The 72,089-nt window shown below is 36.9% G+C and overlaps 2 protein-coding genes across 2 annotated transcripts; one reads left to right on the top strand and one right to left on the bottom strand.

Moving 5' to 3' along the window:
* Window positions 1-16,497: 16,497 nt before the first annotated feature.
* Window positions 16,498-18,026, bottom strand: LOC131033978 (uncharacterized). The gene is made up of 3 exons (XM_057965305.2): window positions 18,001-18,026; window positions 17,752-17,845; window positions 16,498-17,238 (listed from the first exon to the last, which is right to left on the bottom strand). The coding sequence occupies exons 1-3, from the start codon at window positions 18,024-18,026 to the stop codon at window positions 16,498-16,500; spliced, it is 861 nt and encodes a 286-aa protein (XP_057821288.2).
* Window positions 18,027-22,911: 4,885 nt separating this feature from the next.
* Window positions 22,912-28,700, top strand: LOC131033919 (tubulin alpha chain). The gene is made up of 4 exons (XM_057965226.2): window positions 22,912-23,409; window positions 23,772-24,006; window positions 24,418-24,788; window positions 27,791-28,700. Exons 1-4 carry the CDS (start codon window positions 23,317-23,319, stop codon window positions 28,436-28,438), a joined length of 1,347 nt encoding a protein of 448 aa, XP_057821209.1. The 5' UTR covers window positions 22,912-23,316; the 3' UTR covers window positions 28,439-28,700.
* The last annotated feature ends 43,389 nt before the right edge of the window (window positions 28,701-72,089 follow it).

The raw sequence follows: 72,089 nt of genomic DNA on the forward strand, positions 1-72,089 counted from the left end.
TGCTGAAGTTGAAGTAGGATAAAATGTCCTTCTATACCTCTCTATCCTTCTCTCTATTCACTTAGGTATATCTCACTCTCTCCCCCTCTCCTTATATCTCTCCCTTTCAAATCCATCTCTCTCCCTTTCCCTTACTCTACTTCTATATATATCTTTCTCTATCTCTTCCTTCTCTACTCATCTCACTCCTTTTCTCATCCCATCATCTAGATCTTTCCCAAGTTACATATATCTCTACATATATCTCCGTCTTTTTATTCCTATCTCTCCCTCTCCCACTCTATCCTTGTAACTCCCTATTTATACATCTTTCTAATAATCTCTCTTCTCTCTATTTATCTCCCCCCACTACCTTACTCTGCCTATACCTATTTATAACTTTTCTCTATCACCTCTTTTCTCTCCCACTCTTGTCCCCTCTACCTCTCACTATAGATATATTTTCATGTATATCTATATCTCATTATCTTTAAATCTCTCTTGTTCACTCCATCTCACCCTCCATTTGTCCTACTCTCTCTATCACTTTCTATCCATATCTATCTCTTTCCCTATCCATCTCTCTTTCTATATCTCCCTCTATCAATACATTTGTTCCTCTATACACGATTAATCTATCTCTCCCTTTCTCTACATTTATCTCTTTATTTACTCACTGTCCTATATATATGGCTCTCTCCCTTCATCCTTCTTTATACCCACTATATATCTCTCTATCTCTTCCTCTTTTTGTCTCCCTCTCTATCTATCCCTATCTATAATCTCTCTTTATCACTCTATCACACTATTTGCATCTCTCTATCTATCCATGTTCTTCTTCCTTTATACCTCTCCATCTCTTCCTTTTTGTATCTCACTCTATGTACCCCTCTTTATTCACACCTCTCTATCTCTCTATATATTTATCTCTATCTTTAACTCTCTCTATATCTATTTATCTTCCTCTCCCTTTATCTTCATTTCTATCTCTATCTTCCTCTCTCTTTTTCCATCTCTAGATATGTCTCCCTCCTTGCATCCATCCTTATTTTTCAGTCTTTCTCCCTATCTTCATAGACCTTAATATCTATATCTGTATTTGTGTGTGTGTGTGTGTGTCTTTTCTAGGTATCTCTATCTCTCTCTATATCTCCCTCTATTTATCTCTTCATCTCTCTTCACCCTTATATCTCTCCTTATTTGTATCTTTATCTTCATACATCTCTATCTCTCCTTCTCTCATTCTCTCCCTCTATATATTTATCTCTTCTACCTCTCTTTATCCCTCTCCTCTCTCTTTATTAGTATCTCCCTCTCTATCTCCATCTCCCTCTCTTTCTCTATTTTCATCGATATAGATCTCTTTCCCTATTGGTAATGGAGCTTGATTATCCTTCTAATTTAGATTTTTTTGTGTTAGCTATATTGGATCTTAGTTCTTGATGAGGTGTGTGGAGTATCTTTCCCCTCTGAATTTTGTTGCTAGGGAGGGAGGGGGAGAGAGGTGAGAGAGAGAGAGAGTTGGGGGGTAATTAGGGGGTAGAAGGAGAGGGGGAGAGAGAGATATAGGGAGATACAGGGAGAGAGGTGGAGAGAGAGACAAGGATAGACATAGAGAGGGTAATTAAAAGGAGGGGATTAAGGGAAGAGGAAAGTATCAACAAAGGGAGAGGCAAAGAGAGGTTAGAGAAAGAGAGGGTAATTGGGTGGAAGAGATAATGAGAGAGAGGGAAAGTTGGGGGTAATTAGGGGGTAGGAGGAGAGGGGAGAGGGGAAAGTGTCAAAAAAAGGAGAGGGAGAGATGTAGAGAGAGGTGAAGAGAGAGAAGTGAAGAGAGAGATATAGTAACTAGGGGGAGAGGTATGAGAGAGTGAGGGTAATTAAGAGGAAAGAGAATGAGAGATAGGGAGGGAGGGAGAGAGATTAAGTATGGGGAAGGGTAGAGGGGGGAGATGGAAGTATCAATGAAGGGTGAGTGGGAGAGAGGTTAGAGAGAGAGATAGATTAATTAGGGGGAGGAGAGAATGAGAGAGAGTTGGGGTAATTAGGGGGTGGGAGGAGAGGTGTAGAGGGGCAAGTCAAGAGAGAGATAGATTAATTAGGGGGAGGAGAGAATGAGAGATGGGGAGAGAAGTCAAGAGAGAGAGATAGAGGGTAATTAGGGGGAGTGGGAGAGGGGGAAGAATCATATATATATATATATATATATATATATATATATATATAGAGAGAGAGAGAGAGAGAGAGAGAGAGAGAGAGAGAGAGAGAGAGAGCTAATTACCCTCTCTCTCAATCTCTTTGTTGATACTTCCCTCTCCCCCCTTCCCCTCTCCCTAATTACCGTCTTTGTCTCTCTCCTCATCTCTCTCATCTCTCCCTCTCCCCCTTTGTTGATAATTGCCCCTCTCCCACTCCTCCTATCCACTAATTATCCCCATCTCTCTCTCTCTCTCTCACATTCTTTCTTCCCATCAATTACCCTCTCTCTCACCTCTCGCCCCATATGAAAATTTATAGGTACTTCACTCTCCCCCTCTCCCCTTCCCCCTAATTATTCTCTCTGTCTCTCTCTTCACCTCTCTCCCCAACTTTCCTCTCTCTTTATTGATACTTGCCCCTCTCCCCCTCTCCTCCTACCCCCTAATTATCGCCAACTTTCTCTCGGGTAAATGCACCAAGACGGTGAACAAAAAAGTGTCCACAAACTAAAAAAACCAAAAACGTATTTGAAAATCAAATAACCTAATCAGGTTATGGTTAGCAAAATCCAAACCATAATCTGAACCATAACTCGATCGGGTTATTCTATAATTTTTTAGAAAAAGCAAACTGGGTCATTTTAACGCGCATCCTCCACCAAAAACGCATAAAACCTAAACTATAGTGCACAAAACCCAATTGTGATTTTGGTTCTATCAGGAAAATAAAGATGCCACATTGTTGTAGAGGTAATTTTATCATTCATTTGTGCATTTTTATTTAAATTTTCATTGTAGTTTTTCTAGTTTTTGATTAATTTGATTTTTTAAAAGAAACTTTGATATCAGGTGCTCAACAAAACAATCCCCCTCAATACAATATGCATTGTAATCCTCCTAATCCTTTGATAAACCCTTCACAAACCATACATGAGCATTTACTAGGTTGTCTGACACAAAATAGAGTTACCATTTACAATATACTGTCTAGATTGAAGGCATCAGAACACCAACACCATGCAAACTTGCCACAACCCTAGAAACAATGGCGAAAGGTGTTGACAAAGTTTCTAAACAAGTGGTTGAATGTGATGCATATATAAATTCATGTTGCAACTTTTATGAACAAGGTCTCTCATATGATGTAGTGAAAAATAAAGAAATAAGCAAAGCAAAAATATGTGCTCTTTTCACTATCTCCTCGAACCCAGGAGACCCTACCTCTTATTTCAAAGAGATTTCCTATACATTGGTGCAATCACATGGACATGAAACCACATTTTTGGGATATGTGGTGGATGGTCTTTGACCAACCTCCTCCTTGCAATAATCTTGAGGTGCCTTTATATTTTTTGAGAAAACTATACTGCGAGTTCGTAGTTAATGAGATACCTAATTATTTTGATATTAGGGAGTTCTAGGGCAGAGGTAGAGGCTTTGACTAGAATAGATTAGGGGCTTGACAAGAATAGAACCCCCAAAATTGGGTTCCACTAGTTGTGAAACCCTTTGTGCACGTGACGATCCTTGTAGCCTTGAAGGATTCTAGAGAGATGGAGACTCTTCAGGATACTGCCACACTGATTGACACCATCATCCAACATGGGACACAATCATCCCAACCTCTTGGCCCAAATGATGGTGCGGCTATAGACGATGGTTCTGTAGCTAGACCATCTACTTCCAGCGTGACTAGTAGTCATCGGTGCATCACCTTCTATGATGCATGATATGAGGTGGATACCATTGCATGTGCAGATGGTTTGAGCTCCCATGAATGCACATGTTGTGGGGCTAGTTGTTAGGCTGGCATACCAGATGATGTCGTGCTCACAGATGACCTAATGGAGTAGGTCTTTGCTACTTAGGTATGTTGATTTGAATTTATAATGTTTTATTTATTAAATACTTTAAATTTCTAAATGTAAATAGATTTTTAATTATAAGTCAAATTAAAATAATGCAAACACTATGCATTTCAACATGTAGCAATAGATTTTGGCATGCCATTGACCATTCCGACCACATCTCATGCACATGTATCTTCACTAGAGGTAACAAATATATAGTTCATTTCAAAATAGAATAAGACCTTGAATTCAAATTAATGTTTTATAATGCATATTGATTTTCTAATGTATATTTGTGTGGGGTTCGATAGGCCTTGATTGTGGACTAGATTTCATAGGTTCATGATGTCACCATTACGACAAATTCATTTGGCCTACAAAGCTTTACGATATTCTTCTTTGTACACGTCTTGTTTACAATTTGTATTGAATATGCATCTCATTTGAATTGTGATTAGTTAACTTATATGCTAAAAATATATGTTGGTGTATATTAATTATGTTACTCTTTTAGGGTATACCACATATGGCTGAGATTCCTCATTTGCAAAGGTCACTCTTGAGGACACCTAATCGAAAAAGGTAATTAAGTACAATTTTAATCAAAATATAATAGTTTTAAAAGCTTACACGACTTATTGTAGCATGATTTAAATTTTATTTTTTCAAATTTATTATGATTATACACACACATCTAGATTGAATGAGTCTAACATTTTTCGTCTTGTACATGTATAGTGACGACTAGGATCATTTACACCAATGATGAATGCTCTCGATGATGCATTGGAAGAAGAGATGCAAGAGGTATATGTTTTTTTTTCTTTTCTCAATTTCATGATTATATGCACATGTACATTCATTGTATTACAGTCTTATCATTTTACATACAAGGAACATCGATACCAATTTCATCAATGATGACCCCTCCTAAGACAAAAGGAGAACCACTAGAGCCTCTAGTACACATTTATTTTATATTATAAATATTCGTTTAGTTAGAAGTAGATATATTTGTAGTTTATATTTCTTTGTTAGCTATATATATCAGTTAACTTGTATCAATTGTGTTTTAGCTGGTGTAGTCCCCTTCACGATATGAGCATAACACAAATCCTCTACCTCAATAATTTTCAAAGACTCTTGATCGTCAAAGGGGACAATCATTTTCATAATGCATTTCAACAAAAAACCCATGACATGAGGTAATAAATAATTCAATTGTAGAGTAATAACAGTACAATATAGTTAGTTTGATGTTAATTTGACAACTGTAAATTATTATTGACATAAGTAACCTAATTTGTTGTTTGAATTGTTGTTCTATAGGTAGCTACAGAGCCACATAGTACTTCAAAGAGGCTTGATTTTCATGATCCACCACATCTATATGATTTGTTAGAGTAATATATTGTTAGTTGTGGCCATTATATATCAATCTTGAGATGGAATATGCCATAGTTTTGTAAAACTTGTAGTGAGTTGGCAAATATGTCATTTTGTACATTTTATTGAGTTGGCATATATGCCAGTTTTGTACATTTTGTTGAGTTGTACATGTACATATATCTATATATACATATATGTACATATACATATATGTATATATATGTACACACACACACACACACACATGGTGATATTAGATCTAATTTGTTTGTTGTGTGCATATCTTCATAATTTGAACAATTTATGAACATCTTAAGAATGGTTAAGTTATGAACAATGTATATTAAAATAAGAATGGTCATGTTTTTAACAACTTATGAATAATGTATATTCAATTAAGAATGGTTGAGTTATGAAAAATTTAGCATGTTATGGATTAATGATATTGAAATTTAATGGAACTTATGAATGACAATTGGTATTATCTAAATACCAAGTGTTAAATTCGGTTGCCTTGGGCAACTTCATCAAATTTTATGATCATTTTTGTCAAATTTCATCGTCATTTTTATTTGGACTCATTTACAATTTAGATTCATTAGGACTGACTTAGTTTCAAAAGTTGTCAAAAGTCACAAAATTTGTCTATAGTTGCAAATAAAAGTTGCAAAATAGGCTGAATTTTATTTGTCATATCCACAAACTGTTAGTGTGAGAATGTCTGAGTAGGCATTTTTATGCTAGGCATGATCCTAGTTGGCTTCCCATGTTGCTGAAACATCTAGGGCCATACCGTCACAATGACATCTCTTGAGTGCCCTACGTTCAAAAAACTGTTAAAATTTGATGAGTTGTTTCTCAAAATTTTGGGCACATATGAATGATCCATTTGAACCCGTAGGGTCATGTGAGGCCCTTCTACAATAACATATCTCAGATTTTGAAGAATCTAAGCCATTTTCTTAGGGAAACAAATTTTTAGTTGATGAGAATATTGTCAGTCACATAATAAAAAGTTGCAAGATAGGCTAAATTTCATTATGCTCATTGTATCCACAATCCGTTAGAGCGAACATGCCTAGGTAGGAAGGTTTATGTTGGGCATGGTATTGGATGGCTTCCCAAGTTGCCTGAACGTTTAATGCCCTATCGTAGCTGTAAGATGGTTGAAAAGAGATGAGATCTTACTGGATTAAGATCCAAATTTCTTTGCCATCCTCAATAGAGTACCTGCAATATCACACAAATGCAATACTAAAACAATCTAAAAATCCAAATCCACAAGTATTTTCACTCTATTGCCTTCCTTGCTGAAGAAACTAAGGTAGAAGAACTAAGTGTGCACCACATAGGCCCATATGCGCATCAACAAAAGGGGTTTTGGTAACTTTGATAGCAAAGCCCTTCAAGGAATTTCTGCAAAAGGTCCATCAATGTGACATATCGCCAAAAGTGGATGAAGGTATGGAATGAAGGAAAATTAGTGCGAAAAGAAGTGAAAGTAGCATGACATGATGGAGACTTAGGATCAACAAGTATGTCTTTTGACTTGTGATTTTAGAGCTTTTGCCCCCAGTTATTTCAGCATTAAGGGAGATCAATTTATGTTCTTTTTTCTTCATAGGATTTTTATCCTTGATTTTTCCTTTTGTAGAGTCCAATAGCTTCTAATTTTGATTTGGACTAGAGGACTTTCTCTTATTTTTGACTTTTGAATTTTCTTTTTCATAACTTGATTTGTGATCTCCAATGAGTAAGCGCTTTTGTATTTCTTGTTGATCCAAGTCTAGGAGAGGAACGAAAATGGAAGAAGTGGATGAGATGGTAAGGCTATATGAATTCTCAAAAAGATTGGCGATATCATCAATGGATTCTTCATTAGAACCACTCTGAGAACTATTGTTATCAAGAGTTGCTTGCACCTCTAGAGGAGATTTGCATTTAGGATTAGCAGCCACAACATTAGGTGATTCGTACCCAATTCCTTGACATTCTAAATTAACTTGCTCCCCAATTTTGTCAGATAAAACTCCCCCTTTTGCAGTTTTCATCATACGTGGTTTACCATAAGTTGGTAGAGACCAAGGTAGATTTCCAATACAAAGAGCACGACTCATGGTATATTCTCCTACTCCTTGTTCTTTGACTTGTATTTTGATCTCAGTCTCATTAGATCTAGATGTGGATGCTTTCAAAGACTCAAGATCAACATATGCTTGAGAAGGAGGCACTTCACGATCGCTAGGAATGGTGTATTCAGACTTAGGATTTAGATTGTTGCAATACATGAAGGGATTTGGATCTCCAGGTATAGTAACTTCAGTGCCATTGTGAGGGAAATTTATACATTGATGATATGTAGAAGGAACAAGTTGCATTTCATGTATCTAAGGTCTTCCAAGAAGGATATTGTATGTTAAGGGGAGATCAATAACTTGGAACACCACATCCTTCACCACAAGACCAACCCTGATTGGAAATGTAACAAATCCTTTAGATGAACGTTCTTCCTCATCATAAGATTTGATAGTGATTTTCTCTTTCTGATCCATTGCACTCTCAAAGAACCCTAATTGTGTGATTACTTTTAAAGTGCAAATATTGAGACTTGCCCCTCCATCTATTAGAACTCGCTTGATCTTAACTTTATGGATGAAGGCTTCAATATGTAAGGGTGCATTGTGAGGTTGGTGCATGGAGGTACCATCATTTTCTGTAAAAGTAAGGGTATGAGGTGAAGCGATATGACTCACCATGGCTTGGAATCGATCTACATGCAAGGTGCTAGGCACAATGGTATTGGCAAGTGGTTTGTTAAGAATGACTTTATGCTCCGAAGATAAGCGAAGAAGCTGAAGTATGGAAATTTGTGCAGGGTTTTTTCATAAATGCTCTAGCAAGTTATATTGTGAAGTTGGGGTTGCAGGTTTAGAACTAGAACCGAGACCTCGAAGGGTAATTGTACCTCTGCAGGTAACAACATCACATTTAGGTTCTTTGCCTTTGATTATGAAGGTATTCACATGATTATCAGATTCACTAAGATGGTTTATACAATAATCGTATTGAGCACTAGTATAGTTAACACCATCACCAGATTTAGGGGATTTTCCTTTATATTTATCATGTTTCAGAAAGGGATTCTTAAACACCTCATGGTTAGAGTTACCTGAAGGAGTATGTCCATCAACTATAATTTTACGCTCATCAAGAAGATCTTGTATCGCATGTCAAAGCTTATTGCAACTGTTTGTCTTATGCCCTTTATGTCTATGATAATCGCAAAAAATGATCGTTCCACCATGAAGGTTTAACTAGTGGATTGTATTCCCTTATCTCTGGCAAAGTTATAAAATCATTTTCAAGAAGCTCCTTTAATGCAGACTCAAGTGACTGTCCCAATGGAGTTAAAGTTCACTTAGTAGAAGTTTTCTGCTTCTCTTTCCCTTTATCTGAAGAAGAATATTTAAGATTATAGATTGGTTTAGCAACTTTAGAATCAACGACTCCATCCTTAACAACATTTTTGTTCTTAGCCTGAAAAGTTGTTTTGTTATTGTTGTTTGAACTAGAACTTCCTTTATAATCTTTGTCATTGTGTATCCTTGTAACTACTTAATCTATAAGAGTTTTCTCAATTCGTACTCCAAATTCTATTACTTCCTCAAAAGAGTCTAAACATTTAAGACAAAGTTCCTTTCCAAGTTCTTTTGTCAAATTTCGACATAAAAGATCAACAAGTTTCTTATCAGGGATGTTACATGGTGCTCTTTTAGTTAGATGTCTCCATCTCTGTAAAAGTGAAACAAAAGACTCTCCTTGTCTTTGCTTGTTATTGAAAAGATTTGACATAGTCACTTATGTTCACAATTGTATGCATACCATGAGACAAACTTATCTGCCAATTCTTGAAATGATTTGATAGTAGGAGGTAATTTTGAAAACCAATTCATGGAACTGCCCCCAAGACTGCGAGAGAACAATATCATACGGTTAGTCTCATCCACAACGAATTCTAAAGTTGCAACACAAAATTCTCTCAACTGGTCTTTAGGATTACCTTTCCCTCTATACTTATCAAATTTAGGTATCTCTCAATTGCTAGGAAAAGGTGGCATCAAAATGCTAGAATCAAAATGATAAGGACACATATCTTCAATTGAGAAGTTGTGAGAAGTAGTTTTAGCATTCTTAAGAGTATCCAATTCATGTCGCAATGCTTTAAGCTCATCCAAAAATAGGATCATTGGTGGGTGTTGGTTTTGAAGTCTTTGTAGAACTCTTGTAATCTTATCTCAGGTAAAAAGGGTCTATGATCCTTTACTTTATCCTTATTATGAGTTTTTGAGCTTTTAGACTTATTAGATCCACCTTTTCCATCTGTGAATAAGGATTCATTAAAATCAGGTGGGATTTTTATTCCCTTGTCAACCATAGCTTTGAAATAAGGTTTACAATCAATCTTTGCCACTTTTTTGAACAATTTAAAAAATCTTCTATCTCTAAGTGCTCTTTCCACATTTGCTTGGTCTACCTCCTCACCACTATTGCTGCTACTACTATTGGTACTATAATTTTCACGTTCACTTTTCTCAGTTTCAGTTTCTTGATCCTCTAGAATGTCCACATGTTCTTGTTCATCAAGTGGCTCATAGTGTTTTCCCTTTTCATATTCCTTTCTTATTTGTTCCAAGTCTCTTTCATGATCTTTTTGCACTTTTTACATTCTCAATTGATGTCTAGTCTTAGGTGACATGATTGATAATTCTAATCTTTGACCTATATGATAATGTATATGAGACTCAAAGGTGGATGAAATGCAAGGACAACCTAAAAGTGTAATGTGATGAGACTCCAAGTGGATTATGAAGATGAGTATGAGGTTTGGATTGACTTAGATAATGACAACTCTAATGTAAAATAAAGGTAACTCTAGGTATGGAAAATGATTATGTAGGCAAAGATTAACTTGTGTTAGGATAAATAGACACAAGGACAATGATAAAAGGAGGGTATGCTAAGGTAGGAGATGATGTACTCCAAGCAAGTTACCCTATTCTAAGACAGTGATATAATTTCCGACTCAAGTTTGATAGACCTCAAGCGGTAAATGTGATATGACAACCAATGTTTGATTTAAGACCAAGGAGAGTAACCTATATGCAACCTAAGAGTTTTGTTTAAGAAAATGATGGGTATGCAAATTGGGACGACTACTAATAGGTAATGCAAATGGATATGACTGATGAAGTGACTTTAGATATGCAAGGACTAATGTCAGAACTGGAAAGATGGTGCCAAGAAAGAAAGAGATGTCTATGTTCTCAATTCTTTGTCACTGAAGTGTAATGTTCTCAAGTGTAGGATCATTGATCAAATGTGCAAAGTTCTAATACTATGGAAAGTTTGGTTGATCTCTGAACAACTGTGGTTGAGTTCCCTTGTTTGTTGTGACCAATTGTGACAAGAAAACACTCAAGCACAAGAACACAATGTCTGAATGTTTGAAAGGTACTAGTGTAAATGTAATATGTATGTTCAATATCCCCTCAAGGCCAAGTTTTCACTAGTCTTAACACAATCAAAAACACTTGAAGACAAAAAGCCTAAGGTGAATTGGTTCACAATGCGAACAATCCAGCCCACAACTTGGTATTTATTCACCTCGAATGCTCAACACCTTAAGGAGTGTTTAACAATCTCGGCTTTGCGAGAGAGGATAGGTAGGGGGCCCCAGGCCTGGAGGCATAACCCAATCACCCTTTTTCTGGAAAGCTATAAATAGCCTATACAAAGCTATACAAATTTCAAAGGGGAGGAGAGAGAGAGAGAGAGAGAGAGAGAGAGAGAGAGAGAGAGAGAGAGAGAGAGAGAGAGAGAGAGAGAGAGAGAGAGAGATTAGGGTGAAGAGAGAATGAGAGAGGGTAAGTGCACCAAGATGGTGAACAAAAAGAGGGGTATAAGTGGCCACTTTTTTCTTTTTCTTTTTTCTTTCTAAAATCAGTTAAACCTAAACTTGGAAGAGCGATTTGAGACTTGTCCACTCAAAATTTAAAGATATCTGAAGAACAAAAAACATATCACTCTGAATCTAGTTTCCAAAATACTAAAATTTTTGAATAATTGGATGAGTATAAGGGGGTCAAATATTTCGCACACACAAAAGTGTTCCTATTTTTTTCAGCAAAACATAAAATAGTACCTAACATGAGCATCAAAAAAGTTATCTAGCCGCATTTGGTATTTCGAAAAACCCTTTGCTAGAAAGATAGTTAAGAGTGAGAACTAGAAGTTGTGTATTTTTTTGTTAATTTTTTTTTTATGATTTTTTGAAGTGGACTCATCTTGAAAATTAGGTACTTGTTAATGTGCATCACATAACTTGTACCAAAATAATAAAAAAAATCAATTTTTTTTGTTTAAAGTGTAAATAATGAAGTGTAGAACAATAATATATAATTTGTTTCAAATTTGGACAAGAAGTTTAGAAGTTATTAAAAAAATGGTACACACATGTCTTTAAGAACTCTAGAGACATTAGTAAAATAAATTAAAAATTAAAATTTTAATGTTGTTCAATTTTTTTTTAAAAATTATATGCTTAGAAAGCTTAGAAGACGTGTAAAATTGTGGTGGCAATTTTACAAATACGTAGTTGATAATGTGTAAACCTGATGACAAGGAAGTTGAGAAATCATATTTGAAGAAGAAAACACATAAAAATGAGGCAAATGAAAGCCCCAAGCCTCAACCCTATCATCCAAGGCTAACTACAAGTCGTAACCCGATTGAGCTTTTATTTATTTAAAAGCCCGATCGAGTTATGCTCATATATATTCATATATGTAAACAAACATATATTCACATATAGTTTCATATATGTATATCTCTCTCTCTCTCTCTCTCTCTCTCTCTCTCTCTCTCCAACCTTAGTCTATCTCTCAACGTCTCTCCCTCTCTATCTTTTTATCTTTCTCAACCCCCCCCTCTCTCTAGTGTCAAAACCTCAATTGATATTTGTTCACTATAAACACTGCAACACTCTCCCTCTCTCTTTCTCTATAGTGTCAAAACCTCGATTGGAGTTTTGTCAATATAGGTGGTTTCATAATGGCCAAAAAAGCACAATTTCTGGCAAAGGACCCAATTTAACTGCGTCTTCACCCGCGACATTCTCAGACATTGTAAGATTTCCTTTGATTTATGAATGGAAGTTCAAAGTTGTGTCCCTCTTGAGGCCAACTTATTAACATAAATGAATTTAAGTATTTCCAGTAATAATCACACACACACACACACACACACACACACACACCTAGTAATAATCCATCAAAGTGATCTGACTAGTCCTTTAGGTTTCATATCTAAAAGTAATAATCCATCAAGATGATCTATCTAGTCCTTTGGGTTGCATAAAACCCTAAGGATGTCCCACTCTCGATGTAGCTAGGTGAACCAAATCCCACCTTAATTTTTTTTGTTGTATGCTATATCTAAGGTAAAACCAAAGCCTAATTTGAATTTTAGACTTGAAAATGAAAATGGGTGTCTATTCATCTTAAATTTTAAACATCAAATCCATCATTATTCAATATACAATTATGTAAATAATAATAAAATAATTGTATATATGTGCATAAAAAATAACATTCATACTTTGGGTACATAGGGTTTAAATTTGCACATCAAATAAAAATTACAAATTGATTTCATGTAAGGTGCATTGATCTTGCAAGTTGCAAAATACAATAAAAATGATAGCTATGACGTTTTTAAAGAATTTCAAATCATTTTCAAATTTTAGAAAATATGTAAAAATAAAAGTGAGGTAAAAAATAGATACAAAATCTGTAGGATCTCACCATGCTCAATACATACACATAACTAATTGGCTCAAATCAAGGTGTATCCTTTATGACACATCATGATAACCACTCTAGAAAATTCTCTTACAAATTAGGAAACTCTCATCTATTCACATCACCATGTATAGCTTGGGCATCACTTTTACCCTTTATATTACTACTTAGATTCTTTGCCCTTAAATTTAATGTTCTTTCATAAATAGACATATATTTGGTCCAAGCACACGACAATACATAATTATCTAAGAAATTTAACTGTTTTTTTGTGAAAAGGGGTAAAATTTATTGAATCAAGAAGGCCAGTACAAAGAAAAGGGCCAAAAAGCCCATAAAAACAAGGCAGTCAGGACAACAAACAAGGGAACCAAAGAACGACCTCGACTGATTCATCAGATCTTTCCTAATAATCTCTTCAAACTCTTGAACACACTCCGGGGGTAATTGATCCCACTCTCTAATATCCCAACCATCTAAGTGATCAGAAGCCCACTTAGCTAAATAATCAGCTACCATATTCCACTCTTGAGGAATATAGAAAAAAAAACATCCTCAAAAGACTCACTCAAACTAAGAATTTGTCTACCCACTGAGGCCAAATGCCACTCCATGTCATCAAACTTTTGGTTATTCAACATTTCTGCAACAACTTGAGAATTGGATCGACAAATAATCCTATTCCATCCAAGAGCACAACTTCTTTCAAGAGCCAACATAACAACATGAGCTTTCATAAGGTTATTAGTTTGTCAGTAATTATACACCGAAAAAAGGAAAATCATATTTCCCCCAATATCTCTACCAACCCCTCCAATTCCGACCTACCTAGGATTACCTTTGGAAAACCCATCAGTGTTGATCTTAAGAACTCCAAGAAGTGGAGGGATCCACTTGCCAACCCGCTGAGCCTTCTTTTTACCACAGTGACTCGTAACCTGTCTCTACCAAGACAAAACTCCATGAATGTGTCCAAGAATATCCAAGTTCTAATCAATATACAAGTCACCAAGATCCATGTGCACAGTAAGATCACATTAGCCGATAGAGTTTCCTGAACCATATGAATAACAAACAATCAAACTTGTTGCAATAGCAAATTTCTATCTTGAAAAATCCTCCGATTTCTCTCTAACCATAGTTGCCAAATAATAAAGCATGGTCCAATATCCCATGCAACACGAAGAAAAGGAGTCTTAGCCAGGGGTTTGCCAAGACTATTCCAAAAATCTACCAAAGAGGTGGCATGAATAGAAGAATGCCTCCAAGATTTCCACCAGAGATGCTAGATCTTCCAAGCAAAAAGGCATTGGAAGAAAAGATGGGAGGTGCTGTCCTCACAATTATGACAAAGAACACAAATCGAAGGCCCATGGAACCCCCATGTTATGCAAATTTTCACAGGTGAGACACCTGTTCTGCACAACTAACCACACAAAATTTGCACTTAGGCCAAGACAATCTATTCCCTGCTTCCACCACCGAACATTCATATTCCCAAAGGTCAAGGTCTATCCAACTCCAAATATCCTAAAGCCAAAAAATATTTCCCTTTCGGGTTAGGACCCCAAAGGATATCCTCCCCTTTCAAACAATTACAAAATCTTCTTGCCAATATCCTAGCGAGAGCCTGTCTATCCTCCTCGGAACCACTAGGAGGTCATTCATGTGGCTCTTTCCATTCGACCAACTCACCCTACCCCAAGTTAACCGTAACCTTAAAGTGCTCAACTCTATACCACCTAGCTTCAAGAAAACTATCACAAATAGGGTGCAAGTGCAGATATTGAGAAAGAATAAGAAAAAATCCATCCCAAGAATCTTGCCAAAGCAGGGCTTCAACACCTTTGTTGCAAATCCAGAAAAGTCCTTTCTTAATTAACTGAGCTCCCCACTTGAGAGTATGCTAAATTATAAACCATTTCCTATCAAATTGTACCTCGACACATCCTTACCATCCACTCCCCCAAGATAATTAACATTGAGAATCTTAGCCCAAGCCTTTTCTTGGTTGATGCACCATCTCCAAAAGATCTTAGCAGTTGGAGCCTGACCATTCATACTCACGAGACGTAATCCAAGACCACCATCTTGTATAGGTCTACAAACAGACTCCCACTTGACCATAATCCATTTTGAGGAGAGCAAGTTACCTATCCACAAGAATTGCCTGTAGAGAGCCTAAAATTCCTTAATAGAGCTAATAGGAGTAGTCTAAACAAAACATCTGAAAATAGGAAGAGCCTGAACCACTGCCTTTAGAAGTGTCACTCTACCAACAATTGAGAGCCAACGGTTAGTTCAATGACTAACCTTGCACCAAAGCTTATCCAAAATATCCTGCCAAAATTCCCCGGGAAGACGACGATTTGAGAGAGGAATTCCAAGATAAACCACAAGAAGAGCTCCAATTTGGAACCTCAGTATCCTGACAATCCTTGCGTAAATGAGAAAAGGGGTATTAAAGAAGAAGATAAAAGATTTCTCCTCATTGATCTTTTGCCCTAAAGCTTTCAAATAGATATCTAGAGCTCTTCTGAAATTGGCCGCCTCATTAATTCTAGCAGTACCCATCAACACAGTATCATCCACAAATTGGAGATGAGAGCACGAAGGGAGGTCATGACCCCACTTCCATCCCTGAATCAACCCCTACCCAACACGAGATTTGATGAATCTCCCTAAACCCTTCGCCATTAAAAATAACATATACAGGGAAATGGGATCATCTTGACAGAGGCCTTTAGAAGCACCAAATAAATCAATGGATACACCATTGATTAGAACCACGAAGGAAGAGGAAGTAATACATCTCATCACTGAGTTCATCTAATCAATTCTAAAACCAAAGGCCGTCAAAACCTTGTGAAGGAAACTCCATTTTACTCCATCATAGGCTTTAGCCATATCTTACTTAATGAACATAGCCTTCTCCTTATAAACAACCATAGAGTGAATATCTTTTGAAGCTATGATAACCCCATCTAAAATTTGTCTTCTAGAAACAAACCCACCTTGCTCTTTAGAAATTAATTAATCTAGCCAAGGATTGAGTCTTTTTGTAGTTAACTTCGTGATTATTTTATAGATCACATTACACAAAGCGATAAGACGAAAAAATTGAAGAGAATTGTCTCCTTCATTTTTTGGAATGAGGGCAAGGAATGTAGCGTTCATCACCCTAAGCATCTACTTATTCCTGTAAGATTCTTGCACCACGTTCTAGAGATCAAGCTTAACAATTTCCCAAAACTCCTTGTAAAATTTTACAAGGAACCCATTCGGATCAGGAGCTTTACCCTTCTTCATGCCAAACACCACCTTTTCAATGTTAGATAAATAAATAGGTTTAAGAAGGTCCTTGTTCATTTCCTCGCTAACTATAGAGGGAATACTATCCAACACAAGCCTTTCCCCCTCCCTATTAGAATCAAAGTCTTCATTAAACAAATTAGCAAAAAAACTCATGGCTTCCTGAGGAAGTTCATTATAAGAAGATAGGGAAACTCCCTCATAAGGAATGAGAGAAGTAATAGGGTTCCCCTGTCTCCTATCTTGCACGGTATAATAAAAAAACTGTGTGTCCCTGTCACCTTCTTGAATCCACTCAACCCATGCCTTTTGTTTCCAATAGATCTCTTTATGAAGTTCCCACTCCTCTAACTCTTTAACTACTGTAGACTCCTCTTTGTAGAGATCCTCAGATAAACCTTGGTCCATGATTTTGCGGGTGATAGAGTCAACTTTTTCTTGAGCATCCCTTTTAGCCGAGAAGATATTACCAAAGCAACTCTTGTTCCATCTCTTGAGCCTATACTTAATGTATTGCAACTTCTTAATAATTGAGTACATTGCAGTACCAAAGGCAGGCTTCTTGTCAACCCACCAATCCATCATAAAGTCTTGTAGGGAAGGGTCACCAAGCCACATCAACTGAAACTTAAACGAAGGATTATTTGAAGCCTAGAAAGTAGAAGCATAAAACTTGATTAGACAATGATCAGATCCTTTCAATCTAAGATTTCTGAGGTAGTAGTCCAAATATCCCCCAACCAATAGCAAGAAACCCAAAATCTGTTCAATCAATTTGCTATTGCCTCCCCACGACATATCTTATTGTTCCAAGTAAATGGCCCATTGGAAAGTTTAACATCCACAACCCTTAGAAACTCAATACTGCTTCTCAGAAGATTTGTAGAAGGATTCAACCTTAAATTGCCTCCCCTCCTCTCCTCCATGCTAAAGATAGCATTGACGTTTTCAACAAGAATCCAAGGAAAAAGAGGGCCAAGGGAACAAACATATCTAATATGTGACCAAAGCAAAGTTTTACCCACAAAATCAAGTAGAGCATAAACATTGGTAAAAAGAAGGTTCTCACTAGTCCCGCAGCTTGTAGCAAGCATCGAGATAGAAGATTTGCTAGAAAACCACCAAATTGGTACAAGTTTTGTGGGTCCCACATGCATGACATACCACCAGAGTTGCCTTCAACCCCAATGCATTGACATTGACTTCAGGTCCAGATTTTTCCTGCCTTGCTGAGCATATTATCAAATAACTTAGTTTCCTGAATAAAAACAACATCGGGAGAATTAGAAACAACTAAGTCCAGAATAGCCTTTTGTATAAGGATGCTATTCAACCCCCTTACATTCCATGAAAGAACAATCATTTTTGGGAGGGAGCAAAGCAAGGGACAGAACGACCTCTCGATCGACTTACTGCAGCCTAGTATGTCGTCTAGGCATTCCTGTATTGTTGTTTCAATTTACCGATAGGACGTTGTCTGGGCCAAGAGCCATAGTTAGTTGCTGTTTCATTCCATAGGTTGTTTTCCAGTTGTTGATACCGGCAAGACGACCCAGCCATATTAAGATTATATCGATCGTCTGCTGGTTGGTAGAGGACTCTTAGTACTTGGAAGGATACCCGTGAGGGGGTAGAAGGCGCCGGTTAGAACAAACAAGAATTTGTTTACTTGCTCTCTAAGTAGAGGGAAAGGAGTCTATCTATCTGCTGGAGCTCCGACAGATCTTCCCCAACGCAATCTGTAATGGGATCTCCTGCTCCCCGTGCTTCGGTAACTCTATATGCGATTGCAGAATCAGCTGCTAGCACTGGGCCCTAGAACTGTTTTGGAGACGGGAAATGCCTTTCCTACTTTCACAGCATCCGATGAACTCTGCCTTAGATGTTAGAGTCTCGAGTCAATGGTGTTCACAGTTCAAGACTCCACCAATGTCTCTCCAACTAGCTTAACCTTTTCCTAGTCTTTCCTTCGCCCCACCTTAGGAGGCTTCTCCATAACACCCTTTTTAAGAACCTTTTGTTGAATACCAAGCCTAGGTGGGGTACCTTTACTTTTTCTACCATCCATTGTGTCTTTCACTACATTTAGCATAGAGCTAGGGAGGGTAGGACTATCCTTCATAACTTGGCCTCCACTAGCTCTTCTAACTTCAACGTTGCCCAATGGGAATTCAATGTCCAAATGCATACCTACTCTTTCCTCGTGTTCCAACTTGCATAACATTACTCTCTTCCTCAACTGGTTCTCCTATCACCACAAGGTCCTAGCCCATAGGTTGATTAGCAATAGCACCATCGAATTGATCCAGATCATCCAAAGCATCAAATTTATTAAAAACTTCATCATTCTGCCTATAATTATAGTTCCTCTTTTTGCCTCAACCCTCATTCCGAGTTTTGAGTGGAATAAAGCATTCCTTATCCTCCATCATAGGGGCCTTCCCTTTATCTTGATTTTGGGGAGACCTATTCTTCCCAAATTTTGAAGAACCCAAAAATTTGGACTTGGGACACATCCACTGCAAATGCCCATATTCATGATAGATACGACAACAAAAAGGCAACATTTCATAATCAAGCTATTGAATCCATGAGCTTGTCCCCAATTGACTTTACATAGAATCAAGTAAAGGTTTTTTCAGATCAATTTCAACACAAACGAGCATAGGTGGTTACCTTTTTCTCCATTGTTTGTCATGAAGGGCCTACAAGCTTTCCAAGCTACACAACAACAAGAGTGAAGATATCATCTCTCCAAAATTCCAAAGAGAACCATGGGAGTCTCACCCAAACCAGAACCTTAGATGGAAGCTCCTTTGTTGGATTGAACCCAACATGCCATGGCTTAATGAATAGGACAACCTCATTGTAGAAATAGGATCCCTCTTCAAAAACCTTACTTCTGTCAGACATGCATGAAAAAATCACCAAAAAATGCCCATTGGCAGCTAAGAGTACTTCCATTTCGCCCTTTTGACACCATGTATGCTGAGCCCATGATTCAAGAAAGGGCAAGGAAACCCGAATCCCCAGAAACTTGCAAATCAAGGTGTGGTTAGACAAATAACTGATGTCCTCCACAATAGTGTTCGGCTGGATCACTAAAACATGCAAAATATCACTCTTAATCAAACTAACATTAACTCTTAGTGGCCTAAAGACTCTAGGTTAAGAATGTTCTCCCATATCTGAGTCAATAGTACCGAAAATAGGGTTCTCCCTCATGCTCGAAGAAGGGCTTCTCCTAATCACACCATCTATAAAAGGCATACTTGATTGACCAAAAGGACCTCTATGGGGAACCATGCAAGACAACAACGCACATAGAGTAATTAGCAATTAAAAAACCCAATCGAGGACACTAAACATGACATACCACAACCAAGCTCCCCACTATAGAAAAACCTCCACCAAAATGTAGTAGGAGCCAGACACCAAACCTCTCAGCAAACTTGCTACCACCCAAGAGCCACGCCAAAGACAGAAACGAGAACCAAGAACAAAGAAATGGGCTTCCAACCCTCACGCAAACCCCATGTACTCCCTACAACCACCCTCAATGTCTCCCCACATGCACACAACTAGTGAAACCACGACTAGGGCATGAGTTCCCTAGTCTAGACAACCAACATAGAGCATCAACATCATTCTATCCTCCCTAAGAAGTTTAATTGTTATTGAACATTTTTACCATGATTATCTTACCATGACAACATTTATATGGGATGTATACTTAGGAGTGATTAATACATTTTTAGATGAGATATATTGAGATTCAATTAACAATTATGATATTGCATGACCACTACTATTGATGGGTATTTCTTATATATGCATCACTTATTCAATTCTTGATCCAAATCTATCATGTATCATTTTGTACCTATCATAGTTATTAGAAGACATTATCATTTCTTTTTTCATTGGGGTGCAATATTGGGAGCATATTCTCATCCCCCAATTATATGTGTTATATTATTATTGTTCATATTTACTAGTTACTCACTGCACTAGTGCATGATGCATGCTTATCTTATGATAGGGAGAGAATCACACATCTAAATAAAGTTTGATTACATTATAAACTCACATTGCTGTATTTTTTACAAACTCATCGCATCATGTGTCACATCACATGAATATCTATACTATTCCATATTACGTTACATACCTACATTACTTAAAGATTTATATTATTCACCACACCACACATATATATTGATCATAATGTTGTGACAAATAAATTTTTATTTGCATTGGCTTCATTGTGTGGAGACTTATCTCATTGTCACATAATGCAAATTTTTATTGCATGGATTAAGGTCAAATTATAACATCATACATAGTATTCTGTATCACCCTTACATATAGGTTGAATTTTCTAGATCACTTCTCTCTAATTTTTTTATTTTTTTTTGAGATTATTAAATCATCTTAAAATTTGCACTTATTCTGATTGTGAGATAGGAACTAGTCTTTGCACATATTTTTATTGATTTATAAGTTTTAATGGAGATCTTATATCAAGGAGAATGCAAGAAGAATTATTATCTCAATTTTTAGAGACAATAACTTTTTATGAGTGTGTATATTTTCTTTTCATGCTGGATGAAAATGTTCATATACTTTGAAATGCAACTCATGTTTGATTTACATACACCTCATAGTGGGGGCAAAGTCTAAATGTGAAATTAGCATACTCATTCCATCTCCCATTTATTTGTATGTTTTCCTTATTGTAACATCTTAATACGACATAATATATCAATAAGTGGTATAGTGTTGTGCTTGGTTTAGTTCGTGGCTTCGTTCCTATATTTGAATTTATTTCATCACCATTTACATCATTTTTTTTTATATATTCACCATTTACTCATCATAATTGCACTCTCATTTGCATGCAATTTTTACATTCATTCCCTTTCAATTACCATTGTAGGTCTAAGCTTAATTTCCAAGTAGCTTGGGATTGGCCTAGTTAAAACTTAAGGCAAATCTAAGTGTGTCACCCACTTTCTACTAGTTGTTATAAGCCAACTTAAACGCATGCTATGCAAAATGTTGATATGCAATGATATTTAAATAAATTCAATGTGTAAATAGTTCATATGCAATCAAAATAGATATATTTTAGAATGCAATTCAATTTCTAAAGTTTTAAAGGATCATATTTTCATATAGCCCATCTACAGGTTGGTGAATGTTGTCTTAGATATTCATCATCATTGTTAATTTGGCCCAACAAAAGAGTTTGACCAAGGAAAACACAATTTCCTACTGAGTCAACCAATTCTTAAATGGTGTGCCTAGATATCACCTTAACATAAGGTGAATGTCAACAAATTTACTAGTGCAAATTCTATCAGATTATTCCCATGTGGTGTAGATCAATCTTGAAAAGCAAAGAAGAACAGTAATTCTTTAATAATGAAATATTATTTTTACACAACTTTAACATTATTCTTCCATCATCAATTTTAAAACTAATACACATAACCTTTGTAGTTTATTTTTTATAAATTTATTATAATTATATATTCCAAATTGTATAGTCCAGGATGCCTGTGCTACAAATGAGGCATACATACCCTACCCCCATGGGTTTTGAAATTGTAGTTAAATTTTTATAGTCCATGATCCTTGTGTTACAAACGAGCCATACGTACCCTACCCCCTATGGGATTTAAATTTCTAACCTCTCTTTCAAAAGCACAAATTCTCCACTACTAAACCAACTCAGGTTGTACAAGGAATCACACACCCATATTCAAATGGAAGCAGCTAAACTCCACATAAAACAAAACTCCGTACAGTTTTTAAAATCTGCAAAACACAACAGATTTCTGGGAAATTTTCATGAGTGAAATCTTCATGCTCTGCATCTCCATTGCTGTTAAACCACAAAAAATCCGTCGGAAAAATGCTCTGATTTGCAGATCTAAAAGATTTTTTGGAGTGCCATTTTGTATAGAGATTAGTCTAAAACCTTTTCGAATCTAAAAATTTAGTTCGGACTTTTGGTTTTCCCTTGGGTATACTATACAACCAAAACAAATATTATAAGATGATTAATTTGATAAAAAGGACCATATACACTGAATTGAAGTGCACAAGAAAAAGGGCTTGGAAGCTCCTCGGACTACTTAGCTTATGCAGGCTGTACAAAGCTCACAAAATGAGACCCACACCCAAAAGAAAACAAAAAATTGCTGTCAATTTCCATATCCAGTTGGTGTATGGTGGATGATGTGGGGACACGCCAATTGGGTGTCTGTAAATACCCATTTTACCTTGCTTGAATTGATGGACGGGAATGTTTGAGAAGTCTGAAAGATGACGGGGGAGCTGGCAGCACATGTTCTGGGCCATCTCTCATGGCTTTGTCTTATCATCATAATGAGCTGTTGGTATTGCATATTTCTCCAAATTATCTGTCCACAATTATTAGAGAGATGTTCTTACAAGTTGGAGTGACGATGAAGCAGTCAAATAATCTTAATTATTTGGAGAGAGACAATTGAATAGTGTAGGTCCAGCTGCTCAGGGTTTAAATTGGAAGGAATGTGGGAGGGTTTTGCAGCTCAGAGCTCTCTGTGAGTTTTTAATTCCCAAATTCATTATTGTCGTTGTGGAGGCGTCTTCGCAAACGCCTTCTGTAAACGATCCTCGTCCTCATTCTTATTCTCATTCCCATTCTCATTCTCATTCTCATTCTCTTTCTCTGCAAAAATGAGGGAATGCATCTCAGTCCACATTGGGCAAGCGGGTATTCAGGTGGGCAACGCCTGTTGGGAGCTCTATTGCCTCGAGCATGGCATCCATGTAAGTTTTATCTTCTACCTTTCAATCAGCAAAGATTACAGAATGTTTCAGGATCCCGATCGCCGTATTTTAGCATACAGTCTTTAGCTCATGTTCAGATCCGTTCAAAACCCTAAAGATCCCTGTTTTAGGGCAATATTTAGAAAATCGATTTATTGTCATACAGAAATCTAATTTAAAGCTGTGATATAATAATCTACAACAAATTGAAGATCTTTTCTGTGAAATGATAATTTTAATTTGGAGGTGGTGAGGTATAAAGCTTCGATTCATTTGGGGATGCTTGAAGATCTTATCTGTGAAATGATATTTTTGATTTTGAGGCGGTGAGGTATAAAGCTTTGATTCATTTGGAGATGCAGGCTGATGGTCAGATGCCGGGCGATAAGACTGTGGGAGGCGGCGACGACGCTTTCAACACTTTTTTCAGTGAGACCGGAGCTGGAAAGCATGTCCCGCGGGCAATTTTCGTAGATCTGGAGCCCACTGTCATCGACGAGGTTAGAACCGGTACCTACCGCCAGCTCTTTCATCCCGAGCAACTCATCAGCGGCAAAGAGGACGCAGCTAACAACTTTGCCCGTGGTCATTACACCAGTTAAGTAGCGTCACAGAGCTCAAACTAGAGGATTTGAAACAAATTTAAGACATGAATTTTTAACATTTTTATTGATAATGTGCAAATATTTTCGAATTGATCAAAATCGACAATTAATGCAATTCATTTCACAATCCACCATTGAAATGTGCTCGATAGAATGTAAAACGTGTAAATGTTTTTGAATTTATCAAAATCGACTCAATTTAATGCAATTCATTTCACAATCCATCATTGAAATATGCTCAATCGAATGCAAAATGTGTAAATATTTTCGAATTTATCAAAATCGACTCAATTGAATGCAATTCATTTCACAATCCACCATTAAAATGTGCTCAATCTACTGTAATTGAATGAATTTTGAGAAATTGAAAGAGTTTGTGCTTTTTGTGTTGTGTATTTGGAAGTTGGGAAAGAAATAGTGGACCTGTGCCTGGACCGCATCAGGAAGCTGGCGGACAACTGCACAGGGTTGCAGGGGTTTCTGGTGTTCAATGCAGTCGGGGGAGGCACTGGTTCTGGCCTCGGATCTCTTCTGTTGGAGCGCCTCTCTGTGGATTATGGAAAGAAATCCAAGCTGGGGTTCAGCGTATATCCATCCCCTCAAATTTCTACATCTGTGGTGGAACCCTACAATAGTGTGCTTTCCTCGCACTCGCTGTTGGAGCACACAGATGTTGCAGTGCTGCTCGATAATGAGGCCATCTATGACATTTGCCGCCGCTCCCTCGACATTGACCGCCCTACCTACACCAATCTCAACAGGCTTGTTTCTCAGGTAAATCATACTCATTTTAATCCATTTTTATATTATCTATGAGATCTTTTGTCATTGGAAGTTGAGTTTTTTAAACATCTCTTTGATTATGATTAAGGACTGACAGGTGTCTATTTGTTCATTGTTCAATATAGAAGTATGAGTCTTTGTTAATATCTGTTTGACTAAGATTGAGGATTTACCCCTACTTAGAGTAAGACTCTTCAAAATTGTTTGAGACAACAATCTAGGTCTGATCCATTTTATCATATCTTTAAGGGTGTTGAATCTTGATGGGTGACATAATCAAGGAACATGCCGTCATCCTTATCAATTGTGTTCAATCAATTGAATTGCGATATTTTGATATTTCAACTCAAATTTTGATAATCATATCATGCCAACATCCATTTACATGAAAAACTCGGTTCTACATGATTGTATTCATTACTCAAATCTACTTCTTCATTTGATTCCTTACTTTGACATATAAATTAAGCTAAGTTTTTAAACATTTATGAAAAATATTCACCATTAACTACACATCACCCTTGGACATAGTTACTTACCCATCTCTCTTTCTTTTTATCTCTTTTCTATGTGTAGTGGCCAACTTCACCCTAGGACATGGTTGGTTGCATATTTATCCCATCTCTCTTTTACGTTTTATCTTTCCTATGCATTTCACTTATATGAACATTGATATTTATTTGTATTAGTCCAATTTATTCTCTTGTGAATTTCTTATTTGCTGATTTATTTTTATTTGTACTTTATCTTATGGTATAATTTGTAATTAGAGTTCCTGCTCTTCCTCTACAAGTTCTTGGTTCTCATGTCACCCTTCCCTTCATCTTTTTAATTATCTTGGTCTTCTCATACCTCCATTCTCTTGTCTAGCTATTTCATTTTGATAATGAATCATGAAGTATGTTTTGAAATAAATGAATCATGAAGTATGTTTTGAAATGTTGATGTTAAAAAAATTATGGAGTGTCAAATTCATAAAGATTACCAAACTAACATTATGAACCACGAAAATCTCATTATTTTACTTTAAGACTAATTCTAGTGATGAATATTTTGAAAAATAACATTTAAATTTAATATTATGAATTTTGAGACTTATATAATGACACCATGGGGTTTTAAAATATCCAAACATATATATATATATTTTCTAAAGATAAAGATAAAGAATGAATATAAAATAAAAATATTGATATAATAATATAATAATAATAATTTAATTTTAATAGTTTTCTTTTTTCTTTTGTAAATAGTTTAATAATAGTAGAAAAATATAATAATAAAACTATATTAATATATAATCATATAATAATAATAATTTAATATTAATAACTATACAATAATATAATAACTTTTTAACTTTTTAAGTGGAATAGGGGAAAGAGCTTAGTTACCACCCATGTTCCACATTGGATTTTGCCAATTAAAAACTCGTTAAAAAATAATCTAGTAGGTCAATAGCTAGAAAAAATGTTAGTAGTTAGACCAATTATGGATAGTGCACTATTATTTGAGCATTTGTACATAAGTACTTGATCGATTGTGCAAATTTTGTGGTGGTCAAAACAAATGGAATAGGACAATAGGGAATAAATATGAGAAGTCAACTCAAAATGACCACTTTTTGATCCTTCATACATAATGAATCCCATGAAGTTCGTCGCAACTACCCACAATCCAAAACAATAGTTATAAGCACTTAGGGGAAGTGTACTAATAACAATACATTGAATTTTGAAGATTTTTTTTGTGTTGTCTTTGCATACGACTTAACTACTTATAGCTGTTGTTTTGGCATTGGGTAGTAATGATGCACGATGTGGGATTTGTTATGCGCGCAAGGGTCATAAAGTACACATTTCAAAGTGTTGCTTATACCTGCTTAAAGATGCCCCAATAACCATGCACTTAAAATTACCAATGTTTATGCACAAATGCCCCAATAGTCGTGCTCTATGGCTACTAATAAAAGTGCACAAATGAGACAATTATGATAAAAAAAATGTTAAAAAATGAGTAGCTATTGGTACATGTGAAATTGATTAATGGGCTTTTAGTTGTTTGTTTTTTGGTTTTTAAAGTTAGTAATTGGGAGTTGGGTGTGCAAGGAGCAAATGGTTACAATAACTGTGCCCTTCCCCTAAGATGTTTATGAAGACAACAATTTTTGTTTTGCAAAATTTGATGTACCATTTAAGAGTTTAGGGTGCACTAACTACCCAAAAGCCAAAACAATAGCTATAAACACTTAAGTTGTTTACGAAGACAACCCAATTTTTTTTGTCAAAATCTGATAAATCATTTTAAACACCCTCAACTATTGGGTCTTTTGCCCTATAAACACTTAAGTTGCTTACGAAGACAACCTAAAAAAATGGTCAAAATCTGATATACCATTGAAGAATCTAAGATATGTGAAATAAGCTATAACGACTACAAATAGATCTACTGCTACTACTAGTCAAAACAATTGATTCACAAATAACAAACTTTAGTCAGATCACTTATGCAATTTTATTGGTACCAATAGCACACTATTATTAGGGCATTTGTGCATAAGTACTGGATCAATTGTGCAAATTTTCTGGGGGTCAAAACAAATGGAATAGGACAATAGGGAATATGTATGAGATGTCAACTCAAAATGACCACTTTTTGACCCTTGTGTGCATAACAAATCTCACAAAGTTCGTCGTAACTACCCAAAACCCAAAATGATAGTTATAAACATTTAAGTTGCATACAAAAACAATCCAAAGAAAATCTCAAAACTTGATGCACCATTTAGAAATTTAGGATGTCGCTAACTATCCAAAAGTCAAAACAATAATTATAAGCATTGAAATTTTATATGAAGATAACTCAAAAAAATTATCAAAATCTGATATACCATTTAAGAATTTAAGATCGACCAAATTAACTAGAACGACTGCTGATGGATCTGCAATCTGAAACAATTGATTTACAAACAAACTGCATCTATTTCTTTGCAGGTGATATCATCCCTGACTGCATCTCTCCGATTCGAGGGGGCACTGAACGTGGACGTGACAGAATTCCAGACGAACCTGGTGCCATACCCACGTATCCACTTCATGTTATCATCCTACGCACCAGTTATCTCAGCCGAGAAAGCCTACCATGAGCAGTTATCTGTAGCAGAGATCACAAACACGGCCTTCGAGCCATCCTCCATGATGGCCAAGTGCGACCCACGTCATGGAAAATACATGGCGTGCTGTCTCATGTACAGGGGCGATGTCGTCCCCAAAGATGTGAACGCCGCAGTGGCCACCATTAAGACCAAACGGACCATCCAGTTTGTGGACTGGTGCCCCACTGGCTTCAAGTGCGGAATCAACTATCAGCCCCCCACAGTTGTTCCAGGAGGGGACCTCGCTAGAGTTCAGAGGGCTGTCTGTATGATCTCCAATTCTACCAGTGTTGCAGAGGTCTTTTCCAGAATTGATCACAAGTTCGATCTCATGTATGCTAAGAGAGCTTTTGTGCACTGGTATGTGGGCGAGGGTATGGAGGAGGGTGAGTTCTCTGAGGCTCGTGAGGATCTTGCTGCTCTCGAAAAGGATTATGAGGAAGTTGGGGCTGAATCTGCTGATGTTGACGATGAAGATGATGCATGAAGGAATGAATGAATGAGTTTTAATGACGTTCATAAGTCTGTGAGACTATGATTGTTGTTGAATGGTCTTTCTTGTCTGTTTCTGGTTTGGTCTATCATAACTTCCTGATCTCTTTATATGAGATTAGCTTATATTGGATAGCAGCAGTAGGGTGAAGGGGGTATGTGTGTGTTTTTATTGTTATATGTAATGGTTGGGAGAAAATAAAATGAAAAAAAATATGGCAAAATAAATAAATGAATGATATATAATTTCTATTTTATGTTTCTGGATTTGATTATCAGTTTGTGAGACTATGAATGTTGTTGATTGCTCTTTCTTGTCTGTTCCTGGTTTGGTCTATCATAAATTCTTGGGGTGGGATTAGCTTATATTGGATAGAAGCACTAGGGTGAAGGGAATATGCATGTGTTTTTATTGTAATATGTAATGGTTGGGAGAAAAAAAAATGAAAAAAATAAATAGTAAAATAAATAAATGAATGATAGATAATTTCTATTTTACGTTTTTTAATTTGGTTATTAGTCTCTGAGACTATGAATGTTGTCGATTGCTCTTTCTTGCCTATTTATGATTTGGTCTATCATAAATTCATGAACTCTTTGTATGAGATTAGCTTATATTGGATAGCATTAGTGGGGTGAAGGGGGTATGTGTGTGTTTTTATTGTTATATGTAATGGTTGGGAGAAAATGAAAAAAGAAGTAATATAGTAAAATAAATAAATAATATATAATTGCGATGCAATATAAAATAAAATTTGAATTTTATAGTTTTGGGTTTCTAAGAATGGATCTTTTTTATGGTTGTTTCAATTCATTCTTGCTTCAATTGTGGATCATCCTTATGTTTGTTTCAATTTCCCTCTTTTCATCTCGAATTAGTATTTTGTTGGTATTGTTGTAATTTTGATATTAATTGAAATAATATTGATATGAAATTGTTTGTATTTACATGTGCATGTACAATTAAGTTGGGGAAGCTTTTGAGTGATTTAAGAAGTCTTAAGTCTTAATTAGTATTTCCCTGGTTTATTGACATTTTCATATTAATTGAAATAATATCTACCTAAAATTGTTTATCATGTAGATTAAGTTGGTGAAGTTTCAAGTGATTGGCTTAGATTTAAGAATGATATATAATTTCTATTTTATGTTTTTGGATTTGATTGTGTATGAAATTATTTGAACATCAACACCAATGTTTTGGGTCACATTACGTGATAGATCATGAGGACGAGAGAGAGCTGAAGGAAATCTATTAGCATTTATTGATATATAATTTTTAATTGAAGTAATATAAAATAAAATTTGAATTTTACTGACAATTTTCTTTGGGTTTTAACAACGAACCATTTCTATGGTTGTTTCAATTCCTTCTTGCTTCACCAATGGATCATTCCTATGTTTGTTTCAACGTCTCTCTTCTCATCTAGAATTGGTATCTTGTTGGTATATTGTAATTTTGATATTAGTTGAAATAATATTGATCTAAAATTGTTTATATTTACATGTGCATGTAGAACTAAGTTGGCGAAGTTTTTGAGTGATTGACTTAGATTTAAAGAAGTCTTAATTAGTATTCGTTGATATATTGCCATTTTCATATTAATTGAAATAATATAGACCTAAAATTGTTTATATTTACATGTGCATGTAGATTAAGTTGGTGAAGTTTCAAGTGATTGGCTTAGATATAAGAATGATATATAATTTCTATTTTATGTTTCTGGATTTGATTGTGTATGAAATTATTTGAACATCAACATCAATGTTTTGGTTCACATTACGTGATAGATCATGAGGATGAGAGAGAGATGAAGGAAATCTATTAGCACTCATTGATATATAATTTTTAATTGAAGTAATATAAAATAAAATCTGAATTTTATGGACAATTTTCTTTGGGTTTTAACAATGGATCATTTCTATGGTTGTTTCAATCCCTTCTTGCTTCAATAATGGATCATTCCTATGTTTGTTTCAATGTCTCTCTTCTCATCTAGAATTGATATCTTGTTGGTATATTTTAATTTTGATATTAGTTGAATTAATATCAATCTAAAATTGTTTATATTTACGTGTACATGTAGAACTAAGTTGGCGAAGTTTTTGAGTGATTGACTTAGATTTAAAGAAGTCTTAATTAGTATTTGTTGGTATATTGTCATTTCCATATCAATTGAAATAATATCGACCTAAAATTGTTTATATTTACATGTGCATGTAGATTAAGTTGGTGAAGTTTCAAGTGATTGGCTTAGATTTAAGAATGATATATAATTTCTATTTTATGTTTTTGGATTTGATTGTGTATGAAATTATTTGAACATCAACATCAACGTTTTGGTTAACATTACGTGATAGATCATGAGGATGAAAGAGAGATGGAGGAAATCTATTAGCACTTATTGATATATAATTTTTAATTGAAGTAATATAAAATAAAATTTGGATTTTATAGACAATTTTCTTTGGGTTTTAACAATGGACCATTTCTATGGTTGTTTCAATCCCTTCTTGCTTCAACAATGGATCATTCCTATGTTTGTTTCAATGTCCCTCTTCTCATCTGGAATTGGTATCTTATTGGTATATTGTAATTTTGATATTAGTTGAAATAATATCGATCTAAAATTATTTATATTTACGTGTACATGTAGAACTAAGTTGGCAAAGTTTCAAAGTGATTGAATTATATTTAAGAAGTCTTAATTAGTATTCGTTGGTATATTGTCATTTTCATAATAATTGAAATAATATCGACCTAAAATTGTTTATATTTACATGTGCATGCATAATTAAGTTGGTGAAGTTTTAAGCGATTGGCTTAGATTTAAGAAGACTTTTTTTTTCCTATAAATAATTCTAGAGGCCTTTTTGTTGTGGTGAACTCTATCTTGTGGGGACAATTATTTTAAATAGATACCACATTTTAAAAAATGATTGTTTTATCTACAATGCACTGTGAAGGAGTACACCGAAGCATTTTACAAGTTGAATATTAGATCTAGACATGTTGATGATGAAGTTGAACAAGTTGCAAGATATTTGAATGGATTGTAGATGTCTATACAAGATGAACTCAGTTTGATAAAATTGTAGAGTGTTGAAGAAGCTTATCAGTATGCCCTGCAAGTAGAAGAGAAGCTGAACAAAAGACATGAGTAGAGACAGAGAGGTAGAGGTGGAAGGTTTTCCAGAGGAATATTTCAAGGAGGAAGAGGATATCAAGGAGGAAGAGGAACCTGTACAGATTAGAACAAGGACAAGGAAGTGAGAAAAGAAGGTAATTCATACGAGAAGGATGATAGAAATTTCTACTGGAGGAGAGAATCAGATGGCTATCGGAATGAGAATTTTGGAAAAGATGACAGAAGACAAGACAAGAGAGTTTTTAGAGGAACTTTCTATAAGTGTGGAGGAGAAGGACATCATGCTTTCGAATGTAAGAAGACAAAGAATACTGGAAGAACAACAATGGTGGAAGAAAGACCCATCAGATCAGCTAATAAACTAGAAGATGGAGAACTGCTGATGATGAGGAGAGCTCTGTGTCATACCGGAGGAGATGAAGAGCCTTGTAGAGGAAGAATTTGTTCAAGACCAGATGTAAGGTATTCGGTAAGTGTTGTAAAGTTGTTATTGATAGTGGTAGTTCAGATAATCTTGTTTCAGAAGAGATGGTGAATAAGTTGAATTTGGAAAGATTGAAACACCCTAAGCCTTATTAGATAGCATGGATTCAGGATGAACATAAGTTGTTGGTAAGTGAGCAATGTTTGGTGAAATTAAAAATTGGGAATTATCATGATGAAGTCTTGTGTGATATTATGCCTATGGATATTTGTCACCTTTTGTTGGGTAGACCTTGGTAGTTTGATAGACAGAAAATACATGATGGGAGAAAGAATACATACACTATTGTGGCCAATGGGATGAAGCAAACTTTATTGCCATTGGAGGAACTTTTGAAGAGTGAAGTCTATACAAATGCTAGAATTTGTTTGGTGGATGGAAGGAAATTCTTGGATGGAATGAGACATAAGAATGTGTGTTTTGCCTTAGTTCCTAGGAAGACTGAGAACCAAGAGCATGAAGAAGAACAACCAAAAGAGATAAAAGAGTTGCTGATAGAGTATGAAGACATCATTTTCGATAATGTGGCTGATGGATTAGCACCTGTGAGAAGTATCAATCATTGCATGGACCTGATTCTCGGAGCTAGTTTGCCTAACAAAGCTGCACACCGGATGACACCGACAGAGAATGAAGAGTTAATAGACAAGTGCAGGAGTTGTTGAAGAAAGGTTTGATCAGAGAAAGTCTGAGTCCTTGTGCAGTACCAGTAGTATTAACACCTAAGAAGAATGGAGAATGGAGGATGTGTACCGTTTCTAGAGCAATAAACAAGATCACAGTTAAGTACCGGTTTCCATTGTTAATCTTAGAGGATCCAGTTAATACTGAGATGGGGGGGGGGTGAATCGGTATTAACAGTAATTTGAAATCAGAAACTTAGGCTCAAAAAAATTTCACCAAATCAAACATAGACCAACATTAGAGTCATTTACTAGTACTTGTATCTGTTGGTAAACTTCTATTAAACTGATATATCAATGCTGCACATTATTTGTTCATTAACAATGCATAAACTGAAAGTAAAGCATACCATCACATCAAAAACATTCACCATATGAACACCATGATTTTCACGTAGAAAACCAAATAGGGAAAAAACCATGGTGGGAATTGGTACCCATAAATATTTTGCACTCTTTTGGAATGTGCCTTTTTAAGAGCCAAGCCCGGTTAGAAGCTTATAATAATGCTTTGTTAGGAGTAGACCTTGTTAGGAGTCACCGAGTTAAGAGATTTACCTTAACCCTATTAGGAGCTTTGATCTGTTAGGATCAACCTCGCAAGAGGATTTAGAACTCAGATATTGAGTCACCTTGTTAGGGGATTTTACAACGTGAGGCTTGTTAGGACCTACCCGGTTAAGGGATTTTAGCTGCTGTAATTGTTAGAGAACAAAAATTAATGATCTGTGTATAGCACTCAACTGCTTTCTTGATCAGATCCAATTAAGTTCTAAGTCTGCATCACTCTGGCAAATCTTCTCACACACCTTGGTTCAGCTTCACACACTTCTCAAAATCACTGACACTTCAAAACATCAACCTTACCGACATAAATAACCTTTACAACTAGGTCGGCATCAAATTCCTAATACTTACTACATAGATCATCACAGATCTTTACAACTCATTACAGATCATCATATGGATCATTACAATATGTATGCTAGAAAAGCGGGTCAATAAAACTCAAAATGTGAAAAGTGAAGCTCAAAGAGACTTGTCCACACACCCACAAGACTTCTTGGTGTAAGTTATGGAGTCATGAAGAATGACTCAACTTCCCAAGGTTGGTTCCATGGTTCTCTATCTCACAAGGTCCCTCAAACCAATGCCTTTGCTCTCAGATCACTGAGCAAAGTGGTTTAGGGATGACAAATGCAAGAATGAGGGATGCTTTTGATTGATTTTAACATGAAAATGCATCCTATCTATGCATGATTCTACAAAATACAATAAACTAGATTATAAGATGACAATATTAGTAGCAATACTATCCTAACATGATATATTAGCTATATGATTTAAGCTAATGATAAAGGAAATAGTCTAAAATGTTTATTAGATTAATTCCTATTGCAAAGAGAGACTAGATGTGCTAAAATGAGCATAAATGAGATACTAAAAGCTTAGATTTCTAGATGTATAGTAGATAATAGATTTCTTAGATTCATGGATCTTCAAAATGGAGGAAGGAGAGCTCTATTTATAGTGAAAACAGGGCAATGGATGGCCAGGATTGAAAGAGTTAATCAAGGGTCAAGATTGAAAGTTGTCAATCCATGTTTTCAATTTTCACCAATGAAATGGTGACAATTTTCAACATAAGGTTGGTTGAGAGGAGAGGTAAGAAGCATTAAATGCTTGAGAAGACATGATGGTTACCCTAGGAGGTAAGGGTTAAGGTTAGGTTAAGATTATCCAATGGATAAAGCTTTTACCCAAAGGATAAACTCTTGTGCAAGGGTTAAAGGAATAACCATGGTCAAAGCAATAAATACTTGATGAGACCCTTGGGTTAGATGGAGGTTAAGTTAGGAAAAAAGTCTCTAACCATGCCACTAAGGGTTAGTTAACCATTAATGGTTTGAAGACTTTGGGGACAAATTTGTAAGAGTCCTTCCAAATTTGGGGGCATTCAACAAGTTAGCTTGTTGAATGGATAAAGGCTTTAATGCATTTTGAAGACTTTACTCCAAATTTGAGAAGTGACCTCCTCAAATTTAGGGAAAGGGGATAATGAATGGGTTTGGATTAATTGATTAGGATTAGATGGATTCTGTTGGCAAATGCACACTCCAATGAGATATTGTAGGTGATTGAAGGTTTTGTCATTGATGGCAACCTTACAATCCTATGACACCGGCAAGGCAATTTACTGGCACCAACAAGGTCAGACTCTACACTGGCACATAGACCACCGACACCGACAGTGAAAGGAAGCATACCGACACAGAAGCCGACATGAATTTTGTTTATAATATATTTTGTTAATTATTATAAAATCATTGTAAGCCGACTTGACAAGTTGTAAAATGACTCATATATATAAGAGTTCATTGTAGAACATTGTAGTAATTATGAAAAGAAGATGGAAGGAGATTATTAGGTGAAACAAGGTAGACCTATTATGTGAATTATAGGTTAAGGGTTTATGTATAAAGCAGAGCTATAAACCAGTACTGGATCTGGCATAGTAGATGCTATTTTGAAGTAGTACAAGACATTGGATTTATATGATCCATTTTGTAAGTTAGTGAGACTTCCCATTTTGTAATTGAGTAGTGAGCTCTAGGCACTTGGCCTTCGTGCATGTGCAGGCCCCTATTGTAGCAGTAATATTCTCTTATTGGCTAGTAAGTGAATATTGTGGGTTACAAGTCCCACCGAGGTTTTTCCCACACCGGGTTTCCTCGTTAAACTACTGTGTTATGGTGCACATTGTTGTTATCTCTGTTTATTGCATTATTTCTTATTTACCGGTACACAATATTAATATGCTTTACATGTTTTAAGCTAAGAAAATATCCTTACCTGTTAGATACTGATTCACCCCCCCCCCCTCTCAGTATATGTGGGAATCCTAACAATTGGTATTAGAGCTTGGTCGTCTATTTTCAGAAGCCTAACATCTTGAGGAAGATCTTGACACCGACAGAGATGGAAAACTTGATGAAGCAATTAGAAGCATCTCTCTCAGACTATGATGCAGAAAAATTGAAAAATATCAAAATTGAAGATGACCTAAAAGCTGCACAGGATATTATTCAAGCACTTCAAGAAAATCTTACCATTGCAAGAAATAAGAGAAGAGAACTTTGTGAAAAGATGCAAAATGAGAATGATGAAAAGGAAACTCTTAGTGATTTGATAAATAAGTTGAAACAAGAAAACATGACAAAAAAGAATGAGATGTAGGATATGACTATGAGATTTTGTAAGGAAATTGAAAATAGAAAGAAGAATGAAGAAGATTTGACTAGAAGACTAAGTGATGCTACAAATGAGAACACAAGACTTAGCTATGAAAATGATTTGTTGAAGACAGATCTAATGCATACACAGAATGACTCAAATGAACTTATGAGACAGAAAGAAATCTTAGAAAGAGAACTGGTTACTGCAAATCAACACAAAGAAAAATTCAAGAAAAGCTCAAAAGAACTTGGTGACTTGTTGAAGAATCAAAAACCTAATGGTGACACTTGTGGACTTGGCTTTGAAGTTGGTGAAAGCTCCGGTACTACAAACACACAAGATCATGACAAATTGGTAAGACAACCTATTGCTTATAAATTTAATGGCAAATTCTTTAACTGTAACAAGTATGGTCATAGAGCAAATCAATGTAGATCTAGAAATTATCAGAATACTAATACACCCACCGGTCAATGTTCAAAATGTAACAAAGTTGGTCATAATTCAGAAAATTGCAGAATAAATGTAAGATGTTATGTTTGTGGAAGATTTGGACACTTATCTAATCAATGCAGAACACAAACCGACATAGGATATGGGAAAGCTATTCAGAAAAATAATGTGACTTGTTATGCTTGTAACAAGATTGGACATATTGCAAAAATTTGTAGAAGCAAGTCCTCACCGGTAAATAACAAAGGTCCTAGTTTGAAAGGTAAAGAAAAAGTTGAAGAAGTAAAGCAAGAATTCTCAAAATAATGGATCAGGAAATCAGAACTAAATGTTGATAGGAATACTCCTCCACCAGCAGAACAGAGTAACACTCCACCGGCAGGAGACTCTTCATCTAACTGAAGAAAATTCCTTTGAGGGTTTGGCAATCAAATATGAAACATGCTATTATTCCCTCAGTTGATGGTTAGAAGTTGAAATTACTTCTATACCGGTAGATAAGTTAAGTGATTACTTAACCGACAAGCATTAAATATGGTGGTTGGAAAAATTAACATTATAAATCAGTGTTTTGGCTCCAATTTCATTTCACCAAGCATTCAAACATTCGAAGAGTGCGAAAATTCTTGAGCAATGGCATTTCGAGCAAAGAAGTGAAGCAATTCAGCAAGCAATCATTCCTAAGGTAGATAAAGGTATTTATAATCATGGCTTCTTCATCTGTTCTTGAATTCATAGCAAACCCTACTGTAGTCGAAGTGATTAAATGCCCTAGACCTGTATTTCAATTAGTTCCCGAAATTGCTAAGAAGGACGATAATGTTGGTGCATTTTCTCAAATTCCCAAAGGAGTAGTTTTTGCAGAAGACCCTAGGATGTACATTCATTGTCACATAGAAGAATTAGGTGATGAATAAATCAAGAGCATGTACAAATTAGTAATTTTTTATGATTCCGGTAATGTTAAACCTGAACACAAGATAGTAGAAACCCTAGGTTTCACTGAAATTCTCAGTATTCCAGATTTCCCTAAGGATTTTATAAGGATAGTTTTAAGCAGGGTACATGGTGCATTCTTTTGGTTGGATTCAGTTCACAAAATCACTAAAGAGGTAGTAAAGGTTGTGCCAGGGCTACCTTCCACCGATAACAGACCTGATAAGACAAAGAAGGTCTCAAATGACCTAGTGACTAACCTAACAGGTGCAACATCTGATAAGAGATCTTTAAGAGTAAATGATGTAACCAACATCAATGTCAGACTCATTAGTATGATTTTAGGCTACAAAACCACACATGCAAATAGGTTAAACTCAGTCTCTAGCCTATGCATAAAGAGTGCCTATGATATGATTAAAGATAATGCAAAAATAGAAGTTTGTGAATGGTTGAAAGATGAACTAATTGACAACTTGGTAAAGATAAAGAAAGACAAAAAGGGGACATTTAGATTTGGAAACCTACTTGACTGTTTAATGCTACACATAACAAAACAAGTGCTCGGTATCGGTAATAAAAATCTTGGTTTTGATATACTAGTAGGCAAACAGCTGTCTGATTTACTAAATAACATGGGAGAAAATAGAGAAAAGAATATAAATGAGTACTTTCAGGCATTAAAGGCCCGGATGAAGGCCAGAGTTAGATTATCACAAGCAATTGTAAATAAGTATAAGGATGAAATATGCTTTGTTATTAAGAAGGATGAGATTTGGATGGAGGCAGTTATCCCAAGAACCATTTGGGTTACTGAAATGGGTTATGAAACTGATGACCACATAATTGAAACATATGCAAAATCCCTCTTGGAAGCACCCAAAGAACCTAAAGAAGATGTATTTGGTAGTGCTGAGACTATTGAAAATCAAATCCAATCAAAGAAAAGGGTAAAGAAGGTTGAAGCAACAGTTAGAAGAGGATCTAGACAAGCTAAAGCTATTAAGGAAGATGTACTCAAACAAACTGGTATTACTGAAGATGAGTTAGAAGCACTTCAATCGGAAACTCACCTTTCACCGGTTGCAACTTCTTCAGAAAGTGATATGCTAGCTACATTTAAAAGAGTTGTGAGAAAAAGGGAACCTTCACCGGTATCTACACCTTCTTCTAGAAGATCTAGACAGAAACAACAGGCAGTAAGGCCCCCGGCTAGAAAAGTAACTCCAAAGAAAAAGTTAACACCCAAAAAGAAGACTCAACAAAACATTGCTCCGATTGACAAACTTCTAGATGAAATAACAGAGGATGGAAAGCTGAAAAACATCAATAAATTATATGATTCATTATCAGTTGATGACAAGGAAAAAGTTGAAACCAATGTAATTCTACACTTGGACATTTACAAGAAATTTTTAATGCAAGTTGTAGATGAATTACCGATAGAACTGTTTAAACGACTTGAAGCTAGAAGGCAAGCTGTTGTAGAGCTTGATAAGAAAATAAAAGTTGAAAAACTACTTGCTGTTTATCCTGTCAACTCACCAAAAGAGATAGATGATCTGATCTTTGAGGCTAACCGGTCAGTATTCTCAACTGCACACCAACATATAACACTTATGGTTGGTAGAGTGAATGAGGTAGCAGAGGAAACTGCTAATGCATGGGACATATTCCTTGTAGAGAAAGAAAAGCAGGAAGAATATAGAAATCCTAAACCCATCAAAGTATACCAAAAGGATAAGGATAAGGGAAAAGGCAAGGTTGGTGGACCACCTAGCATAAAAATAATAGATAACCTATCCCCACCACCTCTGGATACTCCACCGGTAGTTACCACTGAAAATCAACCGGCTAGTGAGAGTATGGACATACCACAAGAGGACACAAATCCCAATTTTGAGGTGTTATATATAATTGACATTGACACTCAGAAAGTCAATATTGTGGTAGATAAGGATTCAACTAGGAAAATAAATATGGCTAGTGAGCCACCAGTAACAGATGGTACATAAGGTAAACCGACAGATGATAACACTGAACAACAGGCAAAACAATAGGCTCCATCACAACAACAAGTTCACACAGAGACAGTGCCACCGGCAACAGTTGAGCAATCCAAACCTTTACTTAAAGAAATGGAAACACAAACTGACCTACCAGAGGTCACCACAAGCAAGGAAATTTCTCCCATCAGCGGGATACAGAGTGTTGGCTCTTCAAATGCAGAATTCAAACCAACTAATGTGACATAAGTTCTTCTGGATTCTATCAAGAAGATAACAGAATGTAGCTCACAAGCATACAAAGAAATAGATGCTACCATCCCAATTTTGAAAATGATAGCACCTAAATGTAATGTAGATAATAAAGATTCTTTGAGTCAACTTTACACTATGTTTAAGTATATTACTGATAACACTATGACAGTTGAACAAATAAAAGAGGAAGCATTCAAGGAGAGATTAGAGAAGGAAAAACACAAATTCTTTGAGGAAGAAATAAAGAAGTGTACAAGACAATTTGACACATTTCTACCGAAACTGTGTAGTACATTGAAGGAATTTAAAACTTTGTACAAGGATACATGCAAAACTAACTTTTGGACAGTTGATATAGACTGGAAGATCAGCAAGATACAGGAAGAAATAAATCAACTAGCTGACAATTTCATTAATTCATCTGATTCATTATCAGTTTTTGAGCAGAAAATAACAGGTTTTGAGGAAGAACTACTAAAGTTGGAAAGAGAAAATGAGAGAATAAAAGGAAAGGCTAAAGATCTAAAATGGAGACTTAGTCCAAAATTGGACTACCTCGCCTCCTTAAGAAAAGAAATATCTGATGCTTTGATTCAAGGATAGAAAACACCAGCAGAGCAAATGCAACACCTCACCAGTACAGTTCAGAGGACAGAGGCCGTAATAAAAGACAGGAAAAAGTTCCTTGAGAGCTTGAATCTGGTTTTGGCAGATCTTTTTCAGATTGTAACCAACCGATTACAAGGGTGAAACTGGAAACCACACTCAATTGACACTTTGACAACCTTTGTCATTGATGCCAAAGGGGGAGTAGTGGAATGAGAAAAATAATCAGTAAATGACTCATTAACTCAGGGGGAGTACACATTCATTTGGTACTCAATTTTTGGTAAGACAATTCCGACAGATTCCTTTTGGATGACAGTTTTTGGATTTTTCTCATAAGTGTTGCCATCAATGCCAAAGGGGGAGATTGTTGGCAAATGCACACTCTAATGAGATATTGTAGGTGATTGAAGGTTTTGTCATTGATGGCAACCTTACAATCCTATGACACCGGCAAGGCAATTTACCGGCACCAGCAAGGTCAGACTCTACACCGGCACATAGACCATCGGCACCGACAGTGAAAGGAAGCATACCAGCACAGAAGCCGACAAGAATTTTGTTTATAATATATTTTGTTAATTATTGTAAAATCATTGTAAGCCGACTTGGCAAGTTGTAAAATGACTCATATTTATAAGAGTTCATTGTAGAACATTATAGTAATTATGAAAAGAAGATGGAAGGAGATTATTAGGCGAAATAAGGCAGACCTATTATGCGAATTATAGGTTAAGGGTTTATGTATAAAGCAGAGCTATAAACCGGTACTGGATCTGGCATAATAGATGCTATTTTGAAGTAGTACAAGACATTGGATTTATATAATCCATTTTGTAAGTCAGTGAGACTTCCCATTTTGTAATTGAGTAGTGAGCTCTAGGCACTTGGCCTTCGTGCATGTGCAGGTCCCTATTGTAGCAGTAATATTCTCTTATTGGCTAGTAAGTGAATAGTGTGGGTCACAAATCCCACCGAGGTTTTTCCCACACTGGGTTTCCTCGTTAAACTATTGTGTTATGGTGTGTTTTTCATGTGGTTGTTGTTATCTTTGTTTATTGCATTATTTCTTGTTTACCGATACACAATATTAATATGCTTTACATGTTTTAAGTTAAGAAAATATTTTTACTGGTTAGATATTGATTCACCGCCTCTCTCAGTATTTGTGGGAATCCTAACAGATTCTAGAAGAAATTAGGAATAGGGCTAGGATGCAAGTGGGAGATGTAGGAAAATGCAAGTGGATGAGAGATAATAGAATTAATTAAATAAATTAATTTATTTCAATTTTGGTTGCAACTTGCATTTGTAGGATTTTGCAAGTGGGGGGATTTTTAAATAAATTTAGATTTATTTAAATGCAAATGAGATTTTAATTAAATGTAGATTTAATTAAGATGGGACAGGGGATAAATTGATATTTTTAATTAAATGTAAATTTAATTAAAATGGATAGAGGGGGGGTATTTAATTAAATGTGAATTTAATTAAATGGCTTAGATAGAAGAAGGGTATATTAATTAAATCTTAATTTAATTAATAGGAAGAATTAAGAATAATTAAATGAATAAAATTTACTTAATTCATTGTGCAACTTTTAGGTGTCTACATTTTGCCCCTGTTTGAGTTAACGTGTGATCACATGTTGATTCAAAGACAATCTTGTCGGATATGATGCCAAAATTTGATCAATATGATGTCGTGGATATGAAAAATTGATTTGATATGAAAAGTCGACATGATGCCCCAGATTTGATGAACGATATTGATGATGCCCTAGATATGAAGAATTGATTTGATATGAAAGTGATATGAAATTGATGTTAAGATTTGATATGATAATGCCCCCTCGGGAGATCGTTCGTGCACAAAAGGCATGAATGATCTCTCGAAAGAAGAAGAATGTTATTTGAAAGATAGAAGAGTGGATAGGGATGACATGAATGAGTTTGATAAGATTGATTAGATTGATTGGATTGAGATTAAGTTTGATTAGATTAAGATCAAGTCTGGTTTCAAGTATGACACCTCCTGTATAAGATATGGATGATCGAGCGTTTGGTTTTAGGAATGATACCGCCTGTATAAGACATGGATGATCGAGCATCTGGTTTCAGGAATGATACCGCTTGTATAAGACATGGATGATCAAGTGTCTGATTTCAAGAACGATATATCCTGTATAGGACCGATCAAAACACCTGGTTTCAGGAATGATATATCCTGTGTAAGAGCTGATCAAAACATCTGGTTTCAGGAATGATATATCCTGTATAAGAGATGATAAACACATCTAGTTTTAGGAAAGATACATCCTATATAAGACATGATAGAAGATAGTTTGGAAGAATGATAGAAGATAGTTTGGAAGAATGATGAAGATATGAAAGTGAAGAAAGATTCCATGAGGATGCGATAGATATGCATGTGAGGGATGCAATGGTGAATGATATGCATTATGTTTCGATATGAGATTCTATGAGGATGATGTGATGCTTAGATAAATGGTCTTGATTTTGATTATGAAGGGAATGTATGATTCATGATGAGATGAATGAAAATGTGATGATGCATTGCTTTAATTTATGAGATTGAGATGTATCTTGAAAATGAGATGTATGATATGATATGTGACTAATTGTAAAAATGATATGCAACTAATTGTAAAATGATATGCAACTAATTGTAAAATGATATGCAACTAATTGTTTTTGAGCATCCTCATTATGTATTTGTCATCCCTGTATAGCCACATGTTGTTTGCTTTCTTTGTATGTATCATCATTGAGCATTGATTTGTTTTGGGATATGTTGAAAATTTATACAAGCATAATGGTATATTTAAACTATAATGACCTGAGAAAAATTTACATGATTTTTGATTTTGCAAGATAGCACAAGCGTCAAGGTATAATTTAGCCAAGATGACCTGAGTGCGGATTGTGTATAAACAGACAAGATTAAACCATTTGTATGCGTAAAGTAGAATCATGTCTTCAATGATATGCTATGAATCACGTCTCGAGACAAGTATTTACACAGTACATATGATCGCCTCACAGACAGAAAACTAAGAAAATATTGGAGTCTCCCGATGTTCTCTAGCTTTTGAAGCATGGTGGAGAAAAATTTAGGAGATCCAATAATTCAAAAAGTTCAAGTGCAAAATAGTCAAAAATTTATGCAAGATGCAAGATTTGATACTTTAGAAAATCATCCATCGTATTTTATGAATCATGTCAAGTGATTAATGTTTTGCTTTGTGATTGTGTGAGTTTTGTTTGCTGGATATGATGTTCTGAGTTTGCAACTAGTTTTGACGGCTTGAATGTGCTGCAAGTTTTGATGAATATTGCCCCTAGCTAAGTGTACCTCTCGATGTGGATATGTAAAGTGATTACCAAGCCATGGTGAGATGTGGTTAAGGAATATGTGGATAAACCAAGATAGTGACTACACTAAGTATGTTTTGAATGGATTTTGTGATACAAATGTCAGGCGATGGCCGATAGTGTTGTACTGTGGATATAATGATATGGATTTAGATAGAGGAGTTGTCCTCTCACAATAGCACCTGTTGCTAGGTTTTCACCAGTTGCTTTTATTGTACCCTTTTATTTGCTTTTTCTTGATTTTTTTTGATGTTTTTGGTTTTTTGACTTTTCCGTGCATTAGACTCCTCAAGTGTAGTATTTCTTTAGATGGATGTTGTTAGTTGGTTTGTCGAGCACATCTCCTCCTGAAGTTGTTAGCTAATAAGCGCCTGATTCATAGGCTGATATGATGACATAGGGACCTAACCAATTAGGTTCAAATTTTCCTTTCTTTCCCGATCTTGCTGATTTTTAGGATTTTCCTTGAGTACTAGGTCACCAACTTAAAAAATTCAGGGAATGATCTTGTGGTTGTAGCTTTTGCACATGCGTTGTTGATATGATTTGAGATGCATATAGGCATGTTGGCATCTTTCATCTAGTAGTTCAAGTTCTTGCAGTCGGTTAATGCGATACTCTTCATCTGGAATTAAGCCTTTCAGAGAGACTCTGAGAGATGGAATTTCTACCTCCGTGGGTAAAATAGCTTCTGATCCATATACCAATGAATATGGTGTAGCTTGTGTAGGTGTGCGGATACTAGTTCTGTATGCCCAAAGTGTTGGATTAAGCTGGACATGCCAATCTTTGCCTGCGTCATTCACTGTTTTCTTTAGGATTTTCAATATCGTCTTGTTGGATGCTTCTGCTTGACCATTCCCCTGTGGGTAGTAAGGTGTAGAAAAATGATGTTGGTTTTTGAATTTTTCACATAGTTCTTGTACATCTTGGTTCTTGAAAGGTCGTCCATTATCTGTGATGATGGAACTCGGAATACCATATTTGCAGATCAGATAATTAAGGATAAAAGAGGCAATTTGTTTCCTAGTCATTGTGGTCATGGGGACTGCTTCTATCCATTTTGTAAAGTATTCCGTTGCAGTTATTATGAACTTGTGTCCATTTGAAGATGAAGGATGAATTTTTTCGAGCAAGTCTTGTCCCCACTGGCAAAAGGGCGAGGATGTCATGAATGGTTGTAGTTCCTGTGCTGGTGCATGTATCAGGTTGCCATGGATTTGACATTTAGGACATTTCTTTGCAAAGTGATAAGAGTCTTTTTCCATTGTCGGCCAATAATATCCCATTCTCTGAAGCTTTTTAGCAAGAGTAGTACCACTTGAATGTGTGCCACAGATACCTTCGTGAATCTCATGTAAAGCGGAGTCAGATTCATTATGATCAAGGCAACGAAGAAGAGTACCATCTAGACCTCGACGGTACAAAGTATCAGTAGTAAGGGTATAACGACCTACTTGCCAGATAAAGTTACATTTTTGGTTTCGGGATAAGTCAATGGGTACGATGTTGTTCTTAAGATAATCATATATTAGTCCATATAGTGGAGAATTCAAACCAGTCAAGGCATAGATAACATGGGATTCAGAGTGGTCATAGGCTGGGGAGAACAGTTGCTCTACCAGAAACTCGTAATGACTTTGTTGCTCTGGAATTTGCAGAAGTGAAGCGATAGTAGCCATTGCACCGACTACTTTGTTGTCCAACCTTGGTATCTGGTCGAAGGTGATGTGTACAAAATATTGCTTGAAGTCATCCACCATTCGTTTGTATGGTTGTAGCTTTTCATCCTTTGTTTGATAGTCATTGTTGATTTGATTGACGACTAGTTGTGAGTCTCCGTAGACCTTTAACTCTGTGATTCTCCATTCTACAACCATTTTGATGCCTATAACCAATGCCTCATATTCAACCACATTATTTGTGCATGGAAACATAAGCCTATATGATCTTGGTATAGTGTGTCCTTCAGGAGTGATGGATAGAATGCCAGCACCCGAGCCATGTTGTGTGTAGGACCCATCAAAGTACAAGGTCCATTGTTTGGTAGAAATAGCTAGTATGTCCCTGTCCGGAAATTCGATCTCCATAGTTTGTTTTCTAGGTAGTGGTGCTTCAACCAGTTGATTTGAGATTGCTTGTCCTTTGATAGTTCTTTGTTATGTGTAGTGGATATCAAATTCATTGAGAATCATGACCCATTTAGCCAATCGGCCTGTAAGAGCTGCCTTGCTGAGGAGATATTTGAGAGGATCAATTTTTGCAACTAGCTTAATTGTGTGCGCTAGCATGTAATGTCACAATTTTTGAGAGGCAAATACTACTCTTAGACAAGCCTTCTCAATGAATGTATAGTTCAATTCATATCCGTTCAATGTCCCGTTGATGTAGAATATAGCTCGTTCCTTGCCTTGTTGATCTTCTTGTGCTAACAATGCCCCCAATGATATATCTATTGTTGAAATGTATAGAATGAGTGGATTTCCTGCTATTGGTGGTACTAGAACTGGTGGGTTCATTAGATACTATTTGATTTGATAGAAAGATTCTGCACATTTGGCTTCCCATCTGAATGGTACATTTTTATGTAGCAAATGATTAAATGGGAGACTTTTATCTACTAGTTGAGCGATGAATCACCTGATTGATTAGAGTCATCCTTGTAGAGATCTGAGTTGACTGATATTCTTTGGTGGTGACATCTCCATAATGGCTTGTACCTTTGCTGGATCCAGTTCAATACCCTTAGCTGAAACTATGTAGCCTAGTAACTTACCTGATGTAACCCCGAAGACACACTTCTTAGGGTTGAGTCTGACTTGGAATTTCTCCAATCGATCAAAAATATTTTCTAAGATGCTTAGGTGTTCTGCTCTGGTGAAGGATTTAGCTAGTAAATCATCCACATAGTCTTCCATGAAGGTATGCATCATGTCATGGAAGATTGTTGTCATTGCTCGTTGATAAGTTGCACCTGCATTCTTTAAGCTAAAAGGCATAACATTCCAACAGTACGTTCCCCAAGGATAGGTAAACGTTGTTCTATCTTGATCTTCCGGGGCTATCTTGATTTGATTATAGCCTGAAAAACCGTCCATTAGGGATAGCATTACATGTCCTACTATGAGGTCTACAATTATGTCGATACTAGGCAAAGGAAAGCCATCCTTTGGATAGGCTTTGTTGACATCTTGAAAATCAGTGCATATTCTGATACTACCATTTGGTTTTGATACTGGCACAATGTTGGAGATCCATTCAACATAGTCGATGGGTCGGATAAATCTGACATCTAATAGTTTCTTGAGTTCAACTTTAACCATGAGTGCCACATGTGGATTCATCTTTCACAGTTTTTGCTTAATTGGCTTAGCTCCTAGAGTAATGGACAAGTGATGCATGATTAATTGTGGATCAATCCTAGGCATATCAACATATGACCAAGCAAAGTTGATTTGATTTTCTTTAGAATTTTTGACAAATTCTGATCTTTCTTCTTCTGTTAGAGATTCTGCCAGATGTATGTTTTTGGTTGCTTCTGTAGTACCAATGTTGATGGATTGAGTGGGCTCAATCAATATGGGTGATCACTCATGGTAATGCTCCGGAAGAGTGTCAAGTCTCCCATCTTTAGGTGCCTTAAAAAGGTGTTGGCATTTCAGTAGAAAGAAAGATTGTTAGCATTTCAATAAGGATATTGAGAAGGTTGTTGAAGATTATTGATATAACTGAAGAAGGATGATTACTATCTTAATAATATTATTTTGTCATTGATGTCACGAAATTGATTTTCTGATTCAGTATGATGTTGCCATATCCTAAGAAGTATGTTTTGATGAGTATTAAGAAGTCGGTAAGTGACACAGAAAGAATGTGATAATAAAGGGGAGAAATGAGTTATTCAATGGGAAACTATTATCGAGTTAGACAATGAGGAGATCATGTTGTTTTGATTGTGTTGATATCCTAAATATGATGTTTAAATACTATACTATGTCACTGAGAAAGGAACCTAGTTGGTAAAGCCTAAGGTTATCGATATCGGTAAATGAAGGCAGAATGTCTACTGAGTAAAGTTCAGTGTTAACCGAGTAACAATCGAGTTATAACAGATCGTATTGGATGAATAAAAGTATTATTTAATGAAGGACGATGATGAGCTGGAGTTGATTAAATGATTGGTATGCCGTGCATGAAGTTTGTTAAGGATCTATGGCAATGGAAGATTGGGAGGAAGATCTATAGCTCAGATTGAACCGCAATAACCTTGTGCAAGTTCCAAGAAAGGAATGCAAGTCCCAAGGCAAGGTAAAACATTTTCAGGTCGAAGGATACATTGAACCTGGTCAAGTTTGAAGATCTGATGGCTAAGATTGATCATGGGAAATGTGATCAAGGAGATTAAGCGGTTAGAATTGTTTATAAATAAGGAATTGTTGATGAACAATGCATGTGGGCAAGTGTAAGCACATGGATGCTACATAGTGATTACTGAGCACAAAAGCTTGGAGATCTGATTGAAGAACAGATTGAGGAGCCCAACAAGCCCAACAAGGGACAAGATAAGTCTTATGACAAGATTGTTTTGAGCAAATAGGATCTGCTTTAGCATTTCAGATGTGAAGTTGCAGATATATTTTATTACTGTTGTTTATGTTGTAAGTGACAAAAAATCTCTTAACCGAGTGGACTTAACAGTCTTATTTGTAAATCCTCTAGCAAGGTAACATTCTAAATGAGTGTTTGAAATCCTTTGACAAGGTCACTTCTAACAAAGTACATCCTAACAGATCTGAGGGAAATCCCTTAACTAGGTCACATCTAGCAATGTGTTTGTAATCTTTAACAAGATTTGCTTTTAACCGAGCATACTCTAGAAGAGTATATTTCTTAGTGGGTCCGAAATCCCAGAGTGGTTTTTCCCCATTTGGGTTTCCATGTTAAATCTGGAGTTATATGAGTTGTGATGTTATATGTTCATGAGTTTAAATGTTTTACAGTTTTTTGTAGTATATGCTACCAAGGTTGAATCTGTTGAATATCTTGAAGATTAAGTTTGTATGATTCAGCCCCCCCTCTCATCTTATTATCTATTGACTTAGAGCTTTACAATTGGCATCTGTACTTAATAGTTTTCACCCTCAGATGCATCCTTTGTTTTTACTTTTTTATGATCCATTTTTGTCATTGACTGGTTTTCAGCAATAGATCCTTTATTCGAGTCATTTTTACGACTGAGAGACTTGGCACTCCCTGGATTGTAGACGTCATTACTTTGTTCACTAGTAGAGTCTATTTTTGGGTTAACGGTACCTAAGTAATGGATAATGGATTTGTCGTTTGGGAAACCTGGTATATCATGAATTTTAGGTTCATCCCAGTCTATGAGGTCAGGAAAGACAAGTGGTAAGGAGTCATTTGGTGGATCAAGTTCTGCTGCTGTAAGTGTCAGGATGGAGGTATCTTCGTGGTTGGACTGGGTGTTAAAGAAGTTAAGGATTTCGTCGAGGTTTTCAATGGTATCATCTTCCGTATAGACTTGTTCATAATGACACTGCTCATTTTCCTTGGCGTCATAGATATTTTGTGGACCAAATTCAAGTGGTCTATATTCTGTGCTGCATGCTTCTTGAGAAATGGGTGTATGATTGTCCTTTGCACAAATATCTTCAGTATCATTAGAACAACTGCCCTATTCATATTCATTGGAATCAGTTTCAAAGGTAGTATCCCAGATTTTATCAGTGCTGTGAATTGGTATGTTGTAGGGTGAGAACAGGTCTTTGACAATTGACACAAGTTGGATAGTTTTCTCTGATTCTGTGTCAGATCCTGCTTCTACTTTTTGCATTTGTTCATATATTGTCCCTCCTTGGGGAGGAATGATGTTTTTAGGAGGTGATTCTGCTTTGTCAAACATGAGTTCTTGAATATGATGTACCTCCACACAAGGTGCTGCTTTCTTTGGAACAATGGGCTTCTCTTGATGGTTCTTTTGTTCTCGATGTTCATGTTCCTTACATATGTTCTCTGCTGACTCAAATAGTACCTCCTGTCAGGAGTCTTCCTTGTAATTCTTCTTTGCTTTCCACTGAGGTTTTTGATATTTGTGTGGTACCTTCTTTGGTAGTAGAGTGAGTTCAAAGCCCAATCCCTTTTTGTCTTTACTGAATTTTGAAGGAGGATCCAATGGTTCTGTGACGCCTTCCTGACGTTTTCCAATAGGTCCTTTGCCATTGTATCCCATCTGCTGCATGATTAAGTAGCCTTTCCCATATAAGTGGGTTGGTATAGCTACTTCCACAGTAGCTACTTTGTCTTCTTCTTCTTCATCCTTGTATAACCAGCTAAGGATGTCCTTTTCCTCGGATTCATGTGCTAGAGTGTCGAGTTGGATGAATGTGCCATCAAACTTGGTGATGGGATGAGTTGCTTGATGTGTTGATGCTATAGGTAATCCATGAGATCTAGGTGATGTTGGTAAGTTGGCCAAACACATGGGTTCCAAAGTGTATTCTCCCATGCCTTGCTCTTTGATTTTTTAGTTTTTGCTTGAAATCTCTAGACTTTTCCTGTTGAAGATCTGGTGCTAAGGAATTTTTTTTTCTCTATTATGTGGAACTTGGCTATCTTGGGCTGCCCCCATTGCATTAAAATTTTGAAATGGATTATGATTAGCTGATATAGAAACCTCTTGGTCATTATAGGGAAATTTGACAAACTAGTGATATGTAGAAGGCACTGCTTGCATTTCATGTATCCAGGGTCAACCTAATAAGATATTGTATGTGAGATCTATGTCTAAGACCTGGAACATAGTATCCTTTTGTATCAGTCCTACTTGAATAGGCAACATCACGGTTCCTTTAGATGATATTTCTTCATCATCATATGCCTTTATGACGATCTTCTTGCGTGGATCAATAGACTCTTTAGAAAAGCCTAATGCACGTATAAGTTTTAAGGTACAAATATTAAGTCCAACTCCTCCATCTATTAGTACTCGTTTTACTTTGTGTTTATAGACTATGACTTCAATATGGAGAGGAGTATTATGTGGATGGCTTAATGAGATATTATCATGCTCAGAAAAAGTGAGATTGTGAGGCCCTGTCATATTAGCGACCATGGCTTGGAATTTGTCAGCATCCAAATCTTGAGGTATATTTGTTTCTAATAACGCTTGTTCCAATATGTCTTTGTGTTTTGGTGAAATTTTCAGCAACTCCAGTATAGATATTTGAGCAGGAGTTTTATGCAGTTGACAGACTAGATCATATTGAATTTTGGGTACGGTGTTTGTCGTTGACGTATGTCCCTTCAAGACATATTTTTGAGCTCTGGTTGTTACGTTGACAGATTCATGATCATGTTGATCTCAAATTGTGATGACGCTTACTTGATTGTATACAACTGATATATGATTGATGGTGTTATTGTAGATGTGATTGATATGAGCTCCACGTGTATCATTTGATGTTGAAGCTCCATCCTTGTTGTAGTTTGGAAGAGGATTTTTAAAGGCTTCATGGTCACCGTTTGTCTTGAGACCATCAACTGTTAAATCACCTCTATCAATCATGTCTTGAACAATGTTTTTCAGTCTCATGCAATCATTTGTTTGATGACCTTTGTTGCGATGAAAATCACAAAAGTGCGAGTCATTCCACCAAGGTGGTTTGATTTGTGGTTCAAAGTTGTTGATTGCTGGTAAAGAGATAATTTTGTTTGCTAGGAGTTCTTTGAATGTTGACTCCAGTGATTGCCCCAATGGTGTGTAGACACATTTTTAAAAATTGTTGGTGTTACCTCGTGAATTGTTATTAGGCCCCCGATTTTTGTGATTGTTTTGAGCATTGTTGGCATTGTTGGCATTGTTGGCGTTGTTGGTGTTGTTGGTGTTGTTGGTGTTGGTTTGACCTTGATTGGTATTCGGTGCATAAGTGTTAGTGTCTGGGTTAGCACCTTTGGGATTCTTTGTAGCTTGAGGATTTCCTGATAATGCAAGCACGGGCTGCTTAGATTTTGGATCATGTGATTCATTGCCTCCTTCATTTCCATTGTTTTATTTTCTGGTCCAAAATATGGATTTGGCCAAATTGTTGTTGTTTTGGTTATTGTAGTTTGATGAACTTGTTCCTTCTTTGAAGAATTTTAGCATTCCTTTCTTGACACATGCTTCTTCCACTTGAATGCCATTCTCAATCAATTTAGCGAAAGATGGTATGCATTGGAGTTTGAGCCTGTAACTTATCTCACCGTTTAAGTTGTCAATGAAAATTTCCATTTTCTCCTTTTTAGGGATATCTTGAGGATATCTTGAAACCATACACTGCCAACGTTGAAGGAAGACCATGAACGTTTCATTGTTTTTTCTATTTGGTGTTACAGACGTCTAACATGGTGATAGTATGTTGAATGTTATAGGAATATTGAGTTATGAATTTATTGACTAGTTCATCAAATGATCTGATAGGAGGTGTGATTTTGGATAACCATTCCATTGTTTGCCCTCCCAAGCTTCTTGGGAATAACCTCATCAAATAGGTGTCATCATGAGCCAACTCGAGACTCATTGTACAGAATTCTTGAACATGATCACGGGGGTCACCTTTTCCATCATATTTATCAAATTTGGGAACGTCTGAGTTCAGAGGAAAAGGAACCATATTCAAGCTTCTATCAAACGGACAAGGACAAATTTTATTTAATGAATACCGTACTGTTGTCCCTTGTTGCATGTCTTGCATTTGTCTTTGTAACATTTGCATTTGTTGAGTAAGAGCAATCAAAGGTGCATTATTTTGTTGAGGGAAGAATTATTCCCTTGCATTAATTCTAGGCTGAAATGGTATGTTTTGCTCGGGGATGTTTTGTTTAGGTATATTTTGTTCAGGTATGTTTTGTTCAGGAATATCTTGCTCAGGGTCACGTGCTTCTTCTTCTCTTTGTTTTTCTTGATATTCATAATGTCAAGATCCTATTCCAAAAATGTTTGTGTCTAAATCTTCCAGAATTTTAACTCCTTTGCTTGTGAGCATGAGTAGGTATTTTTCTTTGTCATTTTCCATGAGCCTTTCCACAAGCCTTTGAAATGAAACACTTTCTTGACATTCTTGAAGTTCTTCAGAAATTTTGGTGTCCTCTAGATGCGGACCTTAAAAAGGATTAGATAACCTTCGATTCATGCTGGATTCAGTTTGTGCTTCGCTTTGTTTGTTTTGTTGAGAGCGAGTGATAATAGGCATTTTAGAAACTTTATGTGATAAAGGGGATAAAATCCTCTTCGATGTGTTGCTCAGGGGTTGATGGTTCAAATCGGGGTATGTTGTAAGTGATGCACTCATCGGGAAAGAATGCAGGATTGATCTTTCCTCGATGATTTATTTGCTGACTGAATGCAGACTTTTGGCAAAATGCTCTACTCCTCAAAGGTTCTTTATCGAATTCGTTGGATTTATCTTGAAGATATAATCGTATATGACGAAGGAATGTTCTATGAGATTTGAAGAATTGACGATTGATGTATAAAAATTTATTTCTTTTGGCAAGTTTCGAAGAACTCGGTTGTTGTTTCTTCAACTTAGTGTTATGATAAATATTCTTTCTTCTCAGAATATGAGGATTAGTCATGCACAAGTGATCAATGGTTTCCTTTTGAGTTGTTTTGGATTCAGTTGAGCTTGTTTTGGAAACTCAAGTTTTATTTTATCAAAGTGAAGGTTTAGATGCCCCCTCACGACAAAGTGCGTCAAATGATATGGAATAGAGCTTTCCCGATATGGAAACTCAATTTTACAACTTAGAGTTTTAAAACAAGTGTGTGTTTGGGATAGAAATCTGCTTGATTGAAAGTACCTATTTGCCACTTGTGATGATGTTTCCTAATTTTGATAGGATAGATATGTTTATCGTGCGACTAGTTTTAGATTTTGGATAACTTTGTTTGATGAGAAACTTGTTTTGGAAATAGCTTTTGATACTCTATTCTTGGTTTTTTGATTGATGAAGGTTAGGCTGATGAAGAAAAATTCCTGGAAATGTTTTCAAAAGTTTCAAAAAATGACCTCTATTTTGCCCCCTGTTTTTGTGATTTTGACGATGCACTAAAACAGAGACTCTATGTGCTATAGAAAGTTTTTGATGTGCTAGCGAAAAGACTCCATGCGCTATTCTGCCCCCTGCTACGTGCTAATTGGTTTCACTGGCTAAATTTGTTTCATCTTTGGTTTAAAAAGATCATGCGCTAATATGAGCCGCTGACACGCTACTGTTTATACTCTATGCGCTGAAGGTTGAGTTCTTCACGCCAAGCTGATGCTTCAACGCGCTAAACTATTTTTAGAACACGCTAACTGCTACTGCTGATTTTAGATTTCGATGAAGTGCTACTATTAAGACTTTAAGCACTAAAGATAAGGTTTGATGCGCTAAAATATGGTTTCTACGTGCTAAGATGCTTCTCTTACACGCTAAAACTGCCCTGACTTGATTGTTTTCTGCAATTTTGGAGTTTTTGCCTTGAGTTTTTAATGCCGATAGATGATTTTCTAAAGTAACCAATGAAAGCACGATACCAAAGAGACAACCATTTTTCTTAATCTAAACAATAAGTGTATGTTCTACGAGGATGTGTTCAAATCCCCAATGTTTCAATAGGTTTGGATACAAAGAATACACTTCAAAAATACTCTTTATTCAAGGGTCATAAGTAATACCATATCCCACTAGTCTCAATACTCTGTCAGCTCAAACAACTGTGTCACCCCCTAGAGGGCGCCCATTTTTTTGCCTTTTGCCAGAAATTAACTCAAAGTGAATTGCTTCACAATTGAGTAGTTATCTTGGGAGATATATGGTGAGCGATCTTGGGGGCGAGTTCTTCCCCACCCTTGCACTATGATATTACAAATGTCTGGTTACTGACTTGGCTCAAAGTTTCTATGCTAAGGTTCATAATCAAGCTTCCTATTTGACCGTTAGTGATAAACTCCCTCAAGAGGCTTCCCAACCTTTAGAACAAAGGCTTTACGTATCTCAAGGATACTGGGGGAAGGCTAATCCCTGCGCACAACCGTTGAAAAGGACTTTCGTCACTTTCCACATTTGATTATAGTGGGTTGGAACACTTGGCTTCAAAGTTGTTTCCCACTTAGGTCGTTCCCTTCACACCAGCCAAAGAATGGCTTTAAGAGTTTTTCAACCCCTCAGGAAGGTAGGCCTGCTAAAGGATTTATTGCTTGAAGTAAAGAAAACTTTAAGAGTGGTTTGGCTTTTTGGTCACCCAGTTAAGGGGAGAGCATATACCTTCCACTTTCGAGACAAGGCAAACAAGGTTCTTGTTATCCTTTCAATACAGTGATTTGCTAAAGTCTATATGGAGATGTTTCTCCATAAAAACATGGTGTCTATTTTATCCCTTCAAAGCAATGATTTTCTAATCTAGGAAAAGAACCTGGTCAACAAAGAAAAACTTTGATCTTGATGGTCAAAAAAGAAATCGATAAAAGGGGAAGGACTTCCCTTTTTAACTTGAAAAAAAATTGACAAATGAGGTTTCTTTTTCTTTGCCGAAATTTGAAGTTGATCCTTTTAAACACCAAAGGATGGTGAGGTTGTTTTTAAAGCCTTTTGCAAAATGAAAGATTGTCTTGGTCTTTTTAATAACCCAAAAGGAAAGTTTTTCTCCTATGAAAGCAAGAAAGATTTTTTATTGTGGTTCTTTTTAGGTACCCCAAATGAAATGTGAGTTTAGTTTTAAGAAGAATTAAAAGAAGTTCAAATTTTAACTAACTTAACTAAGTTAGTAAAAACTCTAAACTATCTTAATGGTCCTAAAATTGAGCTCTTATTTGCAAGAAAATTGTTAGAACCCTGCAAAATAATAAGCAAAATCGTTAGATAATCTGTGGACTTCAACAAGTCTAATTTCACACTCGGTTATAGCTTTAATTTTTTTGCCTTAGTTTGTGATGCGCTCCAGAACAAACTGTACGCGCTACAATGTAATCCGGATGTGCTATCGGACAGGCCCGATGCACTAAACTGTTTTTCAGGTGCACTACTATTTTTCTCCCATGTCGAGACCTACAGGAAAAGATTAGTGGAAACTATGCGCTAAGGTAAGGACTTCACGCGCTAGAGTATAGACCCTACGCGCTAAACAGTGTGCTGGATGCGCTGAAGGATCCATCGAATGCACTAAGGGATGTTCCCGACGCGCTAATTCCTTTTTCCTACGTACCTACAAAAGTGATTCTTTTTGAAAACTGATTTGATTAATGGGGTCGAGCCCCACTGTGGGCGCCATAAATGTATATTGGAAAAATGAGTCAATGAAACTCAAAATGTGAAAAGTGAAGCTCAAAGAGACTTGTACACACACCCACAAGACTTCTTGGTGTAAGTTATGGAGTCATGAAGAATGAATCAACTTCCCAAGGTTGGTTCCATGGTTCTCTATCTCACAAGGTCCCTCAAACCAATGCCTTTGCTCCCAGATCACTGAGCATAGTGGTTTAGGGATGACAAATGCAAGAACGAGGGATGCTTTTGATTGATTTTAACATGAAAATGCATCCTATCTATGCATGATTCTACAAAATGCAATAAACTAGATTATAAGATGACAAGATTAGTAGCAATACTATCCTAACATGATATACTAGTTGTATGATTTAAGCTAATGATAAAGGAAATAGTCTAAAATGGTTATTAGATTAATTCCTATTGCATAGAGAGACTAGATGTGCTAAAATGAGCATAAATGAGATACTAAAAGCTTAGATTTCTAGATGTATAGTAGATAATAGATTTCTTAGATTCATGGATCTTCAAAATGGAGGAAGGAGAGCTCTATTTATAGTGAAAATAGGGCAATGGATGGCCAGAATTGAAAGAGTTAATCAAGGGTCAATATTGAAAGTTGTCAATCCATGGTTTCAATTTTCACCAATGAAATGGCGATAATTTTCAACATAAGGTTGGTTGAGAGGAGAGGTAAGAAGCATTAAATGCTTGAGAATACATGATGGTTACCCTAGGAGGTAAGGGTTAAGGTTAGGTTAAGATTATCCAATGGATAAAGCTTTTACCCAAAGGAAAAACTCTTGTGTAAGGGTTAAAGGAATTGTTAGGTCCAACAATGAAAGCTAGTGTACTGAGAGGGGAGGGGTGAATCAGTACTTCAAAACTTTTCTTTAAAAAAAATCTTACTAATAAACATAAATTGTATATAGTTGATCTCATAATATATAAAGCCAAAACACAATCATAGAAATTACATCCATACACATTTCACTCCATAACACAAAGATTTTGGTTACACAGAAACTCTTGGTTAGAGAGAAAAATTGTGGTGGGGATGGCACCCACAACTTCACTACTGCAATAATAAAGGTTGCTCGGTTAGAGCTACATGTTTAGCTATTTCTGATAGCTTACCCTGTTAGGAGTATCAAGATGTTTAGATCTACCTTGCTAAAGGATTTTTACAAACACTTTTACAAAATGCTATACCTGGTTAAAGGCTTTACAATTTATAGACCTTGTTAGAGTCTTTTACCCTGTTAAAGGTTTCTAACACAACTCAAAATAATTCAATCAAAATCTTTTACAAAATATTTGCAACTTTACATCTGAAATGTTATAGTAGATTCTATGTGCTCAATATGAAATTACCATGCTCATAACATACCTCAGTAATTGATAGATCAACTCGGTGACCTCTTCTGTATTCTCTGTCCCTTAAATTGTTTTCTAAAAATCTTCTCGGTGACCTCTGAATACCTCTGTTCAATCATCACATCTTATCTTTTCACAAGATTTTTATCTTCAACTCACCATCTTTTTTTTTTTTTTTTTTTGATACTCAAATCACTCTGTATATAGATCTCTAAGGTGGTGATCTTGTTCATACATCGATTATATAAACATGTTTTATTGAATGAATAAACATAGAAATTATTTCATTGGATAAACTTCCTTGAAATCATACAAAATCTTTAAGTGCAATTCCCTATGAAATAACGGTTCCCTATTCTCGAATCTTGTAACACGTTTCCACATATGTGTCCAGGTTCATTAAATCTGGTAACATGTTTCCACTTGGTTCAGATTAACTTGCGGTACCTTCTTTGCTACTCGGTGGACATAGGAAATTTACTCGGTAGACAGCTCGGTATATATCATCTCGATGACTAGCCTTTCTTCTGTAACTGACACCCTTAGTGCTTACCGACTGAATCTTTCTGTAGTATTAACTGACTAGGGTATATAGGATGACTTTGAACATAAAACTAATGATAACTTAGTAAATAGTAACAATCTCCCCTTTTGACATTAGTTTGGTATGTTTGAAAAAACTCCTTTCAAAGTCATAACACAAAATCTATATACTTACAAAATGTGACTAAAATGACAGTATATACATTCGTTCAAATACATACTCCCCTTATCAATATGCTAAACAAAACTCGATTTGCATGCCCCTGATGTTCCATGCTCCCCCTGACAATTTCATCTGTACACTCGGATACTCTATATATACTCGGTACACTCCCCCTTTTTGACAAACATCAAAACTAGTTACCATTCGGTGGGGGCAACTGATCAAAAATATATTTATACTTAGTACGAGCATCGTAGAGAGCATTGGTAAGTGCACTCTTGACACTTTCCATTAAAGAATTCTGAGCATTAATATCAGCTAACAATGAAATCCAACCATCTAAAGTACTTCCCTTTGCTTGTGTGGATAGTTGGGTAGCTTGGTTGATCTGCTCTTGTACTGATGACAGATGGGGAATAAATAATGTCTGAAGAGTCATAATATCCATCCTTATTTTGTGCTCTTCTTTCTGAAGTTCTAACTGCTAAGCCATAAGAGTTTGCAGCTTGGTATAAAAATTTTGAATAGAATTTGGCTCGGTAGTCAGTTTATTTGAGAGATCGGTAATCTCTTTTTCAATGACTTCGGTCTTCTGCTTGATATCTTTAATAAAGAATGAAAATGTACATAATTTCTGGAATAAATAAATAATGTGCTTGAGTTGAGGGGACAACTCAGCATTGAATCCAACAAGCTTGATTTTACCTATAGCAATGGCTTTTTGCACTTCTTCAATCATCTTGGCAGTTAGCTCTTTGTCTTTTAATTTGATAAGGTATTCTAATGCCTCTACTCCTGATGTTTCCAATTGAGTGAGTAGTTCATCCAATTGCATATGGATGGTAGCATCTTTACTTACGGTAGCTTCAGGTAGCATATCTGTCAATAATGCTTTAACCTTCTAAAGTACTCAGTTCTTCTTTTGAATGGCTATCTATTTTTCTTGTTCTGCTTTGGCTTTGCACAACTCACCAAATTCAATAAGTGCTTGCCCTTTTAGTTTGGAAATGTCAACATTCAGTAGCACAATAGGCTTTGATAGATCTATCTTGAAACTGTGCTTCTTTGCTTTCTTCTCCTTTGATGATGATGCCTTCACCGGTTGAATGAGTACAATGGCTTTGGAGGCTTGATCTTCCTCAGTATGTTGCTCAGTGGGAGCAACACTTTTGTCAGTTTCTATAGCCTCTGTTGTAGCCTTCAGTGATTCCTTTCTTGGGGTCTTAGTAGTAGCAGTTTCAGTGCTTGCAGGAGCTTGAGAAGTTTGCTCGCCTGTGGCCTAAGAGGTAGATTCACCTTGTGTAGCCTTATGATCCTCTTTGCCTTGTTCTATGTCTTGAGGTATCTCAGTTGTCACTTGTTGAGTTACCAGAGGATAGGACTTAACCTATTCCAAGACTGATTCACTGGATACCAGTTTGGCATATGCATTTCCTTCTATCATTTCTTCTTCCTATGCCTCAATGTCCATGACATCCTCATCTAGTTGAATAGTTGAAGCAGGATCTTGCTTGGTAATGTCAACCATTTCTACTTCACCTTGAGGTTCTTCAGTCTGAATTCTGAAGATTTCTTGCCATTTTTCTCTGGTTTCCTTTTCGACTTCAAGATAAAGTCCATTCATCATTTTCAAGGCTCTATGCTTCACTTGAAAATTTGTCTGGTAGTTTTTCAAATGATTTCTAATATCATCTACCGACATGTCTGGAAAGAGATGTACTAAAACTCTTTCTCTTATCTGCTTCTTCGAGTCCATAGCATATTTCCATCTGTTGTCAATATGAGAGTATAATGCTTTTGGAAGAAAGATAGTTACTTCCAATGGAACTACTCGGAATTTGAGAAATGTACATGCTACTGACTCTTCTATTTGTCTCTTTTCTTCTTCTATCCAGGAGTCATATTTAACATACCTGAATGACCCGAATCCCCCATATTGTTTCAATTTGGCACAAAAGTTGTCAACACTGTGTACATCTTCCTTTGTGCTTTTAACAATCTGAAATTTATTTTTGTCTTTAGATTCTGTGTCACTTGATTCCTTATTCAAAATGAGTCTTCTGGTCGACTTTCTATAAGTCTTTGTAACTTTAGGCAATTCAACATTTTTCTGCCTTTTACCGGGTGGCATTGTAGATGATCTAGTGTTAGGTCATTTCACTGGTGGAGTCGGTGATACCTTAGGTGTATCTTGTTTCTTCCTTTTCAATATTTTTCCCTTTGGCAACTCGGTGCTCAGAGTGATGGTTGCTTTCTGAGCTTCAAATTCTTCCTCAATTGAAAGTTGATCATCTTTCCTACCTATTGGCTTAGTAGGTGTGGAGGTAAAACCTTCTCCAAATTTCTCAGTTAAGTCTTTTATCATTTTAGTGGCTTTCTGGTAGCCTTTGGTACAACTATGCTCATTTTTACCTTCTCTTTTACCTCTTCATAGGTACCATATCTGATCTCGGTTGAGTGCCTTGGAAGTGTCAGAAAGGCATCTATCTGCTGTTGAGTGATCTCAAAATCAATCTCATAACCCATAGGCGGTAAAGATTGAGTTCTGGGTTCTACTGCATTGACATAACACTAGTCGGTGTCCACTTCAAAACATATCGTATCCTTATATTTCTCCACTAGTTGAGTTGGGATCCTGTACCTATTATGCATCTTTTCTTGAAATTTATTAAAGTAGTCATCCATTATCTCATTGAAATTATCACCTAGCTGATTGATAAAATCATTTATCTGATGGGTGATCGGTCGGTGTAATTCCCAAACAATGTTACCGACTGAGGGAAAGAACTTCTGAAAATAGAAGAACATGCACACTAAGAGTGACCCAAACTTTAGTGTGTTAGCAGAGTTATTATTCTTAGGTTTCCTTATTGTGTTGAGATTCTCAAAAAGATTCTTCAACAATACTTCACATAGATCAATTTTCATACCCTTTTTCACAATTTTATAGGCCAAATCCACAGCTACACTTGGTACACTATTCTCTCTCACCAACTGAAAGAAACAATAACCGATGACTCTAATTGCAAACTTTAGTTCTGCATCTGTTACATTATTCAGCTTAAGACCTCTGCAATCAGACTCAACTCCGGTTAAGGTTATCAGTTCCTTCTGTGAAATCATCTTCTGTGCTCGGGCATGGTCGTATATAGGATATCCGTGATTATGTGAATAATATCCTTGGTGATCTTGAATGGTTGGTCTTCTAACCACATAAAGTCATCATGCACTCTGCTCAAAACAAATTTGACCCATTGGGGTTTGAAAACTCAAGAATAGGTTAGGGCTTCGGTCAATCCCTTAACCTTGATATGCTCATACTTACTATCCAGGATTCCATTGGTGCAAATTTCATCATACATGTCCTTAATTTCGGTATGACCTAGCTCTTCTACATGACACTTAGTATAAAATCTGACATCTTCAACCAATAGAACCCTATTTGGAATAAGGATATGTGCACAAAGTTGTGGTACCAAAAGGGGGTCTTAAGATGCCACTCTGAAATCAGCAAAGTCTGAACTTCAACGGCAAATTGAAGATAGTTAGACTCCAAATTTGAAGATGCAACAAGAACAAGAGTCAGAGTGCTTCGAGTCTACTTTCTAAACTACTAATTTTTTTTTAAAATGGTGGAGATTAAGGGCTTCAAAAAGGGGGGCCATAAAAAGTGGTCCTGTTTTTATGCAAAAAATGTAACATAGCGTCTGTTGTGCCCCCCCTAAAATGTTAACTTTTTTTTTTGAATTTTTAAAATCGCTTCGGTGAGAAATTAGCTAACACCTTGAAGTTTATGCCAGAATTTTCAGCTAATTTTTTAACGAGTATATGATTTTTTACTAATTTTCAAAGTGGACACATCCTAAAAAATAGAAATTTGAGCGTGCTCCCTCCTAAAATCATTGAAAACAAATCAAAAATCAATTTTTTTTTTAAATTGTGTAGAATGGAGTCTAGTTTCTAAAAATGTAATTTTTTTCAAAATCTAATGAAAGTGTAAAAATCTAGACCCAAAATAGTGCATGTTGGTTTTTGACAAAAAATGAACACACTAACAAAAGAAATTATAGATGAAAGACTTAATGAAATCAAAATTTGAAATAAATTACATTTTTGGATAGCTAAGAGGGAGCTCAAGTTTACCACGGTATTTTTTTTAACTTCATTGAAACACGTGCAAACCTGACGAAGAGCACGACCAAAAATATGTCAAAATTTTCAATGTTCTGACAAAAACATGTCTCTAGCCTGAAATGGTCATCCAAACCTTTGGGTTGGATGCCCAAGGCAAATCCAAACCATAGGTTTGGTGTTTCCCAAAGCGGGACATTTGGCGCTCGCCCTATTTGGTGTGTACCAAATGTGATGAATGGAAATTCCATTTGGTGCACGCCAAATGTGGTCCATATTCCACATTTGGCATGTGCCAAATAAGGATGAAGAGGGAGATAGCTCGAGGGATAGCAAAATAAGGGAATTGTGAGAGCTAGAAGGGGGAGGGACAAAGAAGAGTATGTATCTATAAGAATGAAGAGCCCGAGAAGAGGTAAGGGGAGAGAGAGAATATGAGATCTAGTTCATAGAGAGAGATGGAACTACGAGGGAAGGGAGATAAAGAAAGGAGAGGTGAGATGGGGGTTTCTATGTACACATTTGGCACTCTCCCTATTTGGCGCACTCCAAATGTGGAATAGATACAAACTCTTCTTTGTCCCTCCCCTCTCTAGCTCTCACAATTCCCTTATTCTGCTATCCCTCGAGCTATCTCCCTCTTCATCCTTACACCCATCTAATTCCCTCTCTCACCTCTTTCCCTCAGTTTTTTCCTCACTCCCTCCTCTCTCTAGGTCCTAAGGGGTCATAGGACACCATATGACTCCTTAGGACACAAAATGACCCATAACAACACCTAAGGGGTCATATGGTGTCCTAAGGGGTCATAGGACACCATATGACCTCTTAGGTTACCATAGGACCCATAACGACGCCATATTTTGTCCTAAGTGGTCATAGGACACCATATGACCCCTTAAGACACCATAGGACACATAACGACACCATATGGTGTCTTAATGGGTCATAGGACACCATATGACCCCTTAGGTGTCGTTAGGGGTCATATTGTGTCCTAAGGGGTTATATGGTGTTGTATGACCCCTTAGGACACCATATGACATCTTAGGACTCCATACGACCCATAACGACACCACATTGTGTCCTAAGGGGTCATATGGTGTCCTAAAGGGTCATAGGAAACCATATGACCCCTTACGACATCATACGACCCATAACGACACCCTATTATGTCCTAAGGGGTCATAGGACACCATATGACCCCTTACGACACCATACAACCCATAATGGCACCCTATTGTGTCCTAAGGGGTCATAGGACACCATATGACCCCTTATGACACCATAACGACCCATAACGACACCTAAGGGGTCATATGGTGTCCTATGGCCCCATAGGACACCATATGAACCCTTAGGTGTCCATACGACCCATAACGGTACCATATTGTGTCCTAACGGGTCATATGGTGTCCTAAGGGGTGATAGGACACCATATGATCCCTTAGGACACCATACAACCCAAAACGACACCGTATTGTGTCTTAATGGGTCATATGGTGTCCTAAGGGGTCATAAGACACCATATGACCCCTTAGGACACCATACGACCCATAACGACACCCTATTGTGTCCTAGGGGGTCATATGGTGTCCTAAGGGGTCATATGACACCATATGACCCCTTACGACACCATATGACCCATAACGACACCTAAGGGGTCATATGGTGTCCTATGGCCCCATAGGACATCATACGATCCCTTAGGTGTCCATACGACCCATAACAACACCATATTATGTCCTAAAGGGTCATATGGTGTCCTAAGGGATCATAGGACACCATATGACCCCTTAGGACACCATAAGACCCATAACGACACCATATTGTGTCCTAAGGGGTCATATGGTGTCGTAAGGGGTCATAAGACACCATATGACCCCCTAGGACACCATACGATGCATAACGACACCATATTGTGTCCTAAGGGGTCATAAGACACCATATGACCCCTTAGGACACCATACGACCCATAACGACACCCTATTGTGTCCTAGGGGGTTATATGGTGTCCTAAGGGGTCATACGACACCATATGAACCATAACGACACCTAAGGGGTCATATGGTGTCCTATGGCCCCATACGACACCATATGACCCCTTAGGTGTCCATACGACCCATAACGACACCATATTGTGTCCAAGGGGTCATATGGTGTCCTAAGGGGTCATAAGACACCATATGACCCCTTAGGACACCATACGACCCATAACGACACACTATTGTGTCCTAGGGGGTCATATGGTGTCCTAAGGGGTCATAGGACACTATATGACCCCTTAGGACACCATATGACCCATAACGACACCTAAGGGGTCATATGGTGTCCTATGGTCCCATAGGACACCATATGACCCCTTAGGTGTCCATACGACCCATAACAACACCATATTGTGTCCTAACGGGTCATATGGTGTCCTAAGGGGTCATAGGACACCATATGACCCCTTAGGACACCATACGACCCATAACGACACCATATTGTGTCCTAAGGGGTCATATGGTGTCCTAAAGGGTCATAAGACACCATATGACCCCTTAGGACACCATACGACCCATAACGACACCTTATTGTGTCCTAGGGGGTCATATGGTGTCCTAAGGGGTTATAGGACACAATATGACCCCTTACGACACCATACGACCCATAACGACACCTAAGGGGTCATATGGTGTCCTATGGCCTCGTAGGACATCATATGACCCCTTAGGTGTCCATACGACCCATAACAACACCATATTATGTCCTCAGGGGTCATATGGTGTCCTAAGGGGTCATAGGACACCATATGACCCCTTAGGACACCATACGACCCATAACGACACCATATTGTGTCCTAAGGGGTCATATGGTGTCCTAAGGGGTCATAAGACACCATATGACCCCTTAGGACACCATACGACCCATAATGACACCATTATTGTGTCCTAGGGGGTCATATGGTGTCCTAAGGGGTCATAAGACACCATATGACCCCTTACGACACCATAACGACCCATGACGACACCTAAGGGGTCATATGGTGTTCTATGGCCCCATAGGACACCATACGACCCATAATGACACCATATTGTGTCCTAACGGGTCATATGGTGTCCTAAGGGGTCATGGGACACCATATGACCCCTTATGACATCATACGACCCATAAGGACACCTAAGGGGCCATATGGTGTCCTATGGCCCCATAGGACATCATATGACCCCTTAGGTGTCTATACGACCCATAACAACACCATATTATGTCATAAGGGGTCATTTGGTGTCCTAAGGGGTCATAGGACACCATATGACCCCTTAGGACACCATACGACCCATAACGACACCATATTGTGTCCTAAGGGGTCATATAGTGTCCTAAGGGGTCACAAGAAACCATATGACCCCTTAGGACACCATACGACCCATAAAGACACCATATTGTGTCCTAAGGGGTCATATGGTGTCCTAAGGGGTCATAAGACACCATATGACCCCTTAGGACACCATACAACCCATAACGACACCCTATTGTGTCTTAGGGGGTCATATGGTGTCTTAAGGGGTCATAGGACACCATATGACCCCTTACGACACCATACGACCCATAACGATACCTAAGGGGTCATATGGTGTCCTATGGCCCCATAGGACACCATATGACCCCTTAGGTGTCCATATGACCCATAACGACACCATATTGTGTCCTAACGGGTCATATGGTGTCCTAAGGGTTCATAAGACACCATATGACCCCTTAGGACACCATACGACCCATAACGACACCCTATTGTGTCCTAGGGGGTCATATGGTGTCCTAAGGGGTCATAGGACACCATATGACCCCTTACAACACCATACGACCCATAACGACACCTAAGGGGTCATATGGTGTCCTATGGCCCCATAGGACACCATATGACCCCTTAGGTGTCCATACAACCCATAACGACACCATATTATGTCCTCAGGGGTCATATGGTGTCCTAAGGGGTCATAAGACACCATATGACCCCTTAGGACACCTTACAACCCATAACGACACCTAAGGGGTCATATGGTGTCCTATGGCCCCATAGGACACCATATGAACCCTTAGGTGTCCTTACGAACCGTAACGACACCATATTGTGTCCTAAGGGGTCATGAGACACCATATGACCCCTTAGAACACTATACGACCCATAACGACACCTAAGGGGTCATATGGTGTCCTAAGACACCATATTATGTCCTAAGACACCATATTATGTCCTAAAGAGTCATATGGTTTAATTTTTATGGTTGTGGCTATCAAACTATAGGGTATAGAGTAGAAATTTATCAAAGGTTAAAAAATTTCAATGGAAGTCATTTGGCTAGTGCCAAATATGGCGCTAGCCAAATGAGCTGCACAAAAAAAGGTTATAGGGTATAGAGTAGAAATTTATCAAAGGTAAAAAATTTCAATGGAAGTCATTTGGCTAGCACCAAATATTATGGCTAGCGCCATATTTGGCGCTAGCCAAATGAGCTGCACTAAAAAACGGTTATATGGGACCCTTGACCCGTGATCCAAGCCCACATTCTCTTATTTTGTCTTCTTTTTGCGCATGATCAGACAAAAAAGTACTTTTTGCATGGTGTTGAAATTTTATGCAAGGTTATTTTATACATTCCATTAGCTGTCCACCACCTTTTTTTTCATTTGGCAACGTCAAAGAGGAAGAACATAGTTTTTTTTATCAAATTTGAATAACTGAGGTAATATTTTCTTGTTTTTAGAATTCAAATACTTATTAAGTGTTATTTTGTTTAAATGTTAGAATAAAAGTGTGAGTCAAAATTGATTATAATCCTATTTGATTTACATTAGATTTAACAATGCATTTGAAGGAAGTTGCATAAGAAAATTATTTGTTTAGTGGTTTAAAACAAAATTTGCAATTTCATACATCCTTTTTAAGATCTTATGAAATAATTTAGAAAAGGAATACATGAAATAATTTCAATTTCATATATCCATTTTAACATATGCATAATCATCATCATGCCAAGGAAATGACCAAAAAATGTAACATCGGAAGAGTGTGAAGCTAAGAATGCAAAAAAAAGAGAAAGAATGAAGCAACTTCGTGAACAAAGGAAATTGAATACCATAGAAGAAGAGGTGTCAATTGAAGAGGTGCCAATTGAAGAGGAACATGAAATATCCATCCAATCTAAGAGAGACAAAATTGGCCACACAAAGGCAACAGATGCAAAACCTTCGTGCAATGAGACAATTGAATCCCGAGGTTGAGAGCATGTCTACCACAATTCAAGTTGAAGGCACCCCATCTCTTACATCTCAAGTTGAAGGCACACCATCTCTTATTGGCACACCGTTGGTGTCTACAACATCTCATATTGAATGCACTCCCTCTATGACATTTGACGTTGCAAGTACTTCATGACTGACATCAAGTATTGGAGCTACACCATCTTGTACACCTCAATTTCAAGGTATGTCATCATTTTCATCTCCGGTTAAAGGTATGCCACCTATCCCTAATGTTGTCGACATTCCTAATCTTGAGATAACTCTAAGTTTGAGAACACCTCCTAGAGTTTTGCATAGAAAGCCTAAGTATTTGATTGATATTGATGCTAATGTTTTGATACCAATGGTTGACAAGTTTCCGAAGTGTACTTGTCAAAGACATGCTAACTGGATATGGAAAATATTTTTTGAGCCTTTAAATGAGACATGAAGATGTCAACTATTTTTTGAAATGATAAGAAATCTGAAATTTAGGCCTATAATGAAGATTCTTGGGCTAAGAACATCGATTGAATCAAGTGACAAATCTATTGTGAATAATCTGATGAATGCATATGATACTGTTGGTTCTAACTCATGCACAAAAGATAGTAATGCCACACAACGTGTCATTACATCAACAATTGTAAGCACTCAAACTAAGAAAGCTCACCTCCTTAGAAAGACAAGTAAACAATTGAAGATAAGTAGACAAACTCTAATGAGAGCTTTGGGAAGGCAACAAAGAGCGGAGGATCCATATAACAATGAGTTATGGGAATTTTCTGGTAGATTACCATGGAAAAATAAAGCAATTGTTGAAGCCTTGAGATCCCTAATTGAAGATTTTTGGAAGAATAACACAAGGGTCTCTCCAAATCAAAGAGATGTTATAAGAAGGAGGATTGGTAGTAAATTCCGTGATCCACATCTGAAACATTTTTTGGATATGACTCAAACACAATTTTTTGCCAAGTTTCAACGTATGTATCCTCAAATAAAAATTAGTCAAAGGTTCTTTGAAATGGTAAAGCCTTTTTATGTCAAAATAAATCACACACGCACAACTTGTTGTTGTAGAGTATATATTGAATTTTATAACCATTATGATGTTTATCAACGCATATGTATAGATTTGCATGCTAACAATGTTTTGCAGGAATGCAACATAAATTATCCACCGACATCTTCAAGGGAATTCATATCTAGCATCTTATGTGAAAGAGTAGATGGTCAAGTATATTACAATAAGTGTTGCTTGGATGGCACATGTGTTGATTGTGGTGGATTGCGACATTTACAAATTTGTCAACATATGGATATTGGACAAGAAATTGGTAATGAATTAGTAGAATTTGGAAAATATAAGACAGTGGCCTACATGATAAAAGATGGAAAAGAAGCAAAAAGGTGTGAATTGGTTAGTGAGAAGATTCCAGTGTATCAGTTTATGGGCATCTTTCATGAGAATATAGTGTATGAGTATGAAAGGCATAACCATTGAGCTTGTTGGTTGGACTCACAATTTAAGCTATGCAAGGACACATTTCCACTTCATACAATCGTTTCAATTGTTGACTTTGCAGAGAACTACACACTACAACCGCAGAACGAGGTGCAATCACAATATTACAACTCCACACGAGTTGCCATATTTGTGCATATGGAATTCATTCATGCACATGATAGTATGGAAGAGGATAGGAAGATATTGAGGGGGTATCATTTTTACATCAGTGATGATCGCTCACACTCTACAGAGTTTGTGCAAGGTTGTTTTCAGATATTCTACGATGATTTGGCTAGCCGAGGCATATCATTCCATCAACATATCATATGGTTAGATAATTGTGCATTGCAATTTAAGAACTCTTGGATATTTTATTGGTTGAGTAGGTTGCATAAGTTGACTGCTATTCAACATATGTGGAATTTCTTTGAGGCTGGGCATGGAAAAGGGGAGCATGATTGTGCAGGAGCATGTATTAAAAGAGCTTTAGCACAAGAAGAGTTAAAGTACAAAGGGAATGCAAACTTGAAAGATGCAAAATCAATTGTTCAATGGTGCAATGGTACAATTGGTCCAGGTAATCAAGGTAAGTCTTTAGTTCACAGATTTTTTTGGTTGGTAGATGATACTAACATTGCAAAATTAGAAGATTGTTGTACATTGACAGGATTGAGTGTGCTACACTCTTTCAAAAGCTCTAATGCAGGTTCATGGACTATCCATACGCGACAGATGATATGTTATTGTTCTTCATGTAGAGATGGTGCCTATAATGACTGTGAGTCAAAGGAGTGGGTGGACGAATGGTGTATGAGACCTTTAATCCCACTTGAGACATACCGACCTCTGAGTGCACTATAACTCACACAGATGGAAGCATCAATTGACTTTGACCATGTGTCAGATTTAGTCCAACCAGGTAAATTATCCACATGCAATTTTTTGTACTTTAATATTTTACCTTAGTTGTTTTCTAAATTCTTCTCACTTTATCATTGTAGGGCATGTTTATGCAGTAATTGCAGTTGAAGACAATGAAGAAGGAACATATTATTACCTATGTCATTGTGTGGACACAAAAAAGAAATTGGATCGCCCTGTGGTAGATGGAGAAAATATTGAGTACCCCACAGGATCAATAGTTGTTACTGGTACATGGCTTAGAAGGTACCCAGTGAAGAAGTCAAACTTGTGGTTGTTCGAGGACTTTGAGACACATAGGAAGATTCTTCATTATTCTAACCTTGTTGTAGCTTCAAATGTTCATTTGATCAGATATGGGGGTAGACCACTAAACAAGAACCTATGGAAGGTTCTTGAGTCTGACCATGAGGCCATACTAGACATGATAAAGAGTAGAGCAGATCCAGATGGTTCATTGGATTAAATGTAAATGTAAAAAATTGTAATATCAATCTTATTTGGATATATGTACATGACTTGTATTTTTGACTACTCGAGGCATTGTAATATAAAAAATTATGTTTTTGTCTTGTTTTGTGTGATTTTATGTAAATAATGTCATTTTGGACCATTAGAGATCACATGGGATCATTTCGTGAAGTAAACCCTATTAATATGGTAAAAGATGTAAAAAATGCTCATTTGTTGTCAATCACTCAAAGTGTGAAAAATTGTCAAAATTTGGCATGGTTTTTCTCAATGTTAGTGACATGTAAGAACGATCCGTCTGATCTTGCGGGGTCATGTTATGGCACTCTAAAAAATCTTCTCTTGGTTTGGGTAGTCTCGGATCCAGTTTCTCGTGGCGACTCTTTCTCGGTCGCGACAAAAAGCGTCAGACGAGTTCAATGAAAAGTTGCACAATGCCCCATCTTTCAATTTGCTCGTCGAGGCACCAAATCGTCAGCTCGTATGCATTGGGGTGGCTAAGTTTATGCTAGGAATGCCTTCTTTTTCTCTCGAACTCGCCCGATCGTTGCGGGCCACACCCTAGCAGCCAAATCGCCCAAGTGCTCAAATTGCTCAAAGTTGTCAATATTCGGCATCGCGTTTCTTCATGCTTGTTAATCATAAGAATGATCCGTTTGATCCTATAGGGTCATGCTATGGCACTCTAAAAAAGCCTCTCTCGGTTTGGGTAGACTCGGATCCAGTTGCTCGTGGCAACTCTTTCTCGGTTGCGACAAAAAGCGTCAGATGAGTTCAATGAAAAGTTGCACAATGCCCCATCTTTCAATCCGCTCATCGCGGCACCGAACTATCAGCTCATATCCATCAGAGTGGCCAGGTTTATGCTAGGAATGCCTTCTTTTTTCTCTCCAACTCGCCTGATCGTTGTGGGCCACACCCTAGCAGCCAAATCGCCCAAGTGCTCAAATTGCTCAAAGTTGTCAATATTCGGCATCGCGTTTCTCTGTGCCCGTTAATCATAAGAATGATCCATCTGATCCTATATGGTCATGTTATGGAACTCTAAAAAAGCCTCTCTTGGTTTGGGTAGACTTAGATCCAGATGCTCGTGGCGACTCTTTCTCAGTCGCGACAAAAAGCATCAGATGAGTTCAATGAAAAGTTGCACAATGCCCCATCTTTCAATCCGCTCATCGCGACACCAAACCGTTAGCTTGTACGCATAAAGGTGGCTTGGTTTATGCTAGGAATGCCTTCTTTTTTCTCTCCAACTCGTCCGATCGTTGCGGGCCACACCCTAGCAGCCAAATCGCCCAAGTGCTCAAATTGCTCAAAGTTGTCAATATTCGGCATCGTGTTTCTCTGTGCCCTTTAATCATAAGAATGATCCATCTGATGCTATGGGGTAGTGTTATGACACTCTAAAAAATCCTCTCTCAGTTTGGGTAGACTCGGAACTAGTTGCTCGTGGCGACTCTTTCTCGGTCGCAACAAAAAGCGATAGATGAGTTCAATGAAAAGTTGCACAATGCCCCATCTTTCAATCCGCTTGTCACGGCACCAAACTGTCAGCTCCTACGCATCAAGGTGGCTGGGTTTACACTAATAATGCCTTCTTTTGGCTCTCCAACTCGCCCAATTGTTGCGGGCCACACCCTAGCAGCCAAATCGCCCAAGTGCTCAAATTGCTCAAAGTTGTCTATATTCGGCATCGCGTTTCTCCGTGCTCGCTAATCATAAGAACAATCCGTCTGATCCTACGAGGTCATATTA

The sequence above is a fragment of the Cryptomeria japonica genome, chromosome 2 (genome assembly GCF_030272615.1).
Source record: "Cryptomeria japonica chromosome 2, Sugi_1.0, whole genome shotgun sequence".
Lineage (NCBI taxonomy): Eukaryota > Viridiplantae > Streptophyta > Pinopsida > Cupressales > Cupressaceae > Cryptomeria > Cryptomeria japonica.

Excerpts from the sequence above, each read along its gene's own strand:
- LOC131033978 (XM_057965305.2), bottom strand. The coding sequence starts at position 18,026 with ATGCCTAGACGACATACTAGGCTGCA. Across the intron at positions 17,846-18,000 it reads AGACGACATACTAGGCTGCA|GAAACTAAGTTATTTGATAA; the intron begins GTAAGTCGATCG and ends GTTTTTATTCAG. Across the intron at positions 17,239-17,751 it reads GGTTGAAGGCAACTCTGGTG|GCTTCAAATAATCCTTCGTT; the intron begins GTATGTCATGCA and ends TCTACTTTCTAG.
- LOC131033919 (XM_057965226.2), top strand. The coding sequence starts at position 23,317 with ATGAGGGAATGCATCTCAGTCCACATTGGGCAAGCGGGTATTCAGGTG. Across the intron at positions 23,410-23,771 it reads GCCTCGAGCATGGCATCCAT|GCTGATGGTCAGATGCCGGG; the intron begins GTAAGTTTTATC and ends TTGGAGATGCAG. Across the intron at positions 24,007-24,417 it reads TGCCCGTGGTCATTACACCA|TTGGGAAAGAAATAGTGGAC; the intron begins GTTAAGTAGCGT and ends TGTATTTGGAAG.